At 47.9% G+C, this 55925-nt stretch overlaps 2 protein-coding genes across 3 annotated transcripts; both read left to right on the forward strand.

Moving 5' to 3' along the window:
• The first annotated feature begins 533 nt into the window (after positions 1-533).
• HTR1D (5-hydroxytryptamine receptor 1D) lies at positions 534-13086 on the forward strand. Its single transcript, XM_033081007.1, has 3 exons — positions 534-802; positions 8684-8731; positions 10339-13086. Exon 3 carries the CDS (start codon positions 11238-11240, stop codon positions 12372-12374), a length of 1137 nt encoding a protein of 378 aa, XP_032936898.1. The 5' UTR covers positions 534-802; positions 8684-8731; positions 10339-11237; the 3' UTR covers positions 12375-13086.
• Positions 13087-19308: 6222 nt separating this feature from the next.
• LUZP1 (leucine zipper protein 1) lies at positions 19309-50247 on the forward strand. 2 transcript variants are annotated; one of them, XM_033080817.1, is made up of 4 exons: positions 19309-19428; positions 40063-43329; positions 47320-47484; positions 49374-50247. In XM_033080817.1, exons 2-4 carry the CDS (start codon positions 40171-40173, stop codon positions 49407-49409), a joined length of 3360 nt encoding a protein of 1119 aa, XP_032936708.1. In that variant the 5' UTR covers positions 19309-19428; positions 40063-40170; the 3' UTR covers positions 49410-50247. The 2 variants fall into 2 exon arrangements, with proteins under 2 accessions (XP_032936708.1, XP_032936709.1); XM_033080818.2 differs by lacking the exon at positions 19309-19428 and adding an exon at positions 25988-26384.
• The last annotated feature ends 5678 nt before the right edge of the window (positions 50248-55925 follow it).

Below are 55925 nucleotides of genomic sequence, written 5' to 3' on the forward strand. Positions count from 1 at the left end.
GGGGACCGACTAACCGGGACCGACTGACCGGGACCGACTGACCGGGACCGACCGAGCCAGGACTGACTGAGCTGGGACCGACCGAACCGGGACCGACTGACCGGGACCGACTGAACCGGGACCGACTGACCGGGACCGACCGAACGGGACTGACCGACCAGGACCGACTGAGCTGGGACCGACTGAGCTGGGACCGACCGAACCGGGACCGACCGAACCGGGACCGATTGAACCGGGACCGAAACGAGACAGGACCGACCAAACCGGGACCGACCGAGCCAGGACTGACTGAGCTGGGACCGACCGAACCGGGACCGACTGACCGGGACCGACTGACCGGGACCGACCGAACCGGGACCGACCGAGCCGGGACTGCCCGAACTGGGACCGACCGAACCGGGACCGACCGAAACGGGACTGCTCGAATCGGGACCGCCCGAATCGGGACCGACCGAGCCAGGACCGACCGAGCCGGGACCGCCCGAGCCGGGGCTGGGGCTGGGGGCGCTGGGGCGGGGGTCTCTGGCCAAGGAGGGACTGTCCCTTCCCCGACCCACGGGCGGGCAGAGCTCCGAGCACACCGACCCCCAGCGACCGCCCCGACACGCTGAGGAGCGGAGAGAAGGGGAGGGGAGCGAAGGGGAGGGAGCGGAGCAGGAGCAGGAGCAGGAGCAGGAGCAGGAGCAGGAGCAGGAGCAGAACGGGACGAGCAGCGCGGGGGCGACGAGCCCGGCCGGGGCCGCCGGTGTTTTAGGCCGGGCACTGACGGAACCGGGAGAGAGCGGCACGGCGGGGACAGCGGGTGAGTGCCGGGGAGATGCCGGGGAGATGCTGGAGAGATGCCCGGGAGATACTGGGGAGATACTGGGGTGATGCTGGGGAGATGCCCGGGAGATGCCCGGAGATGTCTGGAGATGCCCGGAGATGCCCGGGAGATGCTGGGGAGATGTTGGAGAGATGCCCGGGAAATACTGGGGAGATGCCCGGAGATGCTGGGGAGATGTTGGAGAGATGCCCGGGAAATACTGGGGAGATGCCCGGGAGATACTGGGGAGATGTTGGAGAGATGCCCGGAGATGCCCGGGAGATGCCCGGAGATGCCCGGAGATGCCGACGGGCCGGTGCTTGGCCCCGGCTGAAGTTGGCTCTCGGGGACACAGCGTTGGAGGTTTCGCCACGGTGGCCCCGGCAGAAGCCCAGGGAGCCGCCGGAGGAGGATGGCGAGCGGGAGGAGGGGGTCGGGAGCTGGGGGCTGAGGTCTGCGGTGGCATCGCTCCGGCTCTGCGATCTGCAGGTGGATGGGGCGGGCAGAACTCCCCGGGCATCGCCCTGCGGAGAGCGCAGCGCCGGACACGGGCATCACGGAATTACCGGAGGGTTTGGGTGGGAAGGGACTTTTAGAGGTCACCCCGTCCGTCCCCCCAGCCACGAAATGCCTCTTCAACCAAGCCAGGCTGCTCAGAGCCCCCCTGTCCAACCTGACCTTGAATGTTTGAGCACAGCCTTTCTGGGCAGCCTGCAATGACACTTTATGCTCTGTATGTGGGAGGGAAGCTCACAAACGATTTAGGGTTTTAAATGCTCCGTGCAGGTCTCTTCCCCCAGGTACAGGGTAATACTGTATTAAATGAAGTAACCACCTTAGAAGTGTCATTTTATGTGGATTGCCCTGGGGAAAGCTTTGGGTTACTGTAAGTTTTCCTGTAATTATCCCACACCATCCTGGTTTGTATTCCACGAGTGACACAGCTACCTGTGAAGGTTTCTCCTTCACTCCTGCTTCGGGTATGATGGCAGCCAAAGGTCACCTCTGATGAGGAGCCAGAGTAAAGCCAGGAGTGTCCACAGGAATCCTGAAATCTCAGAATCCTCACCTATCTGTACCTGTACGTGCCTGCTCGATGCAAGCCAGGCTTTTCAGGACAAAAAACATTATTTCCTCACACGGAGCCAACAGACCATCTGTCACCTGTTGTGTCAATGATAAATGTGAACCACTTTGGGGATGAGCTGTGGTCCTGCAGGACCCAGACAGGAACAAGGATTGCCAGCGTTGCAGTCTGGTGTTTGCAGTGTACGAGGGCAGCAATGCATGAAACTGGAACATGGACTTCAGGGAGAATAATGCTTCTTCCACAGAGACAGCCCCTTTCCCTGTTGTGAGCCTGATGTAAACCCCAGGGAAAAAAAATACTTCCTTTGCAAAATTAAGAGGACAACTGATTTTAGAGGAGTGGGATTACTTTGCCAGTAATTGTAACTTCCTCCTTCCAGGAACTGCTGTCAATAGAGTGTTAAACAGATTATTCCAGAAAGCAATCTGGGATCTGTGAGGTTTTAAGGCAAATTTGCTTTTCTTTTAATATTGTCTTTAAAGTTAAACCAGCATCATAACAAAGGATTTAGGATGTCCATTATACATGCTTGTCAAATATTCAAATTAGCAAATATCAAAAACATAGTCAATTTGTTGTTTTCCATGTTACTTGTAAAGTTCTCTGGTTTTCACATTTACTCCCAGTTCTGGATGATGTCAGAGTAGCATTCTCACCAGTCACTCATTCATTTTCTTCTGATAGATCACACTTCTGATGGGCTGGGAATCAAGCACATTGCAGTCAAAAAATTATGTTTTTCACCATTTTACAAGGGGTAGACTAATTCACTTGGTTCTTCACTCGTTTTAGGAAATCACACTCCAAAAAGATTATGTGACTTCTCCTTGTGACTTTCTGTGATTGAGATGTCACAGTGTCTTTAAGCAATACTTAGTTTCACTACTCTTACTCTCTCTCCAAAGTTTTCCTAATGGCTCAGTCTTCCTTGCTGTAGTTATATCCTTTCAGTGATATTAGTCACAGCCACAGGGAACAGATTATTCCTTCCTTTTCTGCATGCTCTCATGCAAAGAAAGACTGTTGAACATCTCCCTCAGCTGTGCTCAGCCCGACATCCCTGTTCCCATGCAGTTTATTCCCATACATTTTCTTGCCATACATTTTCTTTTCTGATGATTCCTGCTGCTACCTTCTGATTTCTTGCTGTGTGCTCTGTATCTTCTTGGGAACAGTGCCCAAGGCTGAATGCCAGGCTGTCATTTGGTTTTGCTCAAAATGAACAGAACAAGATCTCTTCAAGGCCTCATTCCCAGTTACACACTTGCCAAGGTGTTTGCTGTTTTGCCCTGGCACAATGTCACAGGCTCTGCTGACAGTGCACATTGATCTGACACTGTGCAGAGCCTTTGCTGAGCTGGTTTCTCTCCATCATGGGAGAACAGGGGAGCTGCTCTTTTCTGCCTGAGCTACACACCTTGCACTTAAACTCAACTTTAACCTTAATGCCCTTCCCTAGTGCTCTGGGCTGGAACTCCAGCAGTGTCATTTCACACCCAAACAATTTCTGAGAATACCAACTCCTGGGCCTTCTCAATCCTATCATGGTACAATTGCTGTTGGAATTGCAGAATTGTATGGTAGAAAATGTTTAATCCTGCTTGTGTCCAGGTAAAATCCCTGTATGTTCCTTCACTCACCTCCTGCAGCTGGAGGTCATTCAGGCAGAAATTGTTCCCAGTTTTTTCCTGAATTGCCTTCAGGACAGAGGGTAAGAGGATCCAGGGTGCTACTTCCAAGAAGTGTAAGTCATGTTTCTGGAAAGGTTCCTTTATTAGGTGAGGAAGTGCTGCAGGAGGAGCCTTCTGAACCCCTCTCATCCTCATTGTTGGCAATCAGGGGTACACTCTCATTCAGTTTTTATAGTTAGGCAAACCAATCATGATTTATCATCATAGTTTGTATTTTTAAGGCATACCTGTTTATGTCAGTGCAAGTATTAGCACACCAACCAATGCCTTTCAAATCCCTTTGCAAGCAACCCTTTGAGATCCTTTCTAGAAAAAATATAATTCTTGACTTCTGGAATGGAAAAAAAGGTCAGGGAAAGAACAATGGCCAAAGCATAAAAGTGAAAATATGGATAACCCTTAAAAATCTTAATGGACTACTGTGCTGTGGATAAAATCTCAGAGAGTGGCTGTGCATAATGAAACTGAATTCAGTGAGGCATCAACAGAGGAGCCACAGAGCACAGTGAAGTGCTGGACCAAGCAAGGATGATGTGGATGGGACTTGCAAGAACTTTTTCTTCTTTACAGATGTCTCTAGCATTTATCATTATAGATTCCAGCTGATTTTAAAAATTTGAAGATTTGAGCTCTGAGGACTCTGAATGCATTGGTGTTTTCCAGAGCACTCCGAATGAGCCTTGTTGCTCGTTGGATGTATGGTAGCATTTATTGACTTAAGAATAAAGACATTTAAACATCATTAAACATTTGGAAAAGTTCCTGAAAACTTTCTAGAGGTACTATGTAGGAATTTTTAACATCAGTTCCCCATTCTTTCTGGTGTTTCAGGGCAGGCACCTGGGAGACCCCACCTGATCTCCTGTCCCTGCTCCAGCTCTCCTGCATCCACCATTGCTTCCACACATCAGGCAAGGCTGAAAAGCTCAAGTTAGGCTTGTACATGGTGGTGTCACTCCAGGTGTCCTTGGCAGAAATTGGAAATAAATGGGGACCACTCAACAGCTTCTAGAAGACTAGAGGAAAGTAATTTCCATAGCTGGAGTCTGAGATGAGCCACTCATGTGTGTCGGATCAAAGTTTCTGTCTCACTTAGCTCAGATCAGAGTCAGTGTCATTGCTCCAGATCCCACCTTGCTGGCTCTTGGACACAGCTGGCATTACAATCTCACACCCCACTGGATTTCTTTAGCCCTTAAAATTCCACTGATTACACGACACTGAGTCATAATGGGAGAAAAAAAGGTGAAAAGGAAAAAGTTTATTGGAGATTTTGTGTGATGGACGTTTGTCACTGGAGACTTTACAGCTGAGAGCTGAGTGCTCCAGCCCCTGTTCCCTCCAAAGACCTTATTGGTAATATATTGTAGAGTCTCTTTTTGCAATGTAGTATTTACCAGGATCACTGCCCATTAAACCCCAGACTTTCTCTTTGATAAGTAATATATAGTTTATAAGTTATAAAAGGTGTACCAGCAATTGTAACTTGGTGATTAACAGTGGGATGGATAGCTAATACATATTAGTGGCGTGTAAATAAAGGTAAGAGAGAAAAAATACCAATGATTTCTTAAAAGCTTAGTGAAAACAGAAGGTGGGGAGATGCCAGTAAAGGTGTTAAACACTGCTAATATTTGCTTTTGTAAAATGAAAAATGTTTGGCATATATTTTCTCAGATATAATGCTGTTCTCTATATCAAATGGACTAAATAGGAATGCTTGATTTACTTGGAAATAGTCAGATTAGACATCTAGCCATGCTGCATGTGCCGTGCTGGAGTGAACACTCTGAGTCAGGCAGGCTTTCCCAGAAGCTGAACTCTTCTCTACCAGCTCCCCTCGCTGGCTGTGAAGGGAGATGCTCAGCCCTAAAGGGCCCAGCTACTGCTGGGCTTGAGCACAAATTCAGGTGCAAAGAGAATTTACACAGACTGTATGTAAACCTTTGATTTTTCAGTGCAATACACTGTAGCATTGCCTGGTTTCCCCCAGGAGCTGCATCCATGTTTGGTTATGATCTCTGGATGGGCAGATTCCTAGAGCTAATACTAAATGTATTTCTTGTTTTGTCTTCAGGTTGAGCTCCATACCTACTCTATGATGCATGCTTGAGTCAATTGTCCAAATATGCAAGGATTTATTCAAAATTCGCTCCCTCTTTTAAATTCTGCTCTGAAATGGGCTTTCAGAGGGGTTCCTCCTGGCCAGAATGCCATCTCCTCTCCTGCCTCTGGCCACCTGCTGTTGGCTCTCACTGGAAGCAGTGGAGCTTTCAGCATGACAGACTAGACCTGGTCTATTCTGTGGGTTCTACATTTAAATGAAAAGTGAGAATCAGTTACAAAATGAATTTTCAGCAGTTTGCTGAACACTAGCTCTGTTCTCAGCCATCCCTTTGCAATTCTCCAGCTTCAAGAGAAGAAAATGGATAAATGGATTCCCTAATTCCTCTAACTTCAGTGTGAGCTTAAAGGAAATGTGCGACTCCTAAAGGATATTTTGTCTCATTTTCCTCATTTTTTTCCTATTCTATTTAGTGAAAAAGTAAATTCTGTGTTTTTATTTCAACATACCTGTTTTGTGCACATTATTTATCCTGCTCTAGCCTAGCTCTGCAGGGATGCAGCCTCCTCCTTGCAGCCCAGCATCCTCTGAAATGGAGTCATTAAATTAGGGTCTGCAGGAATTGCCCCACTCTCCAGTACTTGCTGTGCTCCAAAAGGGACAGAAATGTGTGGGAACTTTGTTAACCCTTGGGACTGACCCTGGGTAATGTCTGCAGTGCCAGTGCCCACATGATGGCACTTGATCAGGGATGACACTGGGGAGCTCCTGGAGCCACCCAGCCTTCTCCTGCCTGCCAGTGTGCACACCTGGTGCTTGGTTTTTCCTCAGAGACCCTCCCCTGCCACCTTGCCCTTGCTCTCTGAGTTTAATTGCAGGGCTGGAACACAAAGCACCTTTTCCTAAGCACCTGGTTTTAAGGGAGGGCCTTGAAGCAGTGCCATTGTTACCATAAACACTTAAGTGTGTTCTTTTTTTCACATTGCATATGAGCTTGCTTCACCTTCCAGACCCTGAGCTAAGCTTTCTGCTAAGTTAAATAGCACTGCAATGTCTGGAATTGTCTCTCCATTTAAATGCTCCTTCCTCTGAGGAAGTGCTGCTTGCTGTGGTTGTATCATCACTGTAACATCAGCCCAGAGTCTCTCTGTGCCTTGGTTTCTCATCCTCACTGCATGGCTTGGCCCCATCTTCAATTTGTGTTTGTCCCATCTTCCCTTGGCTGCCAAACCAGCACCAGTTAATGCCATAGTGTGGACAACCCACAGGGACAGCAGTGTGGGTGAGGTACTGGGGCAGCAGCAGGGACAAACCAAGGGCAGGAGTGTCCTGCTTGGACAAACCAAGGGCAGGAGTGCCCTGCTTGGACAAACCAAGCACAGGAGTGCCTTTCCTGGATAAACCAAGGGCAGGAGTGCCCTTACTGGATAAACCAAGGGCAGGAGTGCCTTCCTTGATAAACCAAGGGCAGGAGTGCCCTGCTTGGACAAACCAAGGGCAGGAGTGCCCTTCCTTGATAAACCAAGCACAGGAGTGCCCTCCTTGGACAAACCAAAGACAGGAATGCCTTTCCCGGACAAACCAAGAGCAGGAGTGCCCTGCTTGGATAAACCAAGGACAGGAGTGCCCTCCTTTGCTCTGTGCTGCTCCTGACTGCTCTTTATCAAGTCTTGCCTGCAAGCATCCAACACAACACAGTGGCTTGCTGCAGCATGGCACTGTATATATGGCACTGTATATATGGCTCTGTATAGAAGTGTGCTGTGCTGTGCTGTGAAAACCTCACTCTGGATGGTTGTGGCATCACCTTCAAGTTATTTCAGGCACTTTGAAGGGAAAGTGCTCACAGTCCATGGCCATGAGCATCAGGTGAAGCCCAGGGAAAGATGGACCAAGTACAGTGGAGATGCAGCCAAGGCAAATGAGACGATTCCCATGCTGTGAAGTGTGACAAACCTGGTGACAAAGCAGGGTGACAAACCTGCCATGCCCTGCCGGGTGGGGCTGCTCCCACACACCCAGCTGCCTGCAGGCTGCACTGCCAGCACACACAGCACACAGCCTGTGAGTGGCACACACAGAGACAATAATGCTCTCTTATCTGGAGTGATAACATCACCAGCATTAAGGAAAGTTCCCTGTCTGACCATCCAGGAGCTGCTCTGGCTGTCACACTTGCACCACCAAAACCCTTCACAGCTGTAGCTCCACACTCACAGTCACACCTGGTTTTCTCACCAGCTCAACACAAAGTTTCCTGTGGCAGTCTCAGATCTCTTGAAGAAGCTGTTACCTACAAGAGTTCAACCTGCAGCTGGCCCTGCAGCTGTGCCCTGAGCTGCTGGCACTGAATGGATTCCAGGTTCTGCCTGGTGCTCCTCATGCTCCAGAGACCGTGTTCATCCTGCAGCTTGTCCCTCTGCTCTCAGGAGACATGGGTGGGCACTTCCATGGGCCCTGGTCTTTCAGGATATGTCATATCTGTGTGTTTATGTCCTGCATTCCTTAACAGGGATGTTAAGGACCTTGTATCATGTGTTATTACCTTGTACTTGACTTAATTTAATGACTGCTTGTCATTTAATTCTATTCTTCTTCAGTATCCGTAATTTACACAAGTGTAAGTTCTTTTTCTTTCTGAAAGGAAAATAATTTACCTGCATTCATCATTCTTTTGTTGAGTAAAAGGTAACTTCATTGAAATACTAAATTATTTGGAATATGTTCATTTTGTCTAGATGGTAACTTTCCCTGAGTCCATGATAAATGATAATGTACTTGAAGCATTCTAATAGAACACTGGTTCTTTTCCTTTGGTGATCACATTAGAGGAAAATATAATTTATTTATAAAAATGAATTCAGTAACTAGGTATATGTGTGGTTTCAGTACAACTTTCTCCTATTTATTTACCTATTTATTTCTCCTGCTTATTTATCAGTATGTTGAAGATTTAGAATTAATTTGAACTCTAGACTAGTTCATTGGACTGCAAACAGTGTGTTTCACACCAGTTTATTTTTCTCCCACAGTGACTGCAAGCTGGTGGAAGCAATAGGACAACTAACAGGCTTGTTCAGGTAGGTGAGATGCAGTCACTTCAGTTCACATTGCTGGAATGTTGTAACAGAGAGAAAAAGCTGATACAGGATATGGGAAAAGCTTGATATCTCTTTTTTCAGTGACAACTGACATCAGGGTTGGATTTGCTTTGGCTTTTAGGTAATACAGACATTGAACAGTTTTTAATAGTGCTAGTAAGTCTGTCTGGTGGGTTTAGTTTAGATTTCCTCCTGTGTGGGATGTGCAATGAGCCCATTGTTTCAGGTAAGGGATTTCTTAGTCCCTACAAGTGAGAGTTCTGGAGTGAGCCATTACTGTGTCAGAGAGATAAAGGTATGGTTAAAAAAAAAAAAAAAAAAGGGCAATTCCTTAGAGAAGTAAGATTAACTTCAACATGTCTATTCACTAAAGAGAAATCAGGAGATATTTACAAGTGGAACCTTTATTTCTGGCCAAAGGGAACTACAACAAAATTTTACTCTCAGACAGTGCTTGGGGAGAGAGCTCAATGCAACTCGAAGTGTGATGGTGGCATCAGCAGGGGTCAGCCTCACTTCATCTCCCTTTGCACCTGCCAGCTGCAGGACAAACACTGTGCTGCTGCTTCCCAAAGGGTCTGGGAAACTGCTGAGCCATACCCTGAAATCTGAACCTCCAGCCAGTGTGCAGAAATGACAAGAAACAGTGTATTGTTTTACACACAGTAAATATGGTGATTTGGGTAACCAGCAGTGGAGTTCTGAGTTCAGTAAAGGAAGATATGCTTCACCAATCTGTTAATTAATTAAGAAAAGCTGATGAGTGTATGAAGTGAACTGATAAAATTACTTAGACTCTCAAGAGACTTTGAGTGATCTGGAAAGTCCATGAGCAGCGTGGTGGTGACATCTGATGATGAAACAAAGCTCTTCAGGGTATTGAAGACAAGGACTGGCTGTGCAGAGTTCCAAAGAGCCTTAGTTAAAAAGTGGGAGAAGGAATACAATGCTTGCAGATGCAAAATCTGAGCAGAGAGGGGAAAAAAGCTGCTATCACCACTCAAGGTATCTGGAATTACATTAATTGGGACTGCTCTGTGGAAATGTCAGGTCGGTGCTATGCAATGATTCAAAAAGCAAAGTACTTCTCAGAAATCATTAGGAAATAAACCCCACCATTATGCTGAATTATAAATCTATGGTGTATCCACATCAACAACTGTTTCTGTTTCTGGTCTCTGTCTCCAAAATACGTATAGTGTTGGGAAATCATCAGAAAATGGCAAAAGGGTTGAGCTGAATATATGGACCATTGCCAGAGACTGGTGGCTGGATTTGATGGACTTTGGTCACTCTTGAACATTTTTAGGTTCAAAAATTCTTATCAATTGAACCTTTTGTCAAAAAAATATAAAAAAGTAACAGTCTAATGTGAAATACAAGATTTTTCTGTCTCCTTATTAGAAAAGTCTAAAAATGTTTGACTCACAGAAGGTGGTTGTATATAAAAAGTCAAACACAGCAAACACAGCAAACACAGCAAACTGAAAGCTGTTTCTTCTTATATTAGAATTTATGAGCTTAAGGGAGTCTGAATTCAAAGTGCTAATGTTTCATGTAGAACATATACTCCTCTTGCTCCACAGATTCCCAACTCCCTGTTCTGTGTTGGATGGCACGGATTGGCACCAGTGATGACTGAGAGAGGCACTTCTGATGGCTGGAGAAGGTGATTATCTGGTGATTGTCTCCTTGGAGAAGTTTGTGTTCCTCCTTGCAGCCCTCCTAGCACACTTCAAAGCCATTCACAACCATTCAGGATTCAGATTCTCTTTCAAGAAGTGTGCACCAATGCATTGGGCTCTGCTACACCTGACTTCAGCATTTGAAGAGTAATTGTTGAAGGGAAAACATGAATAGTCCGGAGAAATAAATGAAAATGGAGATCTGCACTTGAAGAAGTCTTGATTTGCAAATCTGGCAAAAATTATGTCTACAGAAGGAATCCAGAAGCATTGTTTTATATGTTAGGTACTCTAGTAAAGTGTCCCTTGTAAATACCAAAACCACGACCCTCAGCTATTAGAGAGAAAGGGAAAATATTCTTGAGTGTAGCAAAGGGGTGTCAGCTGCATGCCCAGATGTTTTTTCCATCTCTTACTCTTCAGTATTGATTTTTGTAACTTTGCAGAAGGTTACATCAGAAAGGAGGTGTGGAAAAAAAAGAGATATTAAATACTTATTTAATTTTCTTCAAGATGAAAACCACCTAAATTCCAATTATATATAGTACTGTTTTCATTTTCGTACACCAGACTCATGTCTGGATGATATTTTGCTTCAACAATGGTGTAATTGATGTGATGTGATGGAAAATATTGCATAGGAGGGTACCTCATCTACTGTGTCAGCTGAAGTTTTCAACAAGTTAATAATTCTTCAGTGTGGGACCAAAGTATGAAAAATTCTGTTTCACCAAAAGAAGTGAGCATCTTTCTCCATCATCCCAGAAATATTACACTGGAAGGTGAAAGCAGAGCAGAGGATGACTCAGTACAACCATTCAGCTCAGTTCTCTCTCCAGAGCTCAGCAAATAAATCACTGAATGTCACTGAAGCACCACTGTCTTGGGATGAAAGGACACTCTTAGGGCTGAAGATTTCACTGTCAATCCTTCTGTCTGTCATAACTTTGGCAACAATCCTTGCCAACGCTTTTGTTGTTATTACAATTTTTGTGACTAGAAAGCTCCACACACCTGCAAATTACCTCATTGGCTCCTTGGCAGTGACCGATCTGCTGGTGTCAGTCCTGGTGATGCCTGTCAGCATTGTCTACACTGTCACCCACACGTGGGCCTTTGGCCAGCTGCTGTGTGACATCTGGCTGTCATCAGACATCACGTGCTGCACAGCCTCCATCCTGCACCTGTGTGTCATTGCCCTGGACAGGTACTGGGCTATCACGGACGCTCTGGAATACACCAAACGCCGCACTGCCGGCCGAGCAGCCCTCATGATTGCCGTGGTCTGGATGATATCTGTCAGCATCTCTGTGCCACCGTTTTTCTGGAGGCAAGTGAAAGCTCCTGAAGAAATTGCAAAGTGTGCTGTAAACACGGAACAAATTTCCTACACGATTTATTCTACTTGCGGAGCTTTCTACATCCCAACCGTGCTCCTCCTGATATTGTACGGTAGAATTTATGTGGCAGCTCGATCCAGGATCCTGAAGCCACCCTCACTGTATGGGAAACGTTTTACTACTGCACACCTGATTGCTGGCTCTGCAGGGTCTTCCCTCTGCTCCATTAATGCCAGCCTCCATGAAGGGCACTCCCATTCAGGTGGATCCCCAATATTTATTGGTCATGTTAAAATAAAACTTGCAGATAGTGCGCTGGAAAGGAAAAGAATTTCTGCAGCGAGAGAAAGGAAAGCTACCAAAACTTTAGGCATTATTCTGGGAGCTTTCATTTTCTGCTGGCTGCCTTTTTTTGTCATATCCCTAGTCCTACCAATCTGCCAAGATGCCTGTTGGTTTCATCCCATCCTAATGGACTTTTTTACCTGGTTGGGTTACCTAAACTCATTAATCAATCCAGTCATTTATACAGCTTTTAATGAAGAATTTAAACAGGCTTTCCAAAAACTAATACTTTTCCAAAAGTGCTCCTCTTGAGACTCTCCTCTTGTGCAACTGACCCTTGTGCATTCCCACAGCCTACCTGGAACTTTCCATGCTTTTATTCCTAAGGAACAGAGTGGTAATTGCCATCTCTGCTGCTACCCTGTCCTGTGCATGTAACTGGAATTTCTTGCCAATTTGGTACTTCCTGTCTGGGATTGTACACGGCATAACAGAACTTGTCCATGGTCTCTGCAGTGATCATGGCTGTATATAAGATCAAGGACACAAAAATAAGCTTTGCAACAAGGCAAGGTGTGTGAACCAGGGAGCTTGTCTTGTGTGATGAGGTGACACATCATCCAATTCTACCACACTTTCTAACCTGATGGGATGACATTGTGTGTGTATTTACAAGATGTTAGTGTTTCTGCTGTTTATTATTAACCATTTATGTCGGCTGAGAAAGTTTCTGGAGACCAGGATCTAATAATTATATTTCCTATGGCATGTATCTTACCCATGTGAAGCTGATAAAACCTGTAACTTTTTCAGATGTGTGACACAGCCTGACTATATTCAGCAGTAGGGCAGAGCAGCATAGCACAGATTGTTATGTGGAGATCTCACAAATGCTGCATTTGAAGCTATGCTTTTGGTGAAGTGTAGAAAGGAGACAATATGTTTGAATTAATTATTACACATTTTATCATGAATAGAACAACCAGTGCAGAAATGCTACAAAATAAATAGCATGAAAACGGTTGATCTTACATTTCTGTCATTTAATCTTTTTGCATGCATAAACTGAAACAGAAGAATATGGTGTAAGTGCCAGTGTGGAATGACTAGGACCTCATAAAATAGCCAGAAGGTTCACTCCTTGGTGACAAGATATGGGAAGTTAGAGAGGGGAGAACAAAGTGATGTACCATGGAGAACTTTCTTAGTAATTAAGATTATTGGGGTGGATGTAGCACCCCTGTTCCTGTACTGGTTTAAATACTGCTCAGATAAACTGTGGTCAGGAATCCCTGTCAGGACCCTCTGCTGGGGTCACAGTCTCTGCTAACACACACTTCCCTGCCTCTGGAATTATTTCCCTGATTTGGCAGGTGGGGAGGTGGTACATGGAGGTTTTGGATGAAGTCTCAGACAAGGCAGCACACCAAGCAGTGCAGCTCAAATTTCATGCAACGTTTTAGTCTCTGGGCATTTCACATTAGAAGTGTCATGTCTATACTGAATATGAGAGCCACATATTACTTTTAAAATCACCCCATGATCGTTCTGACTGCCCTTCCATCTCTCAGCCTGCCCCAATTCATCCTCACCATCCACTGCTGTGGCCATCCCAAAACACTCCCCCACAGTGCACGTGCCCACCACAGGTTTCAGCCTCTCCTTTGCATTTGCAGCACAGCTTTGCAGCTTCTCCCTATTGCTGGTGCCTGTGCTGAGGATAAATAAAGTGCTGCCCCAGGAGCATCCACATGCTGCAGAGTTTGAGCAGTTGTGTGGCCAGAGAACAGCAGTTCTCTCTGTCACTGAAGGCACCTGAAGCTGCTCTGTTTGGGACATGGCTCCTCCACCCTCCCTAGCTCTGCCAAGCTTAAGAGATTTTGATGGTGCCACTACATGGCCATGTCCACACAGCCTGCTCCCAAAGTGTGTCCAGAGTGGCTGCTGTCAGTGCAGGCTCCTGCCTGTGCTCACTCCTGGGCTGGTGCATGTCCTGGGGATGTCAGCTGAGACAGGCCACAGCTGAACCATCAACTAGTAGATAACCAGGAGATATTAACTGGGCATGAACTAGTGCAGACAACTGAACTCCCACACTGGAACAGTCCCTGGTACTGTTCAATTTGCTGCTATAACAGCAGTCAATTTTTAATCCTCCTCTGATGACGACAGTCCGAAATGTTCAGCTTGGGCCAGTTTGATGTGTTTCACTTGCTCAGTGTGAAACAAAAATTTACAGCTCATGGTCCTGGAAAGGCCTTTGAGAGGTTGGCTAGTCCATTCCCGCCTGTATCAACCATGCTTTTGTCCTTTTCCTCTATTTCCTACTCTTGATTTCGAATGAAATGAAGAACAGCATGGCAAAATACAGCATAGGAAGATGATCCACCATGCTTCTTTGATCCTGTTTAATTCAAAAGTAAACAAAGTAAGACCTTTCTTTGATTAGATTGTAAGTTAGTTTTAAAAGGCACTTGGTCTAGTATTACACCATTCTTATTATTAGTAAATATTTGATAGCAGGCCTCAGCAGCTTATATTGGAAAAAACAGTGATATAGAACTGGCAGATGAAAACACTTGCCAGGGACAATCATAAATTAAAGATAAATAACACCCACAGCCTCTGAGTTGGAGGGAGGAGGCTCTCATGTCACAGAGATCAATGTCCATATTTGCCATGTTTTACAATGCTCTGTGAATTGCAGTCCAGAGCACACAAATGCATTTCACAGAAGGTACATGAGGGCTGAATGAGAGCTGAGTGCATCTCCAGTGAAGCTCTTGCAATGTTGAGCACAAAGGTAAGTTAAAACATGTTATGTTTGTATAGAAGTAGATAATTATTTCAATGATAATGTAAAATTTATTGAAAACAGAAGAAATAGCTACATATATGTCCAAGCATGTCTGTTCACTGCAGCACCCTGCAATTAAATTCCAGTGCAGGTTATTCCTACAGCCAGGGAAGGGGATGAGTTTCAGCAATGAGGAGTCACCGTGACTGAAGGCTGGCAGGACAATGAAAGTGGAACTTGATCACTCCTCCCAGGACAAACCTGAACCTTGCTATGTGAAAGAAAGATGGTCATTGAAAACCTATGGGTTGAAGCAATCCTACAGTGCTCACCAATCTGAAAACAGCTCCTTGTCAGGGGAGTACAAAAGAACAAATTCTCTGTATGTAACACTACTTAAGCAAATGAAGCCCTATTGCTGAACTGAACACATCCTCACAAACAAACATGCCCAAAAGTCCTCTTCCTGTTTTGTATATGTAATCAGTCTATGACATGAAGGAAATGTTTTTGCAGAACACACTTTATAACAGTGCCAGAACACTTTCATTTACAATTATGTTACCACTCTGATACTCTAATACAAAAGCTATTTTGGTACTGTGAAGATATGATGGTTTGTATTTTCCTGTCTATTCTGTAGCAGTTAATGATGGATAGACAATTTCAAATTCTGAACTACCATGGAAACAACTCAGTATCCTGCTTTTCTTTTTTGAGTTCACAACTCCCTCTGCAGTAAACCTTGTAAGTCCTTGAACGAATGTCAAGAGAGACAGATGTAGCTGTGGTTCCCATGCAATTTATTTTATGACAGTTTCACTACGTGTCCTCAGTACCTCTTGTCACTCACAGGTGAGGAGTTCCCAACAGCTCCAGCAAAATTCATCCACCTTTTCTGAATTCTTTTTCAATAAAGAAATCCTCTTTTCAAAAAGATGATTCACTGGAAACCACCACTGACTAGTCAACTAGTCACATATTCCATACACTTCTGGTCAGTAACAGATTTTGCATTTATAGTTCATCATCACTGGTGACAAAGAAGGAAATGAGAAGTTAAGAGCCCTTTCTGTCAGATTTCCTCTCTGTCATCTTTTTCACATATACAGTACCTCCAGCCATCTCCTAAGCAATTGTGTTTCTAGATCTGAGGAGGAGGAGGTCCTCTTCCCCAGCCCTGACCTACAACATATTGCCATTGCTCTCCCCAGTTTGGTGTTTAGTTTGCAAACTTGCTGAGTGTGCAAGACAACTCATTGTCCAGGTCATTATTAAAGACATTAATCACTATTGACCTATCAGCTTCCATCCCTGATGGATGCCCCTAGGAACTAGTTGCCCATTGGACTTCATATTGTTGATATGAGACTTTCAGCTCAACCACCAAGCCACTTCTTCATTCCCTTCACACTCAAGTCCAAGATCCAGTCCAAATTATTTTGGCAAGCACCCTTGGTATCCTTAAATGGACCTTTTCTGGCCCCATGTGTAGACCTAATTCAGCTGACATTTTTAAGATGTCTGCTCCAGGAAGAGGTGAAACATCCCCTCAAACCAACTGACTTTATTGACATTGTTTACATTGCCTAGGCTGCAAGACTGAAATGAGACTTGTGTAGAAGAATCAGTAGTGGAGATGCCTGATGTATTCAGACAAACCCTACTCATAGTGTGTGTAAATCCTGTGTATTATTTCCAGCAATTGCCACTCCCCATCCTGGTGTTCTCCAGGTGTGTCAGCTTCTGGCTCCTGATGCAGCTGGTGAAGACTGCTGTGATGAAGACTCAGTTTGAGGAGATGGTGTTTATGCTTTCTGCCTGAGAGGAAGACAGCAGCAGTATAAACTTACATCAACCCATTCCTTACGTGCTGCTCAGTGTCTTTGTTACCGTACCTTGACATGCAGACTTCTCTGGGGGCTTGTGGTGGCACCTTGCTGATTCTAGGAACAAGAAACAGTTATACACACAAAACCCCAAACCCATCAAAACTTATATTGTCCTATAGACTGCTGATAATGATGTGAGACTAGCAAGCCATGCACTTCTGTCCACACAAGCATAATTCTGTTTCTTTTCCCCTGCTTGCTGTGTTCAGTACTGCTCTGAAACTCTGTGTAGCATCTAGCACAACCAGCTCTGCCAGGAGCTGTTAGAAATTCATTCAACAAGTATCAGGATCTTATCATGACTCTGATCTTCTAAGTACTTAAAACCTGGAATCAGGTAATAACAGGAGAATCTCCACTTCCAGTTTGCAGAGAGAAGCAAGAACCACTGGCTTAGAAAACAGTGGGCTAATTCAACTCACTGGAGACGGAGAAGCATTCACTCTGAGCTAATTGTCAGCCAGTTTGATAAAGTGAACAAATCCCAGAACTGGTGCAGAAGAAGCAGCACATACACACAAGTAATTTTAGGAGGGACATGCAACTGCATGCATCAGCAGCAACAAGATCAACTCAGACACCTCACATTCACCACACAAACAGAGGGAGTACAAAATAGCAGTACCTGAAGAGTCAGTTCAGGGACTTCATGAACTGGAAGATGACTCAGATAGACATTTTTAATAACTACTGAAGAATCTGCTCTCTGTAAATTTGGCTAATCCCTTTTGAATCTCATGCCTCTGGTGTTCATGGCATCCTGGAGCCATCCACTTCTCACGTTATCAAGCTGTGCATAAGATGCATGAGTTAATTTTATTTGTTTAAAGCTACTACACCCATGTGGATCCTCTATTGTCAGACACACCGACAGCTCCTGCTGCTTCCCCATATCATTTGTGATTTTATTGTGTTTGTCATCTCCCCTTGCCCATCATCTCTGGTCACACCTGCCCACATTGTTGAAATCCTGCTCCCTTGAAACTATTCAGCCTTTCTATCAACCATTGTGGGAACATCTGGGAAAAGTTTTCTACCAGTGGTGCTGGCACCCTGCTTTGGGTTTTGGAAACCCAGCACCCATCCTTCCAATCCAAGAGGTAAACATTGCAACCATGCCTCAGGCTTTGGTGACTCCTCATCATGCAGCAGTGCAAACAAGAGCAAATGCTCACTAAGGACTGAGACACTCCTCAGGCTCCTGTGCCACAGGTCCCAGCAGCACTGGCACGGTGAGCTGCTGCTGGAGGGAAAGCACAAGGTGTGAGGTGAAGTCCTGACCACCCAGAGATGGAGGGAGGTGAGGGGAAATAAACTGATAAAAGAGGACAAAAAGCCCCTCGCCAGGGTGGCAACCGAACCAGCTGTTGGGTGTGGTCTGCGGTGTGAGGAAGAGAGAGAATGAAACCGAGGAAATGATAAATGTCAAATCTCTGGATCCAAGTGAGAGACAAGCTGCCTGCTCTGTGTCACACAGCATGGCTACAGCTGGTGGTACAGTGCTGTGCCAACAAGGGCTGCGCTGCCCAGGCTGGTTATTTCAGAGAAAAAAAGCTTAGTGGTGTGAGGTTAGAGACTTAGACATTTCTGTCCAGGGAAAGGAAATGATGTAGAGGAAAACTAAGGAAGTTCTGGCTGCTCTAAGAGAAAGCAATTTTTTTTTCTTTAATAATTTTATTGATGAGGACTTAGTGGAAGTTGCAGACAAAAGTACAGAAAGGGAGAAGTGGAATGAGAGATGTTACAAGGTGAGGAAGCAGCTCCACTTTTCCCCCAGATGTCCCCACGATGGCCAATAGGTTCCGAGGCTGCCACGTCTCGCTGCCGGGCCGGGACGCTGGAATTGCTCAGCGGCCTCTGAGCACGTCTGTGGGCTGAGCTGGGCAAGGGCAGTGCGATGATGGACACAGCATCGGGCACATCCCGCTGTCCTTCACCGCGTCCCCCGCTCAGGGCTCTGCTCTCCGCTTAGCTGCACCGGGATCAACACCTCCGGTTAGTGCCGGGGACGTCTCCTGGCTCCGATCCCATCTCCGCATCCCCGGGCTGCCGACACCAGAGGTGGAACCAGCCTCAGCTGATGGACCACCAACTTCCAAACTCTCCAAGAGATGGCACTCAAGGGGGGGTGAGACGGCAGAGGAGGAAAAATCCTCGTTGTGCCAGCTGGTGCGGGGCTCTGCCCTGCTTTTAAACAGCCGGCACTGCCTGCCCCAACACCAAAGCCCCGAGGCAGTGGTAGCAGTGGCAGCCCCGGGTCGTTCCAGAGAAGGGGTTGTCCGGCAGGCTCTGGAACACGAACCCACCGTAAAACCAGCCACGGCAGCGCCTGCGCTGCGCCGCATCCACGACTCCCGAGCCCGCCCCGCTCCTCCCTGGGCCCTTTCGGAAAGTTTCCCCTCCCTGCCCCATGCGCCCTCAGACCCCCCCAAAATGGCGGCCGGGCCCTCCCCGCCCTCTCCAGGGCCGGGGGCGGACGCGGCGGAGCTGCACGGCGGCCGGGCCGGGCCGCAGCCTCCGCCCCGCTCCCGGCTGACGTCAAGCACCGCCCGGTACCGCGTCCCTCCCCTCATTGTCAGCGCCCGCACCCGCCGCCCGAGCTCCGGAGCCCCTCGCGGGCTGCGGCTGCCCAAGCCTGGGCTGGGAGGGAGGGAAGCCTGGCGCTCCTGCTGCCCAGGTAGGCAGAGGTGGGCGACGAAGGGGCGGAGGGCGGGGGGTGCCGCAGACCGGCGGGGCGGGGAGGAATTTGAGGCATCCGCTTTGTCTTTGACCGCCGCCGCCTTTCCCGTCCCTTCCCGTGCGGGCGAGCGGCTGCCTCCAGGCCGGGCTGCCCGCGGGTGGCGGCGGCGGCGGCGGGGACCCCCCGCGGGAGAGCCGGCCCTGAGGCGCCCGCCGGGGCCTCGGCTCCCGCTCGGAAATGGAGCCGCCGTCGGGCTCCTTCCGACGGGACCGGAACAGCCGCTTTCCTGAGCGGAGATCGGTCCCGTCCCCGCCCGGGAAGGGCACCGTCCCACCGCTCCTCGCTGTCGCGAGCTGCCCGCAAGGAAGTTGCTGAGCCCATTGGCTGGGGCTTGGTTGAGATTTTGGAGGTTTCCAGGCGTTTAACGCGTTTTCTGTGGATAACCTTTTTTTTTTTTCCTTGCTGCAGCCACATACTCCCTTTCCTGTTGCTTATTTTACCTCAACTCCCCCTTCTTTCCCAGCCCGCTGAAGTTTATCATATAATTACTAACATTCTTTTATATATACGCTTTTCTGATGCTCTGACTTTGTTAAACACTTCAGTCTTCTTTACTCCCCCGTCGTGAGGGAATTAATTGATGGAGCACTGTGAAACTTTTTTTTTGCCTCTTTCGAACATTTCTGAAGCCATTGGCTTTGTCAGGTGTGCCATGTGAAGCCGGTGGCACAGCAGACCTTCGCTGGTTGTCCTTGGTGACTGCGCTCTCATTGCAAATCTGCATTTTTTCCCCCTTCTAATGCTCCATCTGAAGCCTTTAAACCAATTAAACACAAGTTAAAGTGACCATCCCAGCTAATCAGCACATTTGAGTTAGGTGCAGCGTGATTAGATTTTAACTGGTGCATAAATTCTGTTCCAATCGCTGTGTTGGGGCTGTCGCTGATCGAGTCCTGCCGAGAGGGGTGGGCGAGCGCCTCCGAGCAGCACCGCAGCGATGACAGTGCCAAGGGGGATTTTTACAACCTGGAATCCTCTGTGGCATTCCGTGTTTAGGGGGGAAAAAAACGCAGGAGCTGAGCACATGCCTGCAGCCTCATGGCAGAGGTATGCATCTGCTGACCTGCAGGACGCTGAGGGGCACGCCGTTCCCAGTGTTACAGTCTGTGCGAGCACAGGGCCGGCAGCTCCGTGCCCTCCTCACTGTGTGCAGTGCAGCTCCGTGCCCCGCTCGCTGTGTGCAGTGCAGCTCCGTGCCCCGCTCGCTCTGTGCAGTGCAGCTCCGTGCCCCGCTCACTCTGTGCAGTGCAGCATTGTGCCCCGCTCGCTCTGTGCAGTGCAGCTCCGTGCCCTGCTCACTCTGTGCAGTGCAGCTCCGTGCCCTGCTCACTCTGTGCAGTGCAGCATTGTGCCCTGCTCGCTCTGTGCAGTGCAGCTCCGTGCCCCGCTCACTGTGTGCAGTGCAGCTCCGTGCCCCGCTCGCTCTGTGCAGTGCAGCTCCGTGCCCCGCTCACTGTGCAGTGCAACTCCGTGCCCCGCTCGCTGTGTGCAGTGCAGCTCTGTGCCCCGCTCGCTCTGTGCAGTGCAGCTCCGTGCCCTGCTCGCTCTGTGCAGTGCAGCTCCGTGTCCTGCTCGCTCTGTGCAGTGCAGCCCCATGTCCCGCTCGCTCTGTGCAGTGCAGCTCTGTGCCCTGCTCGCTCTGTGCAGTGCAGCTCCGTGCCCCGCTCGCTCTGTGCAGTGCAGCATTGTGCCCCGCTCGCTCTGTGCAGTGCAGCTCCGTGCCCTGCTCGCTCTGTGCAGTGCAGCTCTGTGCCCTGCTCGCTCTGTGCAGTGCAGCTCTGTGCCCTGCTCGCTCTGTGCAGTGCAGCTCCGTGCCCTGCTCACTGTGTGCAGTGCAGCTCTGTGCCCTGCTCACTGTGTGCAGTGCAGCTCCGTGCCCTGCTCACTCTGTGCAGTGCAGCATTGTACCCTGCTCGCTCTGTGCAGTGTAGCTCCGTGCCCTGCTCACTGTGCAGTGCAGCTCCGTGCCCTGCTCGCTCTGTGCAGTGCAGCTCCGTGCCCTGCTCGCTCTGTGCAGTGTAGCTCCGTGCCCTGCTCACTGTGCAGTGCAGCTCTGTGCCCTGCTCGCTCTGTGCAGTGCAGCATTGTGCCCCGCTCACGCTGTGCAGTGCAGCTCCGTGCCCCGCTCGCTCTGTGCAGTGCAGCTCCGTGCCCCGCTCGCTCTGTGCAGTGCAGCTCCGTGCCCCGCTCGCTCTGTGCAGTGCAGCTCCGTGCCCCGCTCACTGTGTGCAGTGCAGCTCCGTGCCCCGCTCGCTCTGTGCAGTGCAGCATTGTGCCCCGCTCGCTCTGTGCTGTGCAGCATTGTGCCCCGCTCGCTCTGTGCAGTGCAGCTCCATGCCCCGCTCGCTCTGTGCAGTGCAGCTCCGTGCCCCGCTCGCTCTGTGCAGTGCAGCTCCGTGCCCCGCTCGCTCTGTGCAGTGCAGCTCCGTGCCCTACTCGCTCTGTGCAGTGCAGCTCTCTGCCCTGCTCGCTCTGTGCAGTGCAGCATTGTGCCCCGCTCGCTCTGTGCAGTGCAGCTCCGTGCCCTACTCGCTCTGTGCAGTGCAGCTCCGTGCTCCGCTCGCTCTGTGCAGTGCAGCTCCATGCCCTGCTCACTCTGTGCAGTCGCTGGCGTGTTTCGGCAGGGACAGCGTGCTCCGGGGCTGGTTTGCAGGAGTGTCATTCCTCCCTTGTATCAGCTCTGCAGCAGCAAGGACTGCACAAAGCGGGGGGCAGTGCCTGCCAGGCTGAGCCCCCCACCCATATTTGTGATACTTGTGCGGGGACCCCTCCTGGGCATGGGACCCCCTCTGCGGGCATAGAGCCTGGGGCTGCTCAGGGCAGCCAGCCCTCTGTAACACTGCGAGGAGGAGGAGGACATGGAGAGCTGATTGCTGTGTTTCTTTTGGATATGTGTCTGAAAGTTCCTGGGGGAAGGAATGAGTTGGGGCAAAGGGAGTGTGGGAGAGCAGCACAATTCAACAGTAATCAGGTTCCCATTAACTAACCCCTGCATCTCCTGGTTTAAGTGGTCCTTCAACCCCGGCTGCCTCATAATGCTGTGAAATTGTAAAGTTTCTGCACTCCAATACAGGCCATTGTTCACTTCCTAAGAAGTAGAAATAAGTTACAAGAACACAGACTTTTCACTCTCCTTCTGGCTGGCTATCCCTGTGTTCTGAAAATTGCCTAATTACTGATTTTCTGTATTTAATATGAGGCTAGGAATTGTAGGCAAAAATAACTCTTGTTAAAAAAGAGAACTCTCAATTGTGGCTGTTACAAGAAATGAAAATATTTAAAAGCCCAGTGTGCCTTGCAATCTAGACCACATTATTTTGTATGTTCAAATGGGTTGGTGATTACATCTGTGAGTATGACCTTACCAGACTGTTGTACCCAGGGACTCAGGCTGTGCATGTCCTCCATGAAACCTTTCTTTCCCACTGCAGTTGGTGAGGAACCAGAGGCCTCTTTCCTCATGGAAGTTTTTCAGAAAGTATGGCTGGCTTTACTGAGCAAAATGACCAAAAAAAAAGGGACAAATTTTGATACAATTGTTACACTGAAATGAAGCATAATCTCTTTAGGAGGTCATTTTAGATTGGAAGATTCCCACGAGGGTGATGATTTGTAGCAGTAATATGTCTTAGACTAACTAGTGGGCTGCAGATCATGGGAGCCCTTAAAATGTGTTAGGATGGTGAACTTTTGTTGTGATGGTTATGGCATGGTTACATGGTTACATCTCCACATGTCTAAGGCCTGCTGTACAGACTTTTTGCCTTGGGTAATGGCTGTATTTGCACATATGAAGTAGAAAGCATGAATGTTTTCAAATACTTGGTGACAGCTGATGAGCAGGTGTTGCTTGCTAGCATTTCCTGCATTCCCAAAGCTGGTGGCTGGATTTGTCCTTCCATACTGTTATTCTCTCTGCTTTCAATGGGCTGAATCTTTGGAGGGTTTTAATCTTTTAACTTGATCTCCTCTTCCCTCCATAGTCACCAAAAGTGTGATTAATCTCGCTGTCCAAGCTCAGCTGTTTGCCAGGGTAACAGGGGCTGGCAGCCTTCTCCTGGAGGCAGCTACAGCCACTCACTGGACCACTGTGGGCAGTCACATCTCTCTGGATTTGAGGGTTTAGAGCTGGTGACAGAATCAGTGTGGTGAAAAACCCACAAACCATCTGCCCTTAACTGTCCAGATTTAGGAGCCTTCATAACCACCCTGACTGAGAAGGCATGCCAGGCATGCCATTCCTGTGAAGTCGGTGGGGTTTGGGTTTATTCAGCAGCCTGAAAACCAGTGTTTTTGAAATGATCAAATAAAAAGTGTGGCATTGCATGTCAGCCATCAGAATGTGGCAATTTAGGCCTTAATGCTTTTGTGTCTCTCGTGGTGTCTTAGGTTTTGGCAGTGATGTTCCCCTGCTGAGGCCCTGGTGGTGTTGGCAGATAAGGGGTTGTAAGGATGCCTCAGCCCTGTGTGCTTTAACCCTCACCAAGGTGGAGTAAGATATGCAGGTGCAGCACACAGCTTTACCTGAGCTTGACAGCAGCATGCACAGAAGCGTGAATGCTATGCACAATTTGTTTCCTGAGCTGAGAATATTTTGGTGCTTTCTTGTGATAGTTGTGCAGCAAATGTAACATTTTTATTCCTGCACATTTGACTTTCTCATAGAAACCCAGTCCAGAAAAGTGAATGCACCCTGTGAGTGCAATCTAAGCATTGCTGTCTGTGTTGAGGTCTCTGTCACCACCATGCTTTCACAGTGAGTTTGGACTGCTACCTTTACAAAGTTCCTGCCAGGTTTGGGCAGAGGAGTAGTGACATCATGTTTAGAAGACTTGAATAGAAAATTTTCTGCATTTATTAAGTTCCAATATTTTAGCCCCATTTATCAGAGCTTCATTGAATTGAACAAACCTCAAATGTCCTCCTTGCAAAGTGACTTCAGAGTCCTGTCATCTGAGCAGCTGCATTTGAACTTGGGCCAGCAAAATGCACCAGCCTCACGTGTAAATACTTTGTGTGAGCTGGAAACTTCCGTGTGGCTGCTCCTTGGCCTGCTGCAGCATAATAGCTGTCATCCTGCCCTGCCCTGTCAGGGAATCAGCTGTCCACAGCCCAGCCATGCTCACTCTCCTCCCTTGGTCCAGGCACATGCAGCCTGGCCTGGTTCCACGGGCAGATCTGACAGGTGGGCTCCTGGGTGCTCTGGGATGAAGTAAAGGGAGACATGCACTGTCAGGTATGGATACTTCCTCATCACTCCTCCTTCCTGTCTGCCCTGCTTTGTGAGGAATGTGGTGGTTTTGCTGCTTCAAGTCACAAAGGGGAAACTGTAGGCTTTAATGATTTTTAATCAGTACTGGATGGACAAGCCCCTGCATGTAAACATTTATAGTTCTGAATTTACTTAGCTAATTGGTTTTTAAGTCATAGATTAAGTCATAGTTTGGCCTGCTGTACTGCCCAGGCCATAGTATCAAACCTTACTTAGTATTGAATTAACTCATTAACTCAGCCGATTTTGAGGTTTGTGATTTCAACTTGCAAACTTGATGCCTGGAGGCGGGGGAAGGGGCATTGATCTAAATATTTTTTTGCCACAAAACCCCCGTGTTCCTTGCTTGGATTTGTGGTTGTTTGGCTCAGAAGTAGTAGGACTGATTTAATTCAGACCCCTTGCAACTTGTGGCTATCCTTGATTGTGCACTGCATGCCTCTGAGGAAGCAGAGCAGCAGGAGATGGGAACCAAGGCTTCCTTAGCCCTGGTAGGATTCGGCTTTGGTGGTTAATATTACAAAACCACTGGAGCTTGGGGCTCATGTGTCAGGCTGTGCAGCAGCAGAGGGAAGCATCTGTGGCTGCAGGCAGGTGATGTGAGAGGGCTGCCTGACCTGGGCTGTGCACAGCAGTGCTGTGGGGCACATGAGGAAGGTGCTTTCTGGGGACACACATCACACCAGGACAGCAGCTCTCCCACTCCGGGAGCCAGTGGGCAACAGGTGCTCTCATTGACTGCTCCTGGCTCCCCCGAGGGCCCTGGAGCAGGTGACAGCGAGGACACTGCCCTGGAGTGCCAGTGCCAGGGTGGGTGAAGGTTGTGTGGGAGCAGAAGGGGGAGCACGTTGTAGTGTGACAGAGTAGGGCCGTGTTCCTCCTTCTTGTGTAAGTGTTCCAGTGTTCTAATTGACCTCTAAAAACAGATGCTTCATCCTAAGCTGAAAATGTCTTTCTACATGACTGATCACGATGAACATAAGCTCAAGCAACTCTTTAATTAGCGAAGAATGTTTCTCTTCACCTTGAATGCTTACTTTTCACATTTTCCTCTGTTGCTGCATGCAATGCAGTGCTTGCAGAAAGGTAGCTCTGGGCTGTGCAGCAAGGACTCCTGAGAGTGTGGCTGTGCTGCCTGGTGCTGTCAGCCCTGCTGCATGCAGCACAGCTCTGCTCAGATGGGAGTGACAGCTTTTGCTGCAGTGCTGCACCCTCCGTACGTGTTGCAGCAAAATCTGTCAGGCTTCGTTTTCACGTTCATTCTCAAAATTGCTTTAATTAAAATTGCTTCTGTGTGCATTATCTGGCTCCTGAGGTTCAGCACTGGCTTGTGTCTTCCCTGCTGGATTGATTTGAAAATCATAGGATATGTTTCTGAGGCTGCAGAGGCTCCAAGGTTGTGCTGATCATCTGATTCCACTGCAGCACTTTCAGCTGCTTGTGCCTTTGAGGTGCCTGTGCCTCACGTGGGAGTGCAGTGGGTTACCTTAAAGGGAAAATCTGATGAAACTTCTTCAAGAACTTGTTGTTACATGTGATATCTTAGTGGAATTTACTGGAATAGAATGGAGATTCCTGACCTAGGATCTGGAACAGAGCTGGAAAAACATTAATTTCTCAGGTAGTGTGAATCATTTGGAAATATGTCTGTTTTTACTGGAAAACAATTATTCCTGGGTGATAATAAATAACTACTAGTACTGCTTTGTGTGAGAATTTGAACTTGAAGCAATTGAGAATTCCTAATGAAGTCTCTCACTCTTCTGTCTGCATCCCATTCTGTATAGCTGCTCTTCAGGGTTGTTTTTAATGTTGCTGAATGTGACTAATGTCTTTGCATAAAGGTATCCTGTGTAACGTGGGTGTTGATATTTCTGTGTGAGTTTTGGCTGTTAGTATATTGTAAACTGTCTGCATATGCTCTAAAATTTTCTGGATATTAGTTTTTTTTGTATTGGGCAGAGCATGGGAACAAGAAGCACAGTTTGGAATAGGGCTTTTCCTTTTGTCTCTTAGCACTGTCAGAGGTGCTGTGAAGGGGATGTGGAGTATCAGCAGTGCTTTGGGAAAGCTGTGCAATGGTGTGTTTGAAGGTGACTGCAGGAGCAATGCTGCAGTGGAGCATTACCAGCTGTGGAGGTGGGGAACTCTTTTCCAGCAGTGATGGGAAGATGGGGAGGCTCTCTGGGGTGTAGTCCCTGCAGAGCATGGAGCACAAACAGGCTGCTGGTGTACGAGAGCTGGGCTGAGAGGCTGCCTGAGGTGCAGGCAGAGAGGAGCAGCAGCTGCTGAGTGCAGGGGAGCAGCTGTGCCTTGCTGACTGCCTCAATTGCCAGGTGGCATTCCTTGGGTCTGGGTCACCTGCCCCTCATTTCCCTCCTCGACCAGCAGGAGTGGCAAGCCCCATTCTCTATCTTGCTTTTTCTGGCTTTCTTACAGCAGAAGCATGCTCCCAAGTCCTTACACAGGGATCATCTTCATTCAGTTTTCCTCTCTGCCTACGCTTTGAGCTGATTTGCAGAGCGCGGGGTGGGTTTTCTCTTTTTTTTTTTTTTTTTTTCTTTTTTTAGTAATCTCTGCTCTGTGTGCCTCTAGTGACTGCTACAACTGCTGGGGCATGTGGCTGGGAATTCAGCACTGTCCTTGCTTTGGAGCCCAGCTGTGTGTGAGCTGGTGGGGCACACAGAGCATCTCTCTCTGCAAAAGCAAGAATAGCAGCAGCAAGCTGGGCAGGCTCAGCAAAGCATTGGCAGCATGGCAGTGACTGCAGTGAGGAGATCAAGTGGAGGCTGTTCTTTTCTGCTCAATACTGCTGAGATGGTGTCTGGAGTGTCACAAGATTCAGGTGGATATTTCACCAGACCAGGGTGCTCCAAGCCCCATCCAACTTGACCTTGGACACTTCCAGGGATGGGGCACCCACACTTCTTTAGGCAATTTGTGCCAGTGACTCACCACCTCCACAGGGAAGGATTTCTTCCTAATATCCAGTCTTAACCTACTCTCTTAGTTTGAAACCTATGCCCACATCCCATCACTACAGTGTGAGGTAAAAAAGTCTGTCTGTGCCTTTCTTATAAACCCTCTTTATATATATTGAAAAGCCACTATAAAGTCTGCCCAGATTCTTCTCTTTTCCAGACTGAACACCCCCAACTCTCTCAGCCCTTCTTCACAAAAGTATTACAGCCCTTGGATCTTCTCTGTGAACCTGTTGTAGTCTTTCTGAGGACTCCAGAGCTCCAGGTGGGGTCTCATGAGAGCAGAGTGGGACAATCACTTCCCTTGACCTGCTGGCCATAATTTTTTTGATGCAGCCAAGGACCACTGTTGGGTTTCTAGGCTGCAAGCACACATTGCTGGGTCATGTCCAATTTTTTGTCCACCAATACCCTCAAGTCTGTCTCTGCAGGGCTGCTCTCAATCTTTTCATCCACCAGTCTGAACTGATGCTGGGTATTGCCTCATTCTAGATGCAGAAAGTTGCAGCATGGTAAATTCTGACTGAACATAAAGGACAATCATTTTCTCCCTGAGACTGTTCTGACAGGAAACAGGGCCCAAGAGATTGGGGCATTTCTGACCCTGGAGATTTTCAGAATTTAATGCAGTCCTGAGCAACCTGCTCTAGCTTTGGACACTAACCCTGTGTGAAATTGGAGCTGGACTGTGGTTAGCTTCATCCCCTTACTGCTGACTAAGATGAGAGAGAAAATGGGAATTTCCCACCCTTTCCCTCCTCTGTAGAAAGGAGCAGCATGGTGGGGGAAGCAGTGTGGTCCTGTCTCAGTACAGCCACGCCAGTGTTTCCTTCCTGTGAAACATCCTTCCTTCAGCCCAGGGAGTACAAGGGCAAAAAGGGCACGTAAATAACAATGCAAGTGAGCACCATCAGACAGCCATGCCCTGGAAAAGTCCTCGAGGGGATCCTCTGCTGCCATTTTTGCCTTATGCTCTATTTCTCACTCTCCACTTCTTTAACATGCTGCAAGAAAAGCACATGCCCTCTTGGCTCTGATCTTCGTTTAGGATAGGATTCAGATAAATTAATGCTTGGCATTAAGCCTGCAGATTTTGCCATTAGCATCTTGTGTAATGCTTGCAGGAATACCTGTGCTCCAAGAGCAGTAGAGTTTGTCTCTCTCTTGTCCATGAGTCGACAGCCTTGGATGATGAAGGACAAAAGCAAATGCAGGCTGCCCTTTAGAACTGCTTTGTTAATACAAGGTATTTCAAGATTGTTAGTTTTCTGGCAGCATGAAATGGAGAATTTGGAACAAAGTTTTCCCATGATAGTCATGAGTTGGGTGGCATCTTTAACCCTTTCATATCCTATGGATAAGAGGCTGGTGGGAGATGGGAGAACTTTGAAGTTGGTGATGTTATTCAGCCTTGTCTGTGGCAGAAGTATGGCTCAGGACCTTCCTGATGGAAATCCTGTCCCACACTTCTGACTCCAAACATCTTCTTAGCTACCTTCTGAAGGAGGCAGCTGGATGCTGAGGATGGTCTCTCTGGGCAGTTACATCTGTTCTGCTGTTTCAGTGCCCTCCCCAGTCAAAGGAGACACTTTATCCCCAAACACTGAGGAGGCACTTCTCCCCAAGCAAATGGGGAATTACTCTGGCCCATTTTTGGAGAGAAGAAGCAGAGACCAGATATTCCTCTGTTATCTCTTTCTGCCTTAAGGAGAATCACAGCAGTGACTGCTGAATGCCCCAGCCAGTTACCAGACCTGGAGCTCTGGCTTATGGAGAATTTCAGGTACTGTTGCAGCTCTTCCCAGAGCAGTGTGTAGCTCAGGGCATGTGGCTGCTCTCTGCCTGCCAGGGCAGTGAGGTGCCCTCACCTTTGTCCTGCTTGCCTTGGTCCTGGCCCAATGCTGTGTGTCTGCTGTTGTCATTTTGAGAGGCTCAGCCTGCAGGTGAATTATTCCATCCATAAATTCATCAAGGCTTTCAGGTGGGCAGTTTTCAGTGGCACAGCTGCCCAGTGTCATAACACCACCTTGGCAACTTGTCTTGGAGTCTCCCCATTGTCCATGGAGTGTTAATTTTGAGGTTAAAGTCCCCACAGCTACAAGCATGGTCTCACAAAGGCAGCATGTTCCTGTTTGTAAATGTTATTTTATTTATTTTTTTTATTACCTGAGGGTATATTCAGCAATAAATTGAACACAAGGACTATTGTTAGGATCTTTCAATCCACCCAGCTGTCTTCATTGAGCAAATCATATTTAAGAGTGATTTATGAGTCACTTGTAAGTTCCTGAATACCTCCTTTCATGTGACTTCATACTTGCCAGTGAACAAAAAAGCTGCAGGTTGGGAGCTCAGAGGGAGAAAAAAAAAAGCTGGTTGTTATAAGGGAGCCCAAGATCACATTTAGTGTTTGTGGTACAGCCAGGGGACAGAGTTACCAACTGTTTGTACTGGGAGGCCTTGAAGGATCTAGAGATTACTCATGGTGTCTTGGTTAGACAGCCAGCCTTCTTTTACCTGCACAGGTGGTTGTGAGACACTGTACCCATGGTCCACCCAGTTCACATGACTCTGGGGAGAAATCAGCCAGGCTTTGGCTGCAGTTCCTGTGAGTCAGAGCCTGCTCTGCGTGGGTACCTTGCTAATGGGAGCTGCAGCATCGTGCCTGCTGTGCCTGCTGCTGTCCTGAACACTTGCTCAGTTCAGCTGTTGCTCCCACAGGACAACCAAGTGGCTGTGGAGGACACCCTGAGCTGGTGATGGCACCTTGGATTGGTAACAGCATCCAGTGTCTTGCTTCAGAGCGTGTGGATTCTGTGAACTGCAGCCAAGAGGTTTGCCTCAAGCTGGAGGTGATGCTGCTGGTGTAACCCAAGCTGACCAGCCTTTATGCCAGAGGCTTTTCAAATGGCTGACAGTTCCTCCTGGACTTTTCATGACAGTGATGTTAACCCTGCTGTTGCCCAGGCAGCTGAGTGAGGTATGCTGCTAGCCTCTCCCACATCTCCCACAAATGTTTGTCCAAAAGCTGCAGAGTGGCACAGCTGCAGTGAGCTCCAGCACATGCATGCCAGGCACTGCAGCTCCCCTAACACACAGCCCTCTCTAAAGTTCACTTCTAAACCCTGGTTTGCTCCAAGAGCAGCAGCAGTGGCACCTGTAACCTGGATCAGATTCCCTGGCTTCCTCAGGTGCCCTTCCACGAGTCTGAATTGCTGCTAATGCAGACTTTGTTAGGCTGCAAGCACAGGGCAAGGCAGACTGCTGAGCATGCCTGCAGAAGTACTGCTGTCCATTTGTCCCAGGACAGGGTCCTGAAAACATGCAGCAATTTAATCTTCTGCATCTGCACTAAGCAGGGCAAGTGGTGGATGTGCATGGGGAGGCTGTGTCAGTGTTAGCCAGGCCAGGGCAAACTTCTCACAGATTAATCAAAGGGAACAGCAGCATGCCCTGAAGAGGGATCCCTTCAGCAAGAGCAGCTCTACAGAGATTTGGGGTAAAACTTCTACTGATTTGGGCCATTTCTGATGATCATGTTTCTTTCTACTGGCAGGGCTGTTAGGTTCAATGGGTGGATAGCAATGCTAATAATTTATAAAGTTGACCTACTAGACAGAAGTTAAAACTGGGCTTATGCTTGAGTATTGAATTTTATCAAAGTAATTAGTCCTAGATGTCTGCTTAGAATTTTTGAGTTAAAGGGCTGTTAGTAAAGATTAATGGAAATTTAAAATTTAGACACTGAAATATGAATGATCATTTGTATTTCAGGCTCCATTTTATTTCCTTGTGCTACTATGCCATCAGTCTGAGGGTCTGTGCAGTGCCTGCTGGACCTGCTCAGAACAAAATCCTGGTGCACAGAGCAGAGGGAGGTGCAGGGCAAGGTGTGCAGAGAGGACAGGGCGCCCTTCCTGAAATGAAGCTAAAGTTGACTGTATAAGCTGTTTCCAAAAGACTTTCCCTGTTAGTACTAAGGAGTGGGGACAATCCTGATCCATGGATCTCTGATCACATCAGTGCTGCCTTATGTTTGTGCAGTTCTTGGCATGACTTGGCCTGGATCTTCCCGGACATCTTCTGGGGGTGGCTCAGAAGTGAGCAAGGTCTGTCATGTTTGGAGGCAAAGCAGGGTTGAAATGGCAGGGGCTGTTCTGTGCCAGGTGGCCTTGGCACAGAGGACAGCCCTAAGCCAGGCTCAGGATCCAGGTGTGTGCCCTCATGCTCTTTTTGGTCACTGATGACAGTGCAGTCTCCAAGAGCCATTCATCCACCTGGCCTTAACAAACTGGGGTCAGGTGAGCGATTATCTGACAGTGCTGCAGACGTTTTTATCTCTGGGGAGTGCCTGCATATTTCTGTATTGAATGCACAGCTCTAGCAGACTACATTTGGGTACACACATAGGCCTGCCTGTCCTTTCATTTCTGTCCAAGGCAGAAAATGGATGGATTGGAGCTGCAGCAGTCCAGGAGAGGCAGGAACTATGACAGCTCCTCAGGCTGTTCCTGTGGCAGCTGTAAGGGAGCTGAAAAGTTTTCCTTTTAGCAATTACAAGCTTCACTGAATGAATTCTTCCAGGGAGAAAGTCACAAGTATTGCCAGTTGTGCTACAGAGTGTTTTTGGGAGGACCTTTGGGGTAATCTCAGTTTTCTGCAGGGTTTGTAGGGATCTGCATGGAAACCTCCAAATGTCTGAGCCAACCTTTTAAGCAGAAAAACTCCCAGCAATCAAAGGAGTGTTCCTGCAGAGCTGACTCAGATGTCCTTCTCTGTTAGGAGAGTGGAATGTGCCCTGTATCAGACAGGATGCAGAGAAACACACAATACTCTGTAATTTTCATGCCAACAGGGATATGTTTGTAGCCATGTGGCTCTTGGGTATAGTGTTAGGAAGAATGTGAAGGTTAGAGCAGCCCACGCCTAACAAGCAACATGATTCAGAGATGGTTGTGAGAACTTGAAGTTAATCTTATTAAGTGTATTGTACCAGGCAGGCCTTTCCCAGCTCTGTAGATGCTGCTGGATGAAAAATGGTGTGGTTTATTCTTTTGGGTGTGTAGCCAATTTGCAGTGTGGTACTTGTCACATGTGCAGTGTTAGTCCTGTTCCAGCTGGACAAGTGTTTGTGACAGGACAATAAGGGAGCCCAAGAAGATAATAAGAGCTCTACTGGATGAGAGCAATGGCTGGAAATGGACACCTTGGAAGGAGGGAATGCAACAGGGGAAGTGTGCAACCATGCAGATCAAAGGATTCTTCCAACATGCAAGTTTTGTCTCAAGTGGCCTTGCTGAACTAGGAGTGGGTTCCAAGGAATGACCTTGAGGGATTTTTCTTCCATGAATGTATCTAATTGCTTCCTTATGAACACATGAGGACTTCCAGCTTCCATAACATCGTGCAGCAAAAAGTTCCCTAGTGTACCACAGAAGCAAGGCACTGAACAGAGACAAGCAGAAGGTGACAGGATGGGACAAGGGAGTGAAAACACCAGCAGGAACTGGGATTGATGTTACTGACCCAGCCTTCAGCACAAGTATGGCAGAAGAGGGTGGAGGGGATAGTGTTGTGCTTGAAAGTTAAGATTTATATTGGCCAGATGAAGAGGGTAGAAGACCAGGTTCAGGAATCAAGCTTATTAAAGTGACAGTGTGGAAGGTAAGAGCTTTTACTGTATGCTAAATATCTGGGAATAATGGAAGTTTGGGAAGCACAAAAGATGCAGTGATGGAAGATGAAGACAAGGAGCAGAGGAGAAGGCACTGTAGGTCCAGCTGAGGTGCCTCCTGAGGAGCATCCTGGCTGTACTAGCAGCCCAAACCAGATGGTGGGGAGGAACATGAAAATAATGAATATGTGTTTCCCTGTTGTCTGCTCAGCGATGTCCTGAGTCATAGAACTTTGGGTTCTTTACATTGAATAATCTTTGACATCTTATTTCATTCATTTTTCTAACAATTTTCTGGATCTTGCTCACCCTGAATCTCCCCTGAATCTTTTCAGTTAGTCTGGGGTGTTCAGCTAGCCCGTGGGTGGCTCAGCTACCTTCATGCTAGCACTTATTTTGGGGCTGAAGTGATGGTGAGAGCCATGGCCCCTGAAGTCCTTTCAAAGATGAGCTTGGTAGAGATGGGAGGGAGAGAGGGGTGGAGGGTGAAGGAGATGGGAGACCTCTGTGTCCAGTAATTATTACAAAAGCACCACTGAGCTGGGGCTGCTTTTCCCATGCCATCTGCAGGATGCTGCCAAGTTTGTGACTCGCTCAAGAGATGCCTGCATAGTGTTTGTGAAATCAAATGTGACAGTAAAATCTGCTTCTGAGGACAGTACAAGTGGCAGCATGGGAGGAAATAAAACTTCTTTCTCAGCTTTGATTCCAGTGCAGAATAGCACATAGGAGCAGCATGCTGAGGGGCTTTGGAAGTATCAATCCATTTCTGATCAAGAGCTCCAGGGTGTGGGTCACATCTCCCTTGCCATGGGGCTCCCAGGGCAAGAAGGCCACTGCAGCCCTCTCTTTGGCACCTGTGCAGGTTAACACTGTTCTGTATTGCTGAAAGGAAGATGCTGTACCTGCTCAGCAAATGCTCAGACCTGCTTTCAGTGAGCCCTTCAGTGCGAGTCAAACAGTGATTTCATGGGGAAGCCAGAGGAGTTTTGTGGAGGAAAGTCTCTACTGTGTTGTGCACAGTAAAGCACAACTGCTCAAAGCCCAGTGCTGCTCAAAGCATCTGCTGTAAGCAGCCATGGATGGCTTTGTGCTCTGCTGCTTTTGCATTGGCCCTCCCAGCTCCATCTTGGGAAACTTATTTTAAATTGCAAGAAGAGCAATGCTGAGGAGTCCACTGGGTGATTGGAGTGTTGACGTGGGTCAGTGTGACTCAGTGATGTGCCAGATCCTCTGTGGCATCTGCAGAGCCTGCTGCAGTCTCTCACATTGCTGTGGATGCTATTTGGTGTCATAATTTGAGTTTCCTTGAAGGTTGCGGTCACTGTGGTTATTTTTGACTGCTGTCTCATTATTTCACATCTCTAGTCTCATATTGTATTAGTCAACAGTCAGTCCACTTCCACATTGCTGAGCTTTTGTCTGACTTAGAATTTCCTTTCCCACTTGATGCCATTTCTGAGACAATTTGTTCTTCAAAATATGTTCAAAAAAGTCACTTGGCATTTTGCCTTTGTGTTCAGTGGGGCCAGGGAGCCCCTGTCCCCTTCCCATGTAAGCAAGCAAATATGTTATCTGCCTCCTCAGCTGTCCCAGGAGGTTGTTAGATGCATTCAGGGTTGGTGTCACATAGGGGACTTTGGCTCTTGTTCAGTCTATCTTGTTTTATACCCTTTTTCTTTTATTGAGTGTTTTTTCTCCTGTTCTCATCACTGTGTGTCATTGTGTCAAATCAAGAACCAAGTGCTGGAAAGAACTCACAAAAGGCAAAATCATATTAAAAAAACCTTCCCTTCCTTCTCTTTTTAACTGATTGAAGGCTCTGGCCACAGTATTGCCATTTGCTGCAATTTGTGACATCTGTGATCTTCTTCTGTACAGATGGTAGAGAAATTTTATTGTACAAATGAAGAATGACATGCTGGACTCCTCCCAGCCTGTTTCACCCTGGGGCAGGGCAGAAAAGTCCCAGTGGTGCTCTTGAGCTGTGATAGAAGCATGATTCATCAGCAGCATTGCTGTGTGTGAGTGTGACATGTTCACACTCCCTTGCATACGTATGCAACACCAGAAACCTTTTAATTAAAACTGTATGTGCACATGGGGCAGAACCCAACCAACACATCTAACCTATGCTTCAGGTGGAGAAGTATGTGTTAGAACAGGAGCATGGTTTCATCAGCTTCTCCCTGTCTGCTTGGCCAGTGGGGACTGCTCAGAGTCCCCTTTGTACTCCAGGTTTTGCTGATGTACATCCACAGAGCTGTCCTCATGCCTGAAGTGACTAGTCAGTCACTTAATGTCATCTGAATACAGTCTGGAGACCTGTTTGCCTAAGGCTCCCTTTCCCCAGATGTGTCCAAACACTCCTAGCATTGTGTTCAGTGCAAAAATACAGTTCCCAGGGATGTTCTGAGTAATAGTTTAGCAGAAAATAGAACAGGGGGATCTAAGTTCACCCCAGCATTTGGCAAGTGGAGGGAGTAGTAGCAGATCTATGCTCCATTCATAAGAGCATGGATAATAGCCCTGTTCTGCTCCTCACCTGAAACTGGGCCACCTGTCAGCTAAGGAATGCAAACCTCAGCCTGTGTGGTTTCACAACACACAGGATCCCAAGGACTCAAACTCCAATGAGGCAAATTGCTTTTCTGTTCTCTGATTATAGCTGTGCTTGAATCTGTTGATTTTCTATTGCCTTTGATGAGTGCTGCTCTCCACAGTCTATGGAAAACCCTGGCAACTTGAAGAGCAAACAAATAAATTAGTAAAAAGAGATTGCAGACTAAGCCATTAATAATTCTCATTCCTCTTTATGATTGGGTAAAGCCAAATATATCCTATAAGCTGTGATGATCAGTGCTGTGGCAGACCAGCAGTGCCATCACTGGGAGCTCAGGCTCTCCCAGCCACTGTCAGGGGGATGTTGCATTATCAGTATAAAAGTGCAAGCAAAAAGACTGAAAAACCCAAAGATTAAATGCAAAATGTGCTTGTGAGATATGTCAGTGTCTCCTAGTACTTGACAGATGTGTGTGGCAGCTGGCTGCACTTTTATCTTGGCATAACAGGAAGAGCAGTAGGAGTCAGTTCCAACAGTTACTGTCCCACATGAGTAATTTGGGGACATCCTGAAATCAAGAACAGTGGGTGCTTGTGGGACTCATCCCAAGAACCAAGTCAGTGCAAGGAGAATGATGGGTAGGGTAAGAACAAATCAGAGCAAGGAAAATGATGGGTAGGGTAAGAAATCAGAGCAAGGAAAATGATGGGTAGGGTAAGATGCTTCTGTGCATCTGAAGAGGAACAGCATCGTGGGCCTAAGGAACTCTGATGTCAGTAGGTCTCAGGTAGTAGTTATTTAATTGCTGTTCCTGAAACAGATGATTCTTATATCCCAATTAATAAAATGTTTAGCTAACACAAATGTTTCTAGCTGGAGTTTTTTTTCCTCTGTTCACTGCTGTGAACTGACTGTATGTTTTGTGCAGGCAAGATAAAGTAGTTCCAGGGGGAGTTTAATCCAATGATTTTGCTAAAGAAACATTTTCATAGAATTGTAGATAATGAGCAAAAGTGAGTGTGCAGAAAAAATTCAATTTAGGAACATGAAGTGTAATTGAGAGTTATGACTCTAGTAAATGTCTTGAGCACTGAATTCTCACAGCTGTTTAACAGGATGCTGCTGCCAAAGCCATGCAGAGTCAGAAGAGCCCTCAAAGGCAGTCTGTCTTAAATAGTGGGAGCAGGCAATTGATAATGCTAAATATAAATGTGGTTAGAAGATATGCACACGTGTTGAGGAGGATCAGAAAACCCAATGATAAATTGGTGGGGAAAAGCAGAGTCAGAATGAGTCATTTAAATAGTGAATTCTGGCAAATTCACTCCAGTGTTTGGTACTGTGTTACTACTTTGAATTGGTTAAATTGTGTGAAATTGGGGTTTGACTCCGTGTGCTCTAATAAATACATTTGCCATTGCCACAGTTTATTTGCTGTTTATGAAAGTTATCATCTTTTCTTCCTGTGGCTTTTTTGTTTCTGTTTGGGTTTTTGTTTTGTTTGGTTTTGGGTGGGTTTTTTATTGTTGTTTGTGTGTGGGTTTTTTGTTTGTGTGTGGGTTTTTTGTGGGGTTTGTTTGTTTGTTTGGTTTGGGGGTTTTGTTTTGGTTTTTTGTTGGTTTGGGTATTTGATGGGGTTTTTTGCAAAAATTGTAAGATAGAGGTAGGCTGAGAACTGCTCACTTTTCCAAAAGAGAGAGAAAGAGAGAAAAATATGAAGTCCATACATTCATATCAGATTGTTCAGTACATTTACATTCTTTATGAGATTTATTTAAGAGCTCTTGTTTAAATATCCACCAACAATATTAATTAGCATTAGTTATAGTCTCAGTGTTTGAATCCTGTGCTATTCTTTCTGGTATCATTTACAGACAGAGAAAAGCAGTCACAAACAGCTGGAGCAGTTTAGGTTGGAAGTCCCCTTGAGCTCTCTGGTCCAAGCCCTAACTCAAATCATAATTTCAAAGCAGTCACTACCTAAGATAATATTTTATATTGTCCAATTTCCCTCAATCTTACAAATGTGCACTTTATTGTAATTCTGATTTGGTTTGGCTCTGTCTCCAAGCACTGAGGTTACTTCTGGCTATGCCAGGAAGTTAAAGGGCCTTCAGCTAGGAGGCTTTTTGTAGATCCTTTCTCTTATTGTTTGTAGAAGATGTTGCTTTACATCTCCTCCTTATTAAACTAATGAGAGTGAGCCTCTTTCCTCCCTGGCAGTAAATCACATCAGCTGGGGAGGTGCTGGGAAATTCCAGAGCCTGGTCCAGCTCTGAATCCCTCCATGAACAATCCCCAGCCTGTGCAGACCCTGTGGCAGTGTCAGAGCAATGCTCCAGCACCAGCCCTGCCCAGCTGTGCCTGCATGGTGCTCTGGCTGCCTGGGGAGCAGGCTGCTCTCCCTTCTGCCAGTCCTTGGTGCTGGGTTAACCATTAACTCCCAGCTCCATGGCCTGGAGTGGGGACAGGCTTTTGTTTTCAGAGCACTGCGAATCTGCTCGCTGTGGCTTTTCCTGTGCTGGTCCAGTGACATTTCTCATGGGGTTTGCTGGGGTCTGAGCAGCCTCTCCTGCCTGCAGGCAGCTGCAGTGGCCTCGGTGGTGTGTGGCCAGCATGAGGGAAGGAGGGCCAGGAGCAGGCCATGGCCATGGTGCTAAGGGAGGGGGCAGGCAGGTGGCCAAGGCTGGGTGCACTGCTGCCAGGACACCAAGGTTCCTCTCCAGGTACTGTTGGTGTGCTCCTTTCAGGGGCTGGAAGAGCCTGAGACCAGCTAGGGAGGTGATTTCCCCAGGGTGAGGGAGGTCCTACAGGAGATGGGTCACAGGGTGCTGGTGTGCACCAGGACAGTCCCCATGGTGTGTGTGGCAGGTGCCTGTCCACAGCCCAGGGTTCCTGCCTGCCAATGGATCACCCCCAGCCCAAGGCTGTGTGCCAGGGTGCTGCTGCCTCCCTCACTGGCACTGTCTCCTCCCCACATCCTGCCCATCACTTCTTGACACTCTGTAATAGGAAACTCCTGCGTGTTTCCTGTGTGGAGAGGTCCACAAAAATTCTGGAGGTCAAGTCCTGTTCCAAGACAGACTGGCTGAGCAGAGGTGCAGATCAAAGAGCTGCAGTCACCCTGCCTCCCCTCACCTTTGCAGTAGCCCTCATCTTTGGGCCATGCCCCAGGACAGGACAGTGCTAATGCTGAGTGCCAGAGGGAGGGTTCACATCCTCCCAGTCACCATTCTGGTCTGCCCAGAAGCCCCTTCCTGCTCCTCCCTGGAAGCACAGAGGGGCTGTTTCAAAAGCACCCTGCCAGCTCTGAGTTGAGCTGGGAAGAGTTCACATTGAGTGTGTCAGAGTGCACTGATGTGTTCTAATTGCTGCTCATGCTCAGCAGCAGCAAGGAGAGGCACAAGCAGCTGCTCATCTCCTGGGTGGGCGTGTGGGTGGCAGCTGAGGGTAACAACAGCTTTTGAAATGGGAGGGAGAAACTTGAAACTCCACTGGCAAAGTGTTCTTGGGATGTGACTACAGCCCAGGTGAAGATTTCTGCTGAGGAGCCTGAGATGTCAGAGAAATACTGGCAGTGTCAAATGGCAGCAGCTCCAAGTCCTCTGCTTCTGCAAGCTGGTGTTGGGGGCTTGCCCCATCCTCAGTGGTTACCACATGGCTGGGGTTTGCCTTTTTCTAATTCTGTTTATGGTTCCTGACTCTTCATCACTGGTGCAGTGCTGGAAATAGAGGTATCTGCTCCTTGGGTGTGTCTGTCCAGGGACCTGAGTCCTGCACGAGTGTGAGCCTGGGGTCTCACATGGGAGCAGCTGCCCTGGCTGTGGAGCACTGGCTGAGGATCACAAATCATCTGTGCAGACAGCAGAAGAGGATGCTCAGTGCCCATAAACAGGCTGGTTTTGGAAACCTTGTATAACCAAAGTAAATGAACTCTGCAATTTCATTTCACCTAATTTAGTACTCAGAAATGTGTTTAATTAAAAAGTTACTTATATAAACATTTACAGTCCAACTTAAACAGTGGATATATTTATATTCTGAGCTCTTATATTGATTTTGAGCATTTCTTTTCTTTTAGGGTGAGATTGCCTCCACTCAAAGGAACAATAACATACTGGAAATAAGCAAGGTGTATACCATTCACCCAGACTAAGAAAAGCTTTATTCTAAAAGGAATCAAATAATCATGGCAGAATGTACAGGTTACAAGGAAACCTCAAATCGGCACCTACGTTTCAAATTGCAGAGCCTTAGTCGCCGCCTTGATGAACTGGAGGAAGCAACTAAAAATCTGCAGAAAGCAGAGGATGAGCTGCTTGACCTCCAGGACAAAGTTATCCAGGCAGAAGGCAGCAACTCCAGCATGCTGGCTGACATTGAGGCCCTGAGGAAAAGAGTGCTGAAGATTGAAGGCAAGGATGAAGAAATTAGGAAGGCTGAAGAGCTTTGCAGATTAATGAAAGAGAAGCTTGAAGAGGAGGAGAGCCTCACTCGAGATCTGAAGGCAGAAATTGAGCTCCTTCAGAAGAGAATGGCAGAGCTGGAGAAGCTGGAGGAGGCCTTCAGCAGGAGCAAGAATGACTGTACACAGCTGTGTCTTAGCCTCAATGAAGAAAAGAACTTGACCAAAAAGATATCTACAGAATTAGAAATACTCAGAGTGAAAGTGAAAGAACTGGAATCATCTGAGGACAGGCTGGATAAAACTGAGCAGACCTTAACAGCTGAGTTAGAAAAGCTGAAATCCTTAGCCATGAGCTTTATCACGGAAAGAAAACATTTTAATGAAAGAGAAAAACAAAATGAAAAAATAATCCAGGAGCTAACACAGAAACTAGAACAAAACAATAAACTAAATAGGGCAGATCAAACTAGAAATGCATCCAACTTGCTGGAAAGGTCATCCAACAATCTCCTGGACAGAAATGATATGAGAATTGAAGATGACTTGACTTCTGCACTGCCTTCTAAAGAGACCAGGAGGAAGGGAAGCGTGGATTACCTGAAACATGTGGAAAATGAAACCAGGAATAAATCAGAAAACCAAAAGAATAAAAACCAGGAAGACAACAAAGTGAAAGATCTCACCCAAGAAATTGAGAAACTTAAAACTCAGATCAAACATTTTGAATCTTTAGAAGAAGAACTTAAAAAAGTGAGAGCCAAAAATAATGACCTGCAAGACAGTTACTTAAGTGAGCAGAATAAAAACAAACTCTTAGCAGGTCAGCTAGAAGAAATAAAAATGCAAATAAAGAAACAGAAAGATCTGGAGAATGGAGAAGTTGAAAATGAAGATACAAGTTTTTCTAGCAGAGGCAAACATGACCGACCTAAGTACAGAGGTGTGCTGGGTGATTTGACAGCTGCCAAGCACAAGCCAAGGGAGCTGTCACCGCAGCAGCGCCGCGACAGGGCCCGCAACAGGGACCTCTCCAGCAGCAATGACAGCTACAGCCACAGTGGCAAGCAGGTGCCCAGTCCAAGCTTAGGGAACAGAAGAGCAGGGAAAACTTCTGGTGCATCTGCCCTTTCAGACACTGCTGGCACAGATACAAGAAAAGTGGAAGAGAAATCTTTAGTTTCCACTATTTCTTCTGGTCAGAAGGAAAGCTGCGTTGTGCAGAATGAGGGGAGGAGATCCAAGGAGCAGCCATCTGTCCTCAGCCGATATCCTCCTGCTGCACAGGAGCAGAAGTCTTGGAAAGCACTTTCCAAACCTGTTGGTGATACAGGCCTGAGATCCAAGGCTGAAAAGCCATCTCAGGTGCTCCGTAGCAACTGCCAAAATGGTGCTGACACACGGGATGAAAAGTCAGGCAAAGGAGAATCAATGGGTTCTTTGGCTGAGAAGCTGAAAACAGGTCAGGATGAAGTCAGTGAGTGCTTGAGGGACATGCAGCTCACAAGGGGTAACCACACCTCTTCCAATGGCACCGTCTCAGCATACAGGTACCACGTGTCCTCCAGTGTGTCAGACTCTGCTGCCTCTAAAGTGGAAGCAGCGAGCACTTTTGCTGCATCCCACAGACAGCCCTCAGAGGGGAGGGCTAAAAGGGCAGCAATGTCCCAGGAAAAGGAAGCTGCTGATACATCACTTGAAAGTGTGAAGCTTTCCACGCTAACGAAGCGTTCCCATCACTCCAGGAGCCAGGAGGACATTCTGCAGATTCTCACAGGTCTGGAAAAAGAAGGCATCGAGCAGTCTTCAGGTTCAGCAACAGATCATGTAAATATGGGTTTAAAAACTGACTCCAAAACCATCCAGAGTAACCAGGAAAAACTGAATTCAGATGAAGAATCAGGGAGAGGCAAAAACCCAACCACTCAGTCAGATTTTGAGACAAGAAGGAAAGTCGGTTCCAAACAGTTCTCTAATTCTAGGGGAGTTTTTAGAGCATCACTTTTTGAAAATGACAAAAGAACTGTGAATGATGAAGACTCTACTAAGTGCATAAATCCATCAGATGCCAACACTGGAGGACTGAAATCCAGAAGAACCTTCAGCCCTAGAGAAGCTCTGAGATCAAAAGCCATCATTAAGCCTGCAATTGTTGAGAAGGATATGAAGGCAGTCATGGGAGGGGCTGTTTCAGAGGCAGAGTCAGAGAAACAGAAGTCTGCTTTTAAAACGGTAACAAATAAAATGTCAAGCAGCATCACAATCTTCCCTTCTGAACCAACAGCTCCAAGGAGCACTTCAGATATAGCAGCAAAGGAAAGGCATGTTACCACCAGCAATATCAGAGTTGCTTCAAATGAGCCTTCACCTTCAACAACAAACAATGTCACTTCACCCTTTGAGATTTCGGTTAATAGAAGTGCTCTGAAGTCATCTGAGACAGACAGAAGTGGAGAGGCAGCAAGAAGTAAAGCTGAAACAGTGGTCTCAAGAAGCAGCATTATGCTAAAGACTTCTGAGCTGATGGAGAGGAGCAGTGAGACACCTTTGGAGACAATCAGCTGGAAGAGCCATGGCTCATCAGATGCAAGTTCATCCGAAACAAAGCACGTCACTGTGAGAAGTTCCTGGAGAACACGACAAGGCCTACATTCCCTGGAGGACTCTCAAACCAAAGTGGAGAAAAGTGCAACTTTCAGTGTCACAAACTTGTGTAGGTCCTCAGTGGACCTTTCAGAAGGGGAAGGGAATAGTTCAAAGGCAGACTTCCTGGAACAGACCTCATCGAGGACGAGTGCCACTGCTAATTCCTGGAGCGCCCCTGACCCTGTACTGGGGTCCCGAAGGACCAAAAGTAACCTAAGTGCATCTGAGCTGCTGACATGCAGGAGCTCTGGCAGTGATCCTCCAGCAGCTGCTGCTTCCCAGAGGAACACACTACCTGTGAGTATCCTGTATTCAACACTTTCAGCTGATGAAGTTTTCCAAGCTGTCTGTTGTAGGATGTGTGATTTGAAATTCTTACAGCTCATTTCCTAAGTGCTGCCTCTCCCAGCTCCTGCTATCTTCCTTCAGTGAATTCACAACTCTCAGCACCCACAGCTTTCTCATGTGTGAATTGCCAGATTTAGCCTTATTGAAATGAGATCCATCTGCTTGGGTCTTGTAATGCCATATGAGTAACTATATAGTAGCCTCAGAGAAGACACAGTCACAGCTTAAGTAGGATGTGGTATGCTTTTCAGAGTGACTTTGTGTGGCATTTTAAATTTGGAGTAGCAGTGAAAAAATGATGGAAATGAACAGATTTGGGTGGGTTTGTGCATGAGGCAGAGTTGTAGCTCTAATGGCAGCTGTAGAGATAATTGGAGGTCTTCTTGGTAAGAGCTTCACTATTTCCTCATGTGAAACCAGACTCTGGTCTGGAAATGTTTCCTGGGCATCCCCTAAACAGATGGGTGGTGGCTGGTAACACAAGGCTTCTCTCTCCTTGCTCTGTGTACATACTCCACCTGAAAAGGAGCAGGAGCCACAAGGACTGCTGTGCTCTTTCCCTGTTGCTGAGCCTGGTGCCAGTGAGGGGAATCCCTTGAAGCAGTGACAGTGCAGACAGCTGCTCTGGTGAGATGTGCTTCCCCAGTGAGCTCACTGGCAGCACGAGCCCTTCTGGCCATTGCACCCCACATGGTTTGTGCTGCAGCTCCTGCCTCTGCTGTTCCTTTAGCACTGCTGTGAGCAGCTGCTGCTGTTGCCAGCCTGCAGGAGGAACCACGCTGGATAATCTGACAGGGCTGGTGGCAGAGGGAATGGGTTCATGACTGAATGACTTTGGCATTGACAGAGATGAACTGGTGGAGATGGGCAAGGAGTTTTACATTTTCAAATCTTCTCTTCCGCTTCTCTGGCTGTGAGAAACACAGAAGAATTTGCACTCAGCTTTGCAGAGAGTGTTGCCTGGTTTTAGAAAGTACAGGGTGGCCTTCCAGCTACATTTGGAAACTGAGAATACATTGTCTCCCTGGCCAGAGTGGGTCACAGGCAATCTGTACTGCTCGTTCAGGAATCCAAGCAGAGCTGATATGATTGAAGTTGTCCTTCTGCATAACAGCAGTTTGTGTGCTTGGGAAATGAGAGATCCCTTCCTAGGGTGTCCTTTATCCCAGGAGTTTCAGTTCACTGCACCCACAACCTTGACTCTCACAGCTGAAGCAGGCTCTGCTCACAGCTGAGTTCATGTGTTGGTTGCAGAGCCCTGAACAGTAAAGACACTCGGGGATTTCTTTTCAATTTTCCTCCTGACAGCCCCCAGTGCATTCTGCAGGTGCTGTCCAGGTTGTTGCCAGATCAAATCTGCCAGCTGTGCAGTGTACCTGCACAGCAGCTGAGGTGTCCCTGACAGAGCAGCCTGATCTCTGCCTGGTCAACCCAAATATATCCAGGATGAGCTGGCTTCAGCCTTGCCTGTGAGAGCAACCACATGGCTTGTTCACAAAGAACTGAGCTCAGGATCTGTCTCTGTGCCACACTTTGCAATAAAATCACCCTTGGCACCACATAGTCACAAACCTGAGTTCTTGGCCATAGAGTGTGTACTTTCAGTTTGTAAATGAGGAGTATGAAGTTAATCTGAAAGACTGCAGCTACTCAATTGTACTAGATATAGCAAATTGTATGCAACTTAAATTGTTGCATATACCCTTCAGAAAAAACCCTTTGAGGGGTATCTCAGGCTTATAATATGCCTCATATCACAGCAGCTGGGATTTGTGCTTCAGTGAAAGGTGCAGCTGTTTGCTCTGGCAGAAGGCTGGGCACTGAGCTGTCCTATGAAGGTATCAATGTCACCTCTTTCCAGCTCCACTATCCACAGTCTGACATTGCCTTGAGTATCTTACATGGGAAATGTGGGATCTGTGCTGTTTTTGCCAAAATCTGTCTTCCTCCCTTCCACTGCAACCTCCCCTTTGTGTACTGCTGATGCAGGCAAATGTCTCTAATGAAGCTAGAGGAGGTATTGACTGTCTGTAATGCAGCTCTGTGCTGCAGGAGCAGCAGCTCGTTGGAATGCTGCTTTGGGAGCCCCAGGCAGCAGGAGCTGTGATGGATGAGTGGGTGCTGCAGCCTGGGGACCAGCTCCCTCTGCTGCTGGCAGCAGCTTTCTCCAGTTCCCTAATAAAGACCTGAGGCAATGCAAGACCTCAAGCAGTCATTCTGTTAGAGTTGGTGTTTCACAAAGCCTGTATTCCTCTGGTGTGATGTTTGATGAAAATTAGTGCAGATGTGCTGCAGATGAGCAGCAGCAATGTCAGATGGATGCATTCATGACTGGAGCTGGGCTGTCTGCTGCATGAATTTGGCAAAATTCTAAAGGTAGGCTTGTCTTCAGGAGAAACCATCATCACTTCTGATGGTAGAAGTGCATCTGCTGGAAGAGTTTCCCAGGCAGTTCCAGGGATGTGCTGCCCCTTGCCCTGTCTCCCCTGTTCAGTGTTAGTACATTAGTCCAGGGCTGACCCTGGCCAGCTGCCAGGCTCTCACCAAAGCCCCTCCCTACCACTCCCCTCCACAACTGGATAGGAGAGAGAAAATAGAATGAAAGGTTCAGGAGTGGAGATAAAGGCAGGGGACATCACTCAGAGATTATTGTCACCAGCAACAGAGACTTGACCTGGTGAAATTAATTTAATTTATTACCAGTCAAAATCAGAGCAGGATATCAAGAAGTAAAACAAATCTCAAAAACACTTTCCCTTACCCCTCCCTCCTTCCCAGTCTCTAACCCTTCACCCCCAGCAGTGCAGGGAGAGGGGAATGGGGGTTGTGTTCTGTTCATTACATGTTGTTTCTGCTGCTGCTTGGGGAGAGGAGTCCCCAGGGGATCCCTCCTGCAGGAGACAGTTCTCCATGAACCCCAGCTTTAGTTCTTCCCACATGCTGTGGTTCCTCATGAACTGCTTGAACATGGGTCACTTTTCCATGGGCTGCAGTCCTTCAGGATCAGGCTGTTCTAGTGTGGGTCCCCCAAGGGGTCACAAATCCTTCCAGTGAACCTGCTCTAGTGTGGGCTCTCTCTTTCCATGGTCTGCAGGTCCCTGCCAGGGGCCTGTTCCCCACAGGCTTCCCACGAGGTCACAGCCTTCTTTGGGGAGGCACTTGCTTGTGGGGCTCCTGCACAGGCTGCAGGTGGGTCCCAGCCCTGCTGTGGATCTCCACAGGCTGCAGGGTACAGCCTGCTTCACCAGGTCTGCCACAGGCTGCAGGGGAATCTCAGCTCTGGCTCCTGGAGCTCTTGCCTCACCTTGGCATCTGCAGAGCTGTTCCTTTCACATATTCTCAATTCTCTCTCGTCCCTGGCCACAATTACTTCCATGCAATAACATTTTTCCTTCTTAGTATGTTATCACAGAGATGCTGCTCCCTTCTCTGGTGGCCTCAGCCTCAGTGGCAGGTCCACCTCAGAAGCAGCTGGCATTGCCTCTGAGGCACATGGAGGAAGTTTCTGGCAGCTGCTCACAGAATCCACCCTGATAGCGCCTCCCATCCCCTACCAAAAGCTTGCCATGCAAATCCAGTTACAGTATTCATCACCATTTCACTCCCACTGACTCCACAGAAGCTTTTCCTTAAGCAGCCAGCCACACCATATCAGTGGTTTCATCTGTCCTTGGACCTCAGTAATTCTGTCCAAAGGATCTGTTCTGTTTTGTGACTGTGCACCCATAACTTGGGTTAAAATTACTGGATAGTTCTTGAGAAGAAATCTCTATGAAATGAGGCCATGCCAGAGCTGGCCTGGTGGTTTATAAAAGTCCCTCCTTGCTAAAGGGACTCAAGCCCCCACCTTACACTGCAAACCTGGGGCTAGCACCCCAGTGCTGTTCCAGACCTCTCATAGACCCTGCATCCCAACCCTTTTTATTTTCCTTCACACAGGATGAAAGCAAGGATTTTGTGTCCAGTTCCAGAAGGAAGCATTATGGCTCTTCTGAGTACCTGCTACAGGCTGACACTCTGGGGAAAAGGACAGCCACCAAGGTGGAGCTGCAGGACCCTGAATCCAACTCCCCTGCACCAGCAGGGCTCCAAGGAGAGGAGCAGGTATGTGAGGGAAGGGACTTACAAGGCAAGAAGCCAATATCTGAACTGACCTCCCAGGAGCCTGACTCAGAGAACTTCTCCAAAAAATCTCTACTCTCATAGGAGAAATCAAGTCTGAGGTTAGGGCTCACTCCCAGGGGTGGAGTGACTGCTGTATTTTCTGTTATAAACTTGTTTCAGCAAGTTTTATGGCTAAGAATGTTCTCTGAACTAAGAAGTAAGAAGAACTAAGTGGCACTGCACCTAGTCATCCTCTGCTACATGAATCAACCAGGGATGTTAAAAAACATTTGGAGAGACAAAAGCAGAGTCCCTGCTCAGCTGGCAGCAGTACTACCAGAGTGTTTCTCTGTTGCTACACCCTGCTGCTCTGCCACCTAAAACACATCTTTCTGGACACACAAAGGAGTGGAAAATGGCCTACATTGTAATCATTCTTACTGCTTGAAATATGAAAAAAATGTGTATTTCAGCCTCTTCACAGGGGGCTTCCTTCTGACAATATAGGGGTCCAGGCAGATTTCTCAGTGTACAGTCTGTACAAAAAACTTTCTTTTTCTCCTGGAATTCCCTCTTGGCCTGTTCAGCTGCCCAAAGCAAAGTGCATCTTTCCATTTATGGGTCATCCATAGCAGGAAATGTCTAAGACCCCATAGCTGTCACCAGTGTATTTCACTGAGAGCAGCAGGAGTGCAGAGAGTCACACTTCTGTGAGTGGCACAGAGTCAAGATCCCAGAGGGCCATGGTCCCAGCTGAGCTTTGCAGACTGATATTTGAAGGAAGGCAGTGTTTGCAGCAGAGAGTGGTGAACTGGCACTGTCCTTGTTGGTAGCTGAGAAGAGAGGCAGCCCAGCAATATTCTGTGTGGTCATCAGAAGGTCTGAAATGCCCACAGTGACATTCATCTGGCCAGGTGCCTCCTGCATCTGAGGCTGGGCTGTGCTTCCTTTGCACAACAAATAAAACAACATTTTAAAACAACAAATAAATAAATAAATAAAACAATTTGCTGGGTCAACAGCAAATAAAAGTTGTGGTTAAGTCATCCCTGTAACATGAGATCCTCACTGGGGTCTTCTGCCTTGCCCAGGCCTCCACTGACCGTAGCAGGAGCCCAAATGTGACACAAGGTGTGCTCCAGTTCCTCTCTTGTCAGGTGTTCTGCATTTCACTTCCAGGACCCACGTGCTGGGTGTGGAAATGGGTACATTACAGCATGAAGAGAGTTCAGAACCTCAGCCTGCATGAGGCCAGGTCTCTGCTTTGGGCTCACTGCCAGCTGATGGAACCTCTTTGTCTTCCAAACACCCCCCACCTCCATGGGACTGTGATCCTGGTGGGACTGGGGATGGTTGCCAAGGGCAGTTGCAGTTTTGTCTGCAGAGCAGAAGTGCTCCAGGGACAGCTGTGGCTTGTGGGCAGTCTGTGACCTGTGGGCAGTCTGTGATTGGTGTCTGTGATCTGTGGGCAGTCTGTGATTGATCTGTGGGCAGTCTGTGATTGGTGTCTGTGATGTGTGGGCAGTCTCATTTGTGGGCAGTCTGTGATTTGTGTCTGTGATCTGTGGGCAGTCTGATCTGTGGGCAGTCTGTGATCTGTGTCTGTGATTTGTGGGCAGTCTGTGATCTGTGGGCAGTCTGTGATTGATTTGTGGGCAGTCTGTGACCTGTGGGCAGTCTGATCTGTGTCTGTGGGCAGTCTGTGATTGGTGTCTGTGACCTGTGGGCAGTCTGTGATCTGTGTACAGTCTGTGATGTGTGGGCAGTGTGTGATTGATCTGTGGACAGTCTGTGACCTGTGGACAGTCTGTGGTTGATCTGTGTACAATCTGTGACCTGTGGGCAGTCTGATCTGTGGGCAGTCTGATCTGTGGGTTTGTCTCTTCCAGGGCGCTGCCCGGGCCGGCCGGACATCTCGGCGATGAGCTGCATTCCCTCCTCAGTGACCATGGTGAAGCAAGAGGCAGGATAGTACCAAACTCACAGGCACCCCACCTGTTTGTAACCTCTCCAGAGGCTTCAACTAGCCTGAAACCAGTTTTGTAATGCGATTTGAAAGGTACAGGAGCTTTACCAGTGAATTCTTTTTCTTCATTGCTGAAGAAGCAGCTGCAGAGACTTTGCTCAGGGCACTCCCACTTCTCATCTCTGTACCTGCAATCTTAATCTTCCCTGTAGGATGATAGGTCTGTCTCCACGTGGAAACTCTGACTACCTAACCTCTCTGAACAATGGTACTCCTTGCACAAGAGAGAACTTCTTTTTATTCACTTGTGTTCACACAGGATCCCAGCAGTGTCCCTGTGATTACATCCACCAGCCCATGACAGCTGTCCTCCACAACTGAAAGCTTTCAGTTCCCATGGAGAGTTTGCATTCTGCTCATACACCCTTGCTGGCTGGGGTAGTGGTCACCTCAGTACCTGTTATTTCCAGCACCCTTTGTCTCCAGGCAAGAGGATGCCTTTCCCCACTGGTTACTTTACAAATTGTGAGAGGAGAGCAGAAAATGTTGTTCAGAAAGGAGTTGGTTCCCTATCACTGTCTCTGCAATAAGCTTTGCATAATCTTCTCATCACCAGTCGAGATCCTGCACCAAGAAGTCATCCACTGAGCCAAACCAACACACAGCAACACCTCCTCCTGCCTGGGACCGGGGGGCCATTTATCTGAAGCTTTATGTGTCACACTCTGCAGGCCACAACTCTGTGGCTTGTGCAAGGCAGTTGAACCCTAAGAGAAAAAGAAACAAGTGCTTTTCCTTGTAGACAAGCAGAATGTCCTTGTTCCTTCCCAAAACAGGGTGGAGACAGCTGGATTGGCCCCTCAGGCTTCAGTCTGTGCCTCACCCTCTGTGCAGGGTCAGAGGCTGCTCAAACACAGAGCTGTGTGTCCCCATCAGTGCCTGCAGCCCACTGAGTGCAGCTGCTGTCCCTGTTGGGCAGACACATCCCCACAGCTCCAGGGGCTGTCCTGAGCCAGGGCTGGGCCAATCCTTCCTTCCACCCCATCCCCAGCTGCTGAGCTGGCCCTGCACAAACACCACTGCCACCCTGAGTGCTGTCTGTGCTCTCTGCAGCAGGACAGGGACAATGCTCCAGGCAGAAAAGGTCCTTGAGCTGTTTGAGAGGTGCCCAATAGCTTCCATGTGTGAGTTGCACCCCACACTTGTTCCCATTTCCCACCTCCAGAGGAGCAGAGCCCTCTGATTGCCTGTACTGCACCTCCCTGTGCTGCAGCTCCCCCTGGCCTGGGAAATATACACCTCAATTCTGAGAAGAAAATGAATTTTTAAAAAATAGAGCTGGTTGCAAAATATCTATGAAAATATTTGTATAAAAGGGATGTGTTTTAGTGACATGATTATTTTTTTATAAATATTGTTTGGAGGAAGGGAAAAATTATTTTTGAAAAAGTATGTTTCTTTTTGGAATTTCAAAGATGTTTTCCCCGGTGTATATTTTTAACCCTTCATTTTATTCTTTTATATGTCATGACATATGTGTCAACTTGCATAACAAGGCAAAAAGATAATGCTTTTAAATTAGTACTGAGTGGCAGCTCTAATAATCTTTAAATTATATTAAAATCAATTGTATCAACTGCTCTCTCTTACCATTGACATGGTAGCCAGTGCTAGTAGAATGAGATAATGGGAAAAAATTTTAAACTCCAAACTAAAAATGAAAGAAAGTGAAATTCTGAAGCTAAATTGAGACTTCTGAACTGCCTCCCCCTGCCCCATGTTTATCAGGAAGGATTGGAAATCCTTATGGATTGTGCAGTCTGAAAGCACCAGGGGAGGGATCAGAGCTGTGCAGGGCTGTGTCCTTCCTGAGCCCCTGCTGTGCTCAGCATCACTGATGGATTGCCTGAGCAGCAGCAGCAGCAGCAGCTTCCCTTGGCTCCCTGTGCCCTGCTCCCACAGAGCTGCCCAGCAGTGCCCAGCCCAGCTCAGCTCAGCCCAGCTCAGCTCAGCCCAGCCCCGCCCAGCCCAGCTCAGTTCAGCCCGGCTCAACTCAGCCCAGCCCAGCCCAGCTTAGCTCAGCTCAGCCCGGCTCAGCTCAGCCCACCACAGGCTGCTGCCTCTGACTCTGCCCCTTCTTTCCATGTGCCCCTCCAAACTGAACCTGCTGCCTCAGCAGCCCCAATGCCTCACCCAGTCCTGCTTGCTTATCCTGGGAGGCATCGTGGCATGTACCTGCCTCTTCAGGTGTCCCAGGGATTCCCTCTCTGCACATTCCCAAAGCTGCAGAGCAGCTCTCCAGCTGTGTAACCTGGACCAGCCCCTGCTGGGCATTGCTGTTCTGCCTCCAGAAACCCAGCCTGGGGTAGGGCTGCCCCACCCTGGGTCACTGCTGCCAGGACTTGCAGCCTGTACAAACTGCTGGACAGCACAGATGTACTGAGGAGGACAAGATCGCTTTGGGCAGTGACTGAACAGTTTGTGTCCCAGTCCCAGCCCCATCCTGCTGCAGGACACGGCTCCACACACCACAGGATGTTCTGCACACTCACCAGCTTTCTCCTGCTTGTTGGCATGGATGTGGCTCAGCACGGTGCTCCCAAAGAGCCTTCCAAGGGAAGTGGTTTCAGTCGTGGGGAGGAAATCTCTGCATCCCTGTGATTCAACGTGTGGGGTGAGGCTTCCCTGTGCCTACCCACAAAACACTGGCTTACTCATCAGCTTTTCAACCCCACTGCTCAGCCCAGGAACACAGCCCTGTGTATGAAGTGCAAGGGAAGAACCAGCAGCAGCAATGGCTGTTGGGCTTTCTCCTTGTGTCAGCCAGGACCAGGCTTTGCCTGAGCACCAGGAGGGCTTTGCCCTGCTGCTCAGCTGCCTTAGCCCAGTTACTGCCCCAGCAACACAGCACTGCCTTCAGGTGCTTCTCACTGATGATGTCTCTCCTTTCTCCAGCTGCCTCAGTTATTTGTTCAATATTTTACAGCAGATACCTTGAACTCCTGCTCTAGACCCAGTTTCACTGCTTGTAAATACTGGACACAGATGTCACTTGGTAACTGCACACTGGTTGTTTTTGCCACAGCTGAGATTAAATCTGAGAAAGAAAACCCTACCTAGTATGGAAAGGGGCCATGCCCTCTAGTCAATGAGTGCAATAGGAGCTGATTGTATTATTAATCTTATAGCAATGACTTCAGGAAACACAATGTGTTTACTCGAATTGCACACTTTTTTTGAACAGCTGTAAAATAGAGTATATGTGTAAATATTGCCACCACTGAAGAAGTATTTGTAATTTTAGCATATAAATATAACAGGCTTTTCAGTAGGCTTGATGATGCACAAGGCCATGCATTGAGCCCTCGGGTAATTCCAAAGTTGTAAATGTATTTGCTGTACAGAGGAAGTGTGTCAGTGCTTGCTGCTCCCAAGGAACCTCAGCTGCTGGTCCCTTTTGGAGACCCAGTGCTTTCCCCAGAAGGGCTGGCTCCAGTCTGAGGGCCCAGCAGCTCACTGCTTCATGGAATGGCTTCCTTCATGTGCAGAAACACCTCTGCAGCCTGCAGAGCTGCCTGCCCTGCTCCCCAGGGCTGTGGGGTGCCAGCCTGGCCATCGGTGCTGTGCAGTGTCAGCCCCGCGGCTCCATGGACAAGGGAAGAGGGCAGGAAGCACAGGGCAGAGCAATGTGCCTTGGTGCTTCACCAGACACTTGACACAAGCGATTTCCCAGCTACAGATTGAAGCAATAGTCACACTGGTGTCGTCTCTAATTTAGTAGAGCTCATCTCTGCCACCCTTGCACACCGCTGAAGCAATCAGGGCACTGCTCCAGGCCAGCCTCCCCCAGGCTGTGCTGTGTGAACACAAAGCCATTGTCTGCAGGTGCCTCTGCTGGGCAGAACCCAAAGGATCCTCCTGGGCTGCCCCACGGGCACTGCTGGCTCCTGCTTTGGGGAAGCAGCACTCCAGGCTGCATGGAATGTATTTTTAAGAGAATAAATCTATTTTTTTGTATTTGTGAACATAGATATGGGTGGGGCAGCTTAGTTAGAAGACAAATAATGCAAGAAATCTTTTCATAATCACAGGTTCATCCAAGTTAAGCAGATTTTCCAGGGTTGCAGTATTGCCTTTTCCCCTAAAATAAACTTTGTGTCCAATAGAGCTATGAGCAGTGTTCCACCCTCTTAGAACTTGCTGTGTCTCAGCATGCTGAGTAGAGGAAAGCCAGTGCTTTCCTCCCCAGGCTGCCCATGCAGTGGATACAGATGGTGCTCACCTCCTTCCAGTGACACAGTGCTCTTAGTCTGCATGCCAAATGTAAACACACACTTATCTGCATGTCTCTCCTGACTCAAACACTGTCAGTGCTACAGTATATAACCAATAAACACTCTTTTTACATGGGTGTGATGTGGTGTTTACAGCTGAGCCCTGTTCCCAGCAGTGCCCATTGCTGGGGGTGCTGCTGCCCCTTGGAGTGTCTGTGTGTGTGTGCAGAGGGGTGTGTGTGTCTGTGTCTGTGTGTGCACAGAGGTGTGTGTGTCTGTGTGTACACAGAAGGGTGTGTGTGTGTGTCTGTCTCTGTATGTGCACACAGGTCTGTCTGTTTGTGTGCACAGAGGTGTGTGTGTCTGTCTCTGTACATCTCTGTGCAGGGTGATTCAGTGTTAGAGCTGAGCACCTTGTACTTCATTTTGTGCCTTGGTTGAGACAGATCTTACACACCCATTCCAGGCAGGGGTGGTGCATCCACAGCACAGCCACTCTCCACTGAGGCTCCCTGAGCTGGAGCTGGCACTGCAGAGAATGGGGGAGGAAGGGCATTACTACAGAGTGAACTTGGGAGTTCTTTCACACTCTGCCAGTATTGATTGAAGGGAACCAGGATCCATTGGTCAACTCCTGGAGAGTGTTAGCAGTACAAGGGACAGTCTCCTTCATGGTTTCCAGCTGTTTGCAATGTGCAGGTAGATTTAGCACAGGTACAAGCAGAATTAGCAGCTGTCACATACAAAATGAGCCCATGTGACTATAACTTGTAATACATTGATTTGCAAGGGGTGCACCACACTTTATGGAAAAAAATGTTTTCCTTATAGCTGGTTTATTCTGATTGCAAAACCAGACATGTTTTCAGAAGCTTTAGAAAATGGGTTATTATTATGGATGGGCAGTTAAGGAGTCATTCATAGCTGTCACTTCAGCTGCTGCTCCCTGGGTAGAGCCCATTAATGCAAGGTGAAGTCCCACAGAGATAGCATTTGTTAAATATTTGTCTAAGAAAATTGAATTTGGCTTGGCTGAGCCCTTTCTGTCCCAGTTCATGCAGGCAGCTACAGAACATCATTAAAGAGGGGGTTGTGTACCTGTAGCTACAAAAACACTGCTCTGTGTGGCTGCTAAGAGCAGCAGAGATCTGTAGCTGTGCTGGTGGTGTTATTCTCCAAAGCTGCCACATCTGCTCCAAGACAGTTCCACACTTATAACTCTAGCACAGAGCAGAGGGGTCTGTGCCCTGTGGTTGAAGACCAGGCTCAGTACTGCAGGATGTGTACTGCACCAGTGCCCACCCACCAGGGCATTGCTGCTCAATAGCCAGAAAACTTTTTCCAAAACCTTCATTTCACTCTGATCTTTTTGATCAGTCACATGTGCTTGCTTCAGTGGGCTCAGGTGGTCCCTCCTGTGCCACAACCAGGTGTACTCTGCTCCAGCTGCAAACCTCTTTGCTGCAGTTGCACCTGTGAGAAGGCTGCTGCTGTAGATGTTTATTGGGGAGATGAGAGCCAGACCCTGTGTGCTGCCCCATGCCCAGGTCATCGGTGCCTCCTGCCCTGGGTTCCTGACAGCTGCTCACAGCAGGGCAGTGTTGCACATTTACCTGCAGAGGCAGCTGCCAGCTCCCCTTCCCTCTGACTCCTGACCTTGTCAACAGCTGCTCCACACCATTACCACCACCCCAACCCCAACAAGAAGCTGAATGCTCACTGGCCTGTCCTGCAGAGAGGCAGGGAATGCCCAGCAGCTCTGGAGCCAGCCCCCCTGAGCTCTGGCTGCTTTTACCCTGCAGCATTGCTTCTCACTGGCACAGGGCACACTGCCTGCCTGGATCCAGCCACTCATGTTCCCAGCAGCCTTCCTGCTGTCAGCTTCCTAGTGTTCTTATCCTTGTTATCTTCAATAATGTGCTTTTCACTCCAGGGGTCTGAAACCCAGACTCACTTCCTTGGTTTCAGCAGTTGCACAGATGAACATACACAATTGTTCTTAAGTTTTTGTAGCAGAGGCTTACAAAATAGAGACAAATAATAAATCCAAATGATTCCCAGTCCTAATATTCATTCTAACCACCATCCTACTTGTGCTGAAGTTTCCTGCTACCCCCTTTGCTGGTTTCTTGGAATGTATTCTTACCACCTGTGGGACATGGACCCATTCTCAAAGACAGGCCATAGAAAGGGCAGAGACA

Source organism: Catharus ustulatus, chromosome 26 (genome assembly GCF_009819885.2).
Source record: "Catharus ustulatus isolate bCatUst1 chromosome 26, bCatUst1.pri.v2, whole genome shotgun sequence".
NCBI lineage: Eukaryota > Metazoa > Chordata > Aves > Passeriformes > Turdidae > Catharus > Catharus ustulatus.

What these genes read in the sequence shown, in the direction of transcription:
- HTR1D (XM_033081007.1), top strand. Translation starts at nt 11,238, where the DNA reads ATGACTCAGTACAACCATTCAGCTCAGTTCTCTCTCCAGAGCTCAGCA.
- LUZP1 (XM_033080817.1), top strand. Translation starts at nt 40,171, where the DNA reads ATGGCAGAATGTACAGGTTACAAGGAAACCTCAAATCGGCACCTACGT. An exon ending in CCCAGAGGAACACACTACCT is followed by an intron (nt 43,330 to 47,319) that starts GTGAGTATCCTG and finishes TCCTTCACACAG; the next exon opens with GATGAAAGCAAGGATTTTGT. An exon ending in GGCTCCAAGGAGAGGAGCAG is followed by an intron (nt 47,485 to 49,373) that starts GTATGTGAGGGA and finishes TGTCTCTTCCAG; the next exon opens with GGCGCTGCCCGGGCCGGCCG.